Genomic DNA, 72,089 nt, shown 5'->3' on the forward strand with positions numbered 1-72,089 from the left:
TTGACCAGACACTTGGTGAAGAAGTCCCGGTAGATCAAGGTTGACTGGATGCTAGGCATGAGGAGTTCCAATAGATCACGGTTGACCGGATGTTGGAATTGGGAATCCTAGACTTGATTTAAGCAAGTCAAAGGGAGGCCAATCGATTAATCAATCGATTGGACCATAGTCCAATCGATCAGTCGATCGATTAGCTGTGTGCACGAATGAAGGTTGGCCCAATCGATCAATCGATCGATTGGGAGCTTATATCACATAAACAAAATGCTTCCCAATCGATCAACCGATCGATTGGGCACCGCCAATCGATCGGTCGATCGATTTACGCGTGGACGTGAGGGAGGCTAAATCAATCGACTGATCGATTCAAGCCTCCCCAATTGATCAGCCGATCGATTGAGATGTGATTGTTGCGCAGGTAGCGAGCGATGGATGGTTGGGATGATGTAGATCTGATGTGACAATCGATTAGGAGCATGTCCAATCGATTGGGAGCCCTAGAAGCGCGAAGTATATAACCGTTGGCGAACTTCTTTTCCACAGTGCTTTTCCCTGACACACACGATTCTCTCTGACGATATTTCCGTCAGTTCTTGAAGCTTCTTGGGGATAAGTGCTGGTGCACTTCCAAGAGTCAAGAGGTGTTCTACATCAACAAGAGCAAGCAAGAAAAAAATTTTATTTATACACTTGTGTATTTTCTTCTTGTTTGAGTGTATCTTATTGTGAGGAGATTGTACGAGGTTTCTCCGCCTCCGGTAGTTACCGAAAAGGAGAGTTTTCTTAGTGGATGTGTGTGTGAGGGCAGAATCCTTGGATTACTCACCTCTTCTTGAAGTGGATAGCAAGTAAATACTAGCGTTAGTGTTGTGAGTGTACTTTGTGTGCATTCCCGCTGCATTCGTCATCATGAAGTAAGCAATCGAAGCATGATGAACTATTCACCCTCCCTCCCCATCTAGTTATAAATTGATCCTAACATTACAACTATCTACGAAGAGATCAATAGAAAAACTAACTATAATTAGCTAATTCGACAGAAGACTTTTGCTCTTGGCTTTGTTAAAATTTAAACTCTTATTCTATGCTACTAATTATATCCCCTAGTAACCGATCCAATCATGTCCCGAGAACACAGGACCGGAGAATAATAAGTGAGTAAGTACTGAATGAAACCTTGCTCCAAATTTGTGTCCTTAATTATGGCTACTGATTGGGGCCTATTGATGATACTGGAGTTGAAAGACGCAGCGGCCCCTATCAAAGTCATCCTGTTCAATTATGAGAGCAGCAGCATTAAGTATTCGGTGTGGAAAGCAACTGGATGACAGACACATTGACATTGAAATAAAGAAACTTGGGAGAGCAGCACACTGTGCTGGTCCTGAGAAAAATAATGCAACCTTCCTTTTGAGGTTTTTCAGAGTTTGGAGTGGAAAGTTAAGGCTGTTGCAGGGGTTAAACAATCCCTGTAAGGCTGTAATTACCTCATCATTTTAGACAAAATATAGAAGCTAAAATTAAAATTTAAAATAAAAACATTTTAAATTATATAAATCATTTAAAGAAACATGTAGAAAAAAAACATCAAAATTGCATAAATTTTATCAAAATCGTTTTAAAACGCTACTTAGCTACTTAAGTATTAACTAAATTCTAAATTTTAAAATTTTAAAATTTTAAAATTTTAAATTTTAAGTTTACAATATTATTATATCAAAGTACTGATCAAAATTATTTAAATTAAAATCACTTTAAAACAATCATCAACTACACGGTGACGACAATAACTACTATTAAACAGTATTACGGGATCATATTGTAATAATAATCGTAATTGATATAACCACGCTGACAATAAGAATCTTTTTATTTAAAAAAATGCTTTTGACTATTTTTAATTTTTTTTAAAATTATTTTTTCCTGTTGGGAGGTCCTCATCTTGACTTCAAAAGAAAGGGCCTACCTTTTCCTTGGCCGAAGGCAGTTGTCTGACAAACTTGTGAAAGTGAAGCAATCAATCATGGCACCACCTGTTGCCTTTGGAATTCTCAGAGAGTAGTGAGAAGAAGTAAACTGGCAAGTTGGCTTCATTGCCCTGATCGCAATCATTAAACTATTTCAGAGTGTGATTTTTGTGGCCAGAGTTCCTGACCAAATGTTGATGCATGCATCAGTTTGAGCTGCCCTGAACTGAGCTAATTGGTGGACCATCTGTGAGCTCTATTACCTCTGTCCAATAGATAAATTGGATCAGTTTTTGTCTGTATCTAGCATTTATTATTAATTTGATATTAATTTTATATAAATTTTTTAATTATTTTTTAAAATAAATTAGGTTAATTATGTGTTAATTGAATTAGTTAATTTTTAATTTGATTCAATTAATTCAATTTTAATAAAAAATTTAATTCAATTCTATTAGTCAATATTAAATTAATTTTTAGTTAATTCAGTTAACTTATAAATTGAATTAACCAAATGCTCACTCCTATTCTCTGACACCTCAAAGAGTTTCAATAGTGCTCGAGATGTTACCGTGTCTTAGATGCTATAGTGATCGAGTAGCTATGGTATTCAGGATGCTATAGTACTTGAAATGCAAAGTAGGCTACACTGAAGGTGACATCTGGTTCATGGTCTGACAATGTCAGAGGTATGGGCTAACTGTTGTTGCCTATCAGTCGGCTCGCTATGCTTCCTAAAATACCCCTAGAATAATGATGAAATTATCAAAAAAAATAAATTCCGTCAATAATCTCAGACGGAATATAATTTTCGTCGGAGAATATCAATAGAAGTCATATTCCATCGGAGATTAACAATAGAATATGAATTCCACCGGGAAAGTTGCAATTCGACACTCATTCCACAAAGGCTACTGAAGGAATTATAGTTCCATCAGAAAGGGGATTACCGATGGGCTATTGTTTCCATTGGGAAGGCAGCTTCTATCGACGATATTGTAGTTCCCTTGGAGAGGGGGTTATCGACGGACTGTTGTTTCCATCGAGAAGGCACTGCAAACCCTATTTTTCCATAGGGTTACCAACAGAATTCCAATTCCGTCAAAAATCGTTGACGGAAATTGGATTCCGTCGATAATCTTCGGCAAAATCTCAATTCCGTCGATGAGGCTTAGTGAAAATCTAGGGCACAGCCCCACCGTCTCTCCCTCTTCCTGAATCTGATAGCGGTTGGCAGCTTTGTCAATCGCCAGCACGGGGCTGACATCTTTATCAACCGCCAGCACGCGACCAACGTCTTTGCCAGTCGACAACACACGGATGGCGCCTTTGCTGGCAGCCAGCACGTGGTCAACGCCTTTGTCGACCACTAGAAAGTGACCGGTAGCTTGGTCGGTCGCCAGAATGCGGACGACTGCTTGGCTAGCTACAGGTTGGGTAGTTGCCGATTGTTGGTTGCGGCTAGCAGCGTGGTCAGCCGCCAGAACGCAAGCAGCGGGTTGGCCAGTCGCTAACTCGCGGCCGATAGCTTGGTCAGCCGTTGCTTGGGTGATTGGTAGTTGTTGGTTGCGACTGGAAACTTAGTCGCCGCTAGTAGCATAGCCAACCCCAAAATGTAGCTGGCGCCTTGGCCGACCGCCAACTTACGGCTGGAAGCTTGGGCATCCATAGCTTAGTTGGCCTCCAGCTGTTGGTCGCAAGCTTAGCCGCGATTGACAGCTTCGCCACGGTTGGCAGCGTGGCTGACTGCCAGCGCGTGACTGATAGCTTAACTAAGTGCTAGCTTGGTCCTACCGTGAATTTGTCATAGCTTGTCATTGTCTGTAATTAATTTTAGCAGAATTTTTTTTATAGTATACTACATTTGCCGCTCTTCTTTAGCTGGACTATTCACTTTTAGATATACTTTATTAAATAGTGCCTATATGTTATTTTACATGGATGAATTTAGATGTATGTTAAGTTAATATTTTGATCTATAGCATGATATAGTCATTTTGTTATTTTAGTGTTAGTATATTTACATCTAAGATAATTTTAGACCTCATTATCTTTGGTTGGAATATGAAAGATAGTATAGTTTATTATTTTTGTGATTTTAATTGATACATATTACAAGTTCAATATATGGAAACATAAATTATATTTTTAATTCTCAATTTAGTAGTTTTGCAACCCATACACTTTGTAATAAATTGTATAAAATTATATTCCCATTAGGTGATAATGTATATGAACAAAGGTTAGATGCACAATCGATTAGAAAATAGATTTATTATAGATGATTATATTACTGAAGTTGAACAGTTTGTGTAAACTTTACTAAGAGTTATCTAGAATGTATGAATGATGCTGAGTTACGATGTCAGTGTAATCATTGTAAATGTAGAAGTAGAGCCTTCCTTGATGAGGATACCATGAAAGTACACATATATATATAGAAATAATTTTATGCTAAATTACTACAATTAGTACTGTCACGGAGAACTTTATTTGTATGAACCAATTGAGCCTTCTAGTAATTCGCCATCTAGCATAACTGTTATCGTGTCTGAATCATCAAATGATATTGCACCAATCAATAGTTCACGATGTGATGAATGCAAACCCCTCGAATGGGTCTAGTGGCTAGCGCATGAGGTGTTACCACAATGAGGTCCGGGGTTTGAATCTTGGCAAAGACGAGGTAAATACCTCCCTTATGTGCTAGTCACTATTCCAAAAGCTAGTAGCCGCCCGTGATTTACCTCTTCCGTGTTGGCCTTGGGACGGGTTAGTAGGGGCGTTGGGGGCGAGCATATTCGCCTTTTGCCACAACGATGTGATGAATGCAGTTGATTATTCTAATATAGATGAAATAACAATACCTGAATATCGATAATTATATGAAATATTAAAGGCTAGTGAAAAAGAAGTGTGAGAAGATATTTCTTCTGATTATTCCCAACTATCAGCTACTACAAAGTTATTGAATATGAAAGCAGAACATCATTTTTCATAAAAATGTTACGATGACATATGTCAATTGATGTCGGAGTTGCTCTCTACTGATAACATAATGACTGATATCTTCTACAGTACAAAAAATTTGGTTAGAGGTTTAGGTTTGCTTATAGAGAAGATTGATTGTTGTATAAATAACTGCATGATATTTTAGAATGAAGATAACGAACTGAGTGAATGCAAAATATATACTCACCCTCATTATTAGCATCGTACTTACATATTAGGGAAGAAGAAGAAAAATATTGTTTGGAAAGTGATATATTACTTTCCATTAATTGCTAAACTTCAACGCTTATATGCATCTGTCGCTATAGCTTGCCACATAATGTGGCATCATGAGCATAAGCACGAAAGAAGTATAATGTGTCATCCTTGTGATTCCCCTATATGGAAACATCTTGATACTGTATTTTCCTCCTTTGCAATGGAACCACATAATGTAAAATTGAGACTTTTCGTAGATGAATTTCAGCTATTTGTTAAGTTAGGGCAGTAATATTCATCTTGGCCAGTTATATTAACATTGTACAATTTACCGTTATAAATGTATATAAAAGATGAATTTATGTTTCTTATTATACTTATTTCTGGCCCAACCAATTCCAAAAAGAAGATATATATTTTCTTGCAATCTGTGAGTTAAATAAATTATGGAATATAGTGCCACTGACTTATGATATTGCAAGTAAAATTAATTTTAGATTGCATGTTACATTATTATGGACGATTAGTAATTTTCAAGCATACTCAATGTTATTGGGATGAAACATAGCTGGTAAATTAGCATATCCACACTACATGACAAAGTATAATGTATTTTCATTACCTTGTAGTAGAAAGGCATTTTAGTTTGATAATCACTGCAAATTTTTACTAGTTGATCACCCTTTCAAGAAAAATAAAAAAAAAATCTTAAAGAATATTATAGTCAGAAAACCTCCTCCAATAGTCCATGCTTCAAGTGAAGAAATCATTGAACAAATAAATAGTTATGGATTACTACCAGTATCTCAACTTAGTTCCGATGAGATAAATAAATATATTGTTAGTGTTGGAGCCCCAAGGTTGTTTTGGTGTGATCAACAAGTTAAGTTAGGTCATGTTCGGGTCGTTACAATTTTAACCTTGTGTCTAAATATGCAGGAGCTTAGAAGCACAGGGAGTTGAGCGGAAGACGTGACTAGCGAGAAGGATGGCACGGGAGAGAGCCGACGGGCTCGGTGCATCCGAGGGACGAGGTGCCGTTGAAGAGTACACCGGCGGGCTAGAAGGAAGCGTGCAGTGGTTCCGAGGGACGAGAAGCCAGAGTGGAAGATTGCTCAAGGAGCAAGAGACGCAGCTAGCGAGAAGGTCGGCATGCGGTGTGACCGAGGGACGAAGAGCTGCGGATGAGTACGAACCTCGGAAGCACGCGACGATTCTGAGGGACGAGAAGCCTAAGCGGAAGCCTGCTCAAGAAGGCCGAAAGTTGGGTTCGGGTAAGCCCTATTCCGGATGGTCGAGATCACCCAAGAAAGCGGAAGACTTGGACTGAGACGAACGGAGCCGGAGCAGAACACGCGGACTGAAAAAGTCAACGAGGTTGACTTTCCCCACTCGGGGCGCCCGGAACAGTCCGGGGTGCCCAGAATAGCTAGCTCGAGGCGCCCAGAAACATTCCAGGCGCCCGAAGTTGACTTTTTGACCAGGATCGCGTCAAACGTAATCCGTTGAGAAGAGATAAAATTTTATCCCCTCCCAGGCACTTGGAACCATTCCAGGCGCCCCAACCAAGGCTATAAATACAGCCTTGGTCCAAAAGCTAAATAACAAATAAGAAACTGTGTATTCAACACTTTTGCGCTTCTCTGTTAGTGTAGCTTCTTTCTTTTTGCACTTTCACTGCTGTAAGAGGCTTCTCCGCCTGAAGGAAATACTAGTGCGACAACTTCCTTGGATTAGCAACATCCCCGGTTGTAACCAAGTAAATATCCTTGTGCCTCTTTTTTCTATTTTAATTTATCGCTTTTCTATTTTATACTAGTGTTATTTTGAAAGTTCGAGAAGCGTTGATTTTTATTTTTGCAGGCTATTCAACCCCCCTTCTAGCCGTCCACCGTAATCCAACAGTTAGGATGTGTAGGTGTGGTTGGAAGAAAAAAAAAGTATTTTTTGGTGTTACCTTATTGGAAGTATCTACTTATTCGACATAATTTAGATGCCATGCATGTTGAGACAAATTTTTTTGATAATATCTTCAACACTGTAATGAACGTGCTCGGAAGAGCTAAATATACTACAAAATCACGTGAGAAATTAAAAGAACTAGTTAACAAACTAGAGTTGCATCAGAATGATACAACCAATAGATTTCTAAAGGCTTATTATACATCGGACAAAAATGGTAAGCAAGCCTTATAGTGTTGTTTGAAAGAAATAGAATTCCCAGATGGGTATGCCTAGCTCGATGTATGGATATGAATAGGTTAAAGATATTTGCAATAAAGAGTTATAACTATCATGTATTCATACAAAGACTTATTCCAATAGCTTTCCATGACTTACTTTCTTATAATGTTTGGCAAGCACTAACAAAATTGAGTTTATGTTGATACCCCGTGATAGTTTTGATGTGATAAAAAAAGTCAGGTTAGGTCCTGTTAGTGTCTAACCCTTGTGTCTAAGTGCACAGAAGCTTATGAACACAAGAAGTCAAGCGAAAGATGCAGCGAGCGAGAAGGATGGAACGGGAAGGGAGTCGACGGGTTTGGTGCATCCAAGGGACGAGGTGCTGTGGAAAAGTACACCGGTGGATGAGAAGGACATGAGCGACGTTCAAGGGATGAGAAGCCAGAGCAGAAGTCTGCTCAAGGAGAAGATCAGAAATTGGGTTCAGGTGAGCCCTAGCTCGATTGGCCGAAATCACCTAGGCGATCGAAGCAGCGGAAGAGCTAAAATGTAGCTATGAAGCAAATGGATGCGCCTTCAATAAGAGTTGAAGGCACCTTCATGACCTTCAGGCTGAAGGTGCCTTCAACCAGCCATGGAAGGCACCAAGTAGATTTTGCCGTTAGCAGTGGATAAACTTTTATCCATTGTGCCTCACTGGAGGCGTCTTCCAGCCACGGATAAGATTTTCCAAGAACTATGAAAAGACCCCTCGACCTAGGAAAAAGGTAACAACTGTATTCATTTCCTAGCTACTTTCTGAGCTTTCAACGAGTGTAAGAGACTTCTTCGCCTTCAAAGAAAGGAGATCTTTGGTGTGTTTACTTGCCTTGGATTAACAACCTCCTCGGTTGTAACCAAGTAACTCTTTTGGCCTCATTTTTTTTGTTCTTCATTTATTCTATTTTTTTTTAATTTGAGTTAAAAGTCGAGGAAGGTTTTTCTTAATAGCCAGTTCACCTCCCCTCCCTCCGACCTACCTTGGGTCAACAAGTGGTATCAGAGCAAGGTTCGCTTCAGGAGGACTAACCACCGAACGAAGCATATGAGATGGTCGGATCAAGCATCTACCCACCAAAATTCGAGGGGGATTTCGTCAATTGGAAGGAAGAAGATGGAGATATTTTCTAAAACTAATTTCGATTTACTTTTAATAATGAAATTTGATTTTGGAGCACCCGAAGGTAAAGAAAAATACTACTGGACCAAAAAGGAGCAAGCCGATTTCATGTCAAACGACAAAGCAGAGTTTCATCTGCTAAGCATCTTACCACCATAAGAAGTCAACCAAATCGAAGCCTATGAGTCTGCAAAAGAGCTCTGAGAGAAATTCCTAGAACTACATGAAGGAACCTTGGAGGCAAAACTCGCGAGACAGGATCTGCTCAGAAACTAGATCAGCAACATCAATTAGAAGAAGGCGAAATCATTGCACACCTTCACTCAAGGATCAAGGAGCTCATCATTGGACTCATGAATCTTGGAGAAAATGTAAGTAACTGAGATTCGCTAATGTACACTTTTAACGCATTCCCTAGAAATAATGAATGGGCATCATTAGTATATGCTTATTATATATCTAAGGATCTAGATTCAACTACTTTAGAAGAATTATTTTCAACTTTTGAAGTCCATGAAACGATATGTGCAGGTCCGAAGAAGGAGCATAACATTGCCTTAAAGGCAAAGGCGGACGAACAAGATTCAGAATCTTTTCTCGATGATAGTGAAACAACACTAATGGTACATAAATTTAAAAAGTTATTTAAAACTAAAAGATTTAATCAAGTGCAGGGTAGGAAAAGAAGGATAAGATGCTACCACTGCAATGAAGAAGGGCATGTGAAAGATAACTACCCTAAATTGATAGACAAGGACAAGAGCAAGAATAAGAAGCCGACCCAAGCCAACAAGTACAAGAATATGAAGGCGATGTGGGACGAAATATTGTCCAAATAGGAAATTAAAGCCATTGTCAGACTTGCGCTAGTGGCAAGTCACCAAGAAGAAGGAGACGAAGCAAGCTCGTTTGAAATGTGCATCGAAAACATTGATGAAGGGGAGCGACATCGAAAGAAAGCAGTACTTCAGGGAGAACTTTGAATCACAGGATTGACAATGTAAGTCAGATATGATCTTTTCCTCCTGACAAATTATTTCAATTTATTAAATTATTAACAAAAAATTACTATAAATTAGAAAAAAAAGTTAAGGAATAAAATCAATACTAGCTGAATCTTATCGATTAGAAGACTTAGAAACTTTGAAAAATTACACATGCTCAAATATTCAGTATATTAGAAAATATAGTGGATTGAATTGGTATCTTAAATACCATAAGGGCTAAATTAGAAAAATTTTAAAGAAATAAGTACCTAAGAGATTCCTAGTTAACCCAGTTGGAAAAAATCTATTTTGGATTCCAAAATCATATTTAGATTAATTATTTTTTGATTTAAGGCTTTCAGAGAAAATTAAATATTGAATTTCTTTCAGAGACTTTGTCAAGAAAGTGGTTGTTGTTTCAATATCCAAGAAGGTCTAGTGTGTCGCCACAACTTGGAAGTCAATTATTGAAATAAATATTTAATTGACTAACTGTTAAACATTTAAAAGTTATAAAAATACCTTAATTTTTTGTTAAAAAATTAATTAAATATGTTTTTAAATTAATTCTTATCTTTTTAACAGTTAGATTTTTTTTACTCTTAGATTTTTAAAAGTACCCCATTTTTAATGTAATCTAAAAGGGGAGTAGTAAGAGATTAAGTCTAGGGGGAGAGTAGTATAACAAATTATAAATTTTAATTTTTGTACTTGTAAAATTTTACTTGTAAAATTTTTATAACAGTTTTTTTTCAGGTTTACCCTAACTTAACTTGGGTTTGATCACATAAAAAAGGGAGAGATTGTTGGTACCCCGTGATAGTTTTGATGCGATCAACTAAGTCAGGTTAGATCTTGTTACTGTTTAACCCTTGTGTCTAAGTGTACAGAAGCTTAGGAACACAAAAAGTCGAGCGAAGGACGCAACGAGCAAGAAGGCTGGCACGGGAAAAGAGTTGACTGGCTCGGTGTGTCCAAGGGACGAGGTTCTGCTGAAGAGTACACCGATGGATGAGAAGGACGTGTGCGACGTTCGAGGGATGAGAAGTCAGAGCGGAAGCCTACTCGAGGAGAAGGCTGGAAATTGAATTCAGGTGAGCCCTATTTCGATTGGCCGAAATCACCTAAGCGATCAGAGTAGTCGAAGAGCTAAAATGGAGCTATGGAGCTGCTGGAGGTGCCTTCAATAGGAGTTGAAGGTGCCTCTGCGACCTTCAGGTAGAAGGCGCCTTCAACCAGCCATGGAAGGTGTCTTCCAACCCATGGAAGGCGCTTTCGACCAAGCAGATTTTGTCGTTGGCAGTGGATAAACTTTTATCCACTGCGCCTTGCTAGAGGCACCTTCTAGCTCTGTGGAAGGCGCCTTCCAGCCACTGATAAGATTTTTCAAGGGTTATAAAAACCTCTGGACCTAGGAAATAGATAACAACTACTATATTCATTTCCTAGCTACTTTCTGAGCTTCCAATGAGTGTAAGAGGCTTCTCTGCCTTCAAAGAAAGGAGATCTTTAGTGCGTTTGCCTTGGATTAACAACATCTCCGGTTGTAACTAAGTAACTCTTTTGATCTCATTTTTGTTGTTGTTCATTTATTCTATTTTTTTTAATCTGAGTTAAAAGTCGAGGAAAGTTTTTCTTAATAGCCAATTCACCTCCCCTCCCTCCAGCCTACCTTGGGCCAACAATTTATTTTTTTAGAGATTTGACAGTGAGGTGTATTATGATGGCTGATATGTTTCGGCTAGAAATAGATATTTCTCTAATACTATGTAAGTTGGAGCACATATTTCTATCCAATTTTTTTGATTCAATAGAACATCTATAGTACATTTACCATATGAGACTTAAATAGATGGTCCTATACAGTACAGATGAATGTATCTATTCGAACAATTTTTAAGGAAATTAAAGAATAATATTTGTAACAAAATAAGAGTTGCGGGGTCAATATATAATACTTATCTGGTTAAAGAAGCATGTTCTTTCTGCTCCTATTATTTTGTTGATAATATGAAAACCAGACATCACAAGTATCCTAGAAATTCTAATGATGCTCAACTGATAGACTCATTAATGCTTTCTATTTTTAAGTTTCCTGGTAAGTTAATGAGTGTATCTATTTCTAGATGGTTAACTTAAGAAGAATATTATGTTGCAAGAGCATATACACTTTTAAACCGTGATGAGGTTAAACCATACATAAAGTAAGTTAACTTTTCTAATCAAATATTTATCCCCTATTTAATTTGTTTGCTTGATATCCAATTGTCTTAAAATTACATTCTTTCTCAGCTAGTACGCATAATAACTATATCTACAAAATCTATCAATGTGTGCAAGTGAGGTAGTTGTAAAGTTAGAGGACAAATTTGTATTATGATTTCAAATATATGTAAGTCAGAGAATTTTTAAAATTTATTAGTTCATGTGTATTAAGAAGTGTCCTAATTTATATCATAACTATTTTTATACATCAAAGATCATAGAATATTAAATGTACAAGATGATAGGATAATGAATATTGCATCAGGACCCCTTTGTAAAATAATGGTGTACTCTAGTTACTATGTTAATGGTATTAAATTCCGTGTGGTACAACGAGATTTACCAAAATTAACCTATAATTCTAATATTTACGTCAAAGGATCTATGAACAACATTAACATTGAGTTGGATTAGCATGGTACACTTGACGAAACCATGAAGGTTGAATATCTTGCATTACCTATAAAAAGGTATGTATTGTTTAAATATTCATGGTATAATCCAACCCTAAGAATAGGTACTGGAATAGATTCAAACTATAATTTAGTTGAGGTTAATGCAAACAAAAGGTTCAACAAGTTTGAATCTTTCATTTTTGGGATACAAGCAGGTCAGGTTTTCTATCTTGAATACCCTACAAAGAGAAGAAGATATAGTGAATGGTTGTTTGTTAGTCGAATGAAGCCTTGCTCAACCATAGAAATGTCGAACATCATCACTGCTCAAAATCATGATGCATTTCAAAATGACGAAGTTGAGAGACATTCATTTGATTCACATCTCAATTACTTATAGATGTTAATGTCACTTACGAGGAGATAGATGATGAAGAGATATTCAACAGTAAGAATTTTGTTGAACTAACAGAGTCTAGCGATGAAGACTTAGAAATTGTTAATGTTGATTAGTCAGATGTTAATGAAATATTAGCATTATTGTTCATCAAGTAAGTTATCTTCTATAATATTTTATATTTATATTATCATGTTTGTAAACTTTATTATGATGTATTATAATATTTTGCAGATATTATTATGTCAGAGCAGCAAATAGTAGCATTCCTTGGCTATAAGATGCTTAGAGTTGTTGGAAACTCGTAAGTATTTTTTTATTAGTAATTTAAGTTCATATATGACTTCATTTATAACATATTTCTCATACCTTGATTTTGTTTCATGCATGTTTACTCTTGATGGCCACCGAATAGCCACCTATATCAAAAGAAAATTCAAAGAAAAATATGCACGTTTAGTACTACATGGAGGTATATATGTATACCATGATACGAAGACTTTCTATTATAATGAATTTATGGTAAGTAAATTTAATATATTTGGTATTCTATAATATATTTATCCTTTAATATACTAAATTTTCAACTTATAATTACATAAAAGATATACATGAGAGGAATGGTAAGAGGAACAAATTAAAGATACTTGAATAGTTATTGTGCTAAATTTTACAGAGACCTTCTTTACTATATGAGAAAGAAGGGTACTAAGCCAATGTATGTTTTGAACGAGATATGAAGCGCATGGACAACCACCTGTGTTACAGAAAAGTGACAAGCAAATGCTGAAAAGACTCGAGTAAATAGAAATACAGAGTCAGGTGGTCGAAGCACCAGAACCGCTCAATATACATCAGGATCCAGATCTATTGTTGAGCTTGTCATGGATCTAGTGAGTTTAATTTAAAGTTATACTTTGTTACAAATTTTATATTTATTTCCAAACCTGTATAATTTTATCCCAAATTACTTGTATATGCAGGAACGTGATCTAGCCCGACAACTCACATGTAGAAGGATAAGACATTTGTTTATCCTTGATCCCAGGTTATACACATAAGTTTATTAACTTTATTACATTTAATCATTTCTATCTCGATTAACTTTAGTAATTGTGGTCAAATTGGATATTAATCGTATTATATTTTTCCACACAAGAGCAAATGACAAATATAATGACTTAGGTATCTTAGCCACTAGCAGAGGAGGGAGTCACAACCTTTATCTACCCAGCGCTAAATAAAATATATTATGATGTTGTTAGTGGAAGGACAAAAAACTCCATCCTTTATGGTCTTGACTCTCAGGTCAAAGTTGCATTTGATTGTTTGAGGACTCCTACGGGTTGTGTAGTTCCTCTTCTTCTACTGAAGTGCAGTCTTTAAGACAAGAAAATCAAGAAGTGTACATTCAAATGACCTCAACGGATCAGAGGATGTTCCATATAGATCAGTGGATGACCGTTGAGGAGTAGAGGGTCACTGATGACCAAAGGAGAGCTACTATGATCGGAGGAGAGTTGAGGAGGATCAGAGGAGGGCACAATAGGACGCGAATCAAGAAGCTCTCTTGGCCTATATGTGAGCAGTTATGGCTAATTTCACCCCGACACAATATGATTTTGAGTGACAAGAGATTTAAGACATATCAAATTGTGTTGATTAGCTTTTTTTTTTAGATTTGTTCAACTACAACTTAGTTTTTTATTTATCATACATAAATCATGCAAAATATATTTATTCTATTTTGATATCCTAATATGCTCATTTCTAAATATTATATTACTATATGTTTCAGGAGTCCCTATTAATATATTGACTATCATCATCATCTGCTCATTTCTATTTAGGTATCTTTTTATTACAGGTAAAATTGGTTATACATATATGCAAAAAAAATTTAATTATACATCAATCTGATCATAATTTATCTTATCATGGTATCTATTTAGATATCTAATTACGTAAATTTGGATTTAGATATGGATATTTGGATAGTTTAGTTTGTTTTTATTATTGTGTTTGTAATTTGGTTAGAAAATTGTGTTTTTTTATATGATTGTGTTTATTTCTATTCTGGATATTTATATACTTTTCATTAGTTTATTTCCATAATTTAGTATATTTGTTTATTTGTATGGATGTTAGTTTATTTTTTTTTGTTGGTATGTATGAATTGTTAGTATGTATGAAATGTAATTGTATATATGGATTGTGAAATATGATGTTTGTATGTATGGATAGTATTAAATGTCATCGTTAGTGATGATTTTCTATAGATATGAAAATTGTAAACAGAATAGATTCTGAATATAAATTGTTCCTTGTTATTTTTTTATTACTGATGGAATACTGATAGAGTTGGTATTCAGTTGGTATATATTAATATGGTTTACCGACGGAAACATTGTTCTGTTAGAAAAATATCAATATTTTTTCTTCGATGGAAATAGTGTTTCTGTTTGTTTATGTGACATGGACAGAAACAACATTTTTGCTAGTATTCACTAAAGATTTTCTGACAGAAATTATGTTTCCGTTGGTAAGTCCTTTTGGTAATTGCCAACGGAAACCCTGTTTATGCCATGAAAAAAATTACTACACGATAGGATATAAATTACGTCGATAAAACTGTTTCTAGTGAATAACTATCCGACAAATGATTTATCATCGTAGTTCCGTCACTAAATGAATACACTGACAGAATTTTCCGTGGATAATCACGATTTCTTTTTTAGTGTTCACTCTTGTAATATATGTGATTCGCACAACAGCCTGCAAATCCCGCATGATAGTTCATGTGGAGATTCGTTCCAACTGGTTATACAAGGTCCTACAATAATAAGTGAGTATAATTTTCTTCTCTCACGTAAAGGATACTCTTCTTCTTCCATGAACTATTTTCACTTTCTCTTACACACCACAAACTTGATATCTCACTCAGTGCTGACTTGACCGTCAGAAGGGCTGCGGTGGCAACGCCAGCCCCTAACTGATGTGTTTTGACCCATAAGGTACCAGAGAGGAGTCTCACCCTCAGCTCCTAGAGGAAAAAACAAACAGAGAGAAGGATCTCGAGCAGGTGAAAGACTCCATCGCATATGAACATCTAAGAGATGTGAAGGGAAGAAGAAATGATAGGGGAAGTGTACAAACTCTGCATTGACTTAAGTAGGTTCTCTACAAGTCTTCCAAGTCAATCCCTCCTCTTCAATGATCCAAAGTTCTTTTATTCTTCTTATTTTTTTCGTTTGATGCTTTGGAAATTAAAATGGAGCAGCAGCTGGTTCAACTAATAATAATCCATTTTCAACGACCTCGTGGCAATACTTATTCCAATTGAATGGCACAAGCTAGTCACAGTCGTCAGAGCTGAAGGGAGTGAAGAGGTGAGGAAGAAGAGAGGAGAAGAAAATACCATTTATCCCTTCGTGTCCACCTAGGTTTGGATTGACAATGCAATACATGAAGCTCCTACGATAGTTTTACCTAGCTTCTTTTATAGTATTGCAACGATCGCCTACTCACATTAATGACCCTTCCTGTAATGATTAGCGCTACTGATTAGTTCGGATCCTCTGTCTTCATTTCTCTCTGTCTCCGTGTTCCATTGTCGATCGGACCGATCAGATTAAATCTTAAGGTATCATGATGTCTTTAAAATATGTACAGTATCCTCATGATGTGCAAAGAATCCTTGAGATTTAATCTGATTTATCTAATCGACAATAAGACACAGGGATAAAAAAAAAATGATGACAGAAGATCTGAACTAACTACTGATGGCCTTTGTTAGTGTAGTTTTGATTTTCTAATTTACTCTATCGTGGAAGCTGTCAGGATAATAAATTTCACGGTAGAGTTCTTCAGAACCTAGCTGGGCCGGGTCCGACTCTAGTGCCCTAATTTTTTGAAATTTTCACCGTCTTAATTGTAAATCATTCCGCATAAATCAAAACAGGAAAGAAGACAGTACTTTCAACGTACTAAAAGTAGCCAGACTTTTGACTTTTCTCCTTTCCAGTCTGTTGATACTTTGATCATCATCATCTTGATCATTCCCCTCTCTCTCTCTGCGATTGCTCGATCACTTGCCACTGACTTTTCATGTTTAATATTGTTCAGAGTTCAGATTCTTTTTTTTTTTTTCTTTTCTTCTCTCAGCTCCAGTGACGATCCATCTCGGTCCACATGAGAGTGGCGTTCGCTGTGGGTGGCTTTTCTCCCTTCGATGATTGTTCTTCTTTCTTTAATTTTGTGCTCCTTTTCGTTTGTTGAACAACTCCCTCATCAGCGATCGGAAGGAAGGCGGCAGGTAGCTCCAACGCCACCATCGCCTTCCTCTTTTTCTTCCTCCCTCGGGGAGAATGATCTGTTCCAGGGCGCCGGCATGAGCTCCCAAAGCAGGATTTTGGCTCTGTTCTTGTCTTCTCTCCTCCTGTTCTTGGATCTGCCGGCGGCGGCTCTCGACCAGGATGGAGTGCTTCTGTTGCACTTCAAGTACTCCGTCGTCGCCGACCCCCTCGGCGCACTCGGCGGCTGGAACTACGACGACGCCACGCCCTGCGCGTGGAATGGCGTCGTGTGCATGGGCTTCCCGGACGCGAACGCGTCGAGGGTTATCGGGCTGGTGCTCCCCAATTCGAAGCTCGCCGGCGGCGTGCCGTGGGAGCTCGGGCTCATCGGGCGCCTGCGCCATCTAGAGCTGTCTGGGAATGCTCTGAATGGGACTCTTCCGGCGTCCTTCTTCAACTCGTCTGAGTTGCGCGTGCTGTCGTTGGCTGATAACGAGATCTCCGGCGACATCCCCGAGATCCCTGATGGCTGCTTGAACGAGCTGCAAGTGCTTAATCTTTCCGACAACGCGCTGGTAGGCAAGGTGCCGGGTGGTCTCGCCCTGCTCCCCAATCTCACCACCATCGCTGTCGCGAATAATTACCTCTCCGGCGAGCTCCCCGCGGGCGGGTTCGGCGATCGGGTCGAGTACGTTGACCTAAGCGCCAACTTGATTAACGGCTCTTTGCCGCCGGACTTAGGAGGGCCAAGCCTCCGGTACCTGAACTTGTCGCGGAACCAGATCTCCGGTGCTATCCCGCCGCAGCTGGCATCGGGAATTCCGGCTAACTCCACCGTGGACTTCGCGTTCAATAATCTCACCGGAGAGATCCCACAGGCCGGAGCCTTGGCCGCGCAGGGGCCTGAGGAGTTCGTCGGGAATTCCGAACTCTGCGGGAAGCCGCTGGAGAACCTCTGCACGATTCCCTCCACCCTCTCCGGCCCGCCGAATTCGACGACGGGAAATCCACCGGACTCTCCTCCAGCCTTCGCGGCGATGCCGAGAAACGCAGCGGATGGTGCGCCTACCACCGGCAGCGGGCAAGGGAAGCTTCGGCCAGCGGTAATTATCGCGATCTCCGTCGGAGATGTGGCTGGAATTGGGTTTCTCGGCGCCGTGTTTTATTATTTTTATCTAATAAAGAAGAAGAACAGAGAACAGCACCATCAACATCAGCAACAGGCGAAAGGAGTGGTGACTTTTGGCATGAACAAGCAACAACCTCGGCCATCGTCGTCGGAATCGAGAGGATTTAGCTGTATCTTCTGCTGTTCGAGGAGAAATCGCCTCGACGACGAAGAAGAAGACAGCGAAGATGAATCGACGTCCTCTGATCCAGAAGCAGGGGAAGAGACAAGAAACAGAGCAGAGGAAGGCGGCAGCGGCGGCGGCGGAAGAACGCCACAGCAACCAGATGCGACTCTCATCCCCGTCGACGGAGAGACTGAGCTCGAGATGGAGACTCTTCTCAAAGCCTCGGCCTACATACTCGGCGCCTCGGGGTCGAGCATCGTTTACAAGGCGGTGCTGGCCGACGGCACCGCCCTGGCCGTCCGACGAATCGGCGAGAGCAGCACCATCGACAAGCTCAAGGACTTCGAAGCACAGGTTCGCAGCGTCGCTAAGTTCCGGCACCCCAACCTGCTCCGCCTCCGGGGATTCTACTGGAGCGCCGACGAGAAACTCCTCATCCACGACTACGCTCCCAACGGCAGCTTAGCCAACATCTCATTCGCCAGCAGTAAGCTTCATATCGCACTCTTCTTTCACAGTAGCAAACTCGATTCGTCAGTTTGACGATGCTCGCCGGTTGTTCTCAGAGAAGCAGAGCTCGTCGCCGTTCCACCTGAGCTGGGAATCGCGCCTCCGGATCGCGTGGGGCCTGGCGCGAGGACTCGCCTACCTCCACGAGAAGAAAAGCGTGCACGGCAACGTGAAGCCGAGCAACATCCTCTTGGACGCGGACATGGAGCCCAAGATCGCCGACTTCGGCCTCGACCGCCTCCTCTCCGGTGACGTCTGCGTCGGCGGGGGCGGTTACCGACTAGGCACGTCGGCCCGGCTCTTCGGCAGCAAGAGATCGTTGCATTCGCAGGCAAGCTTGCCGGAGCTGTCGCCGCCGGTTTCCGGAGCAAGCCCACTCGGATCCTCCGTCGCCTCGTCGGAGGCCCTGTACCAGGCCCCGGAATTCCTAAAGAGCCTGAAGCCGAGCACGAAGTCGGACGTGTACTCGTTCGGGATGGTGCTGCTGGAGATGCTGGCTGGGAGGGTGGTGTCGGAGATCGAAGTGGGGGAGTGGAACGCCGGCGGGCTGGTGGCTGAGGAAAGGCACAGGGTGGTGAGGATGGCGGACCCGGCGATGCGCGGGGAGGTGGAGGGGAAGGAGGAAGCGCTGATGAGCTGCTTCAGGCTGGGGTTCGCTTGCTGCGCGGCGGCCCCGCAGAGGAGGCCGGCGATGAAGGAGGTAGTTCAGGCGCTGGAGAAACTTCCGCCGCCGTCGTCTTCTCCTCCGTTCGCTTAATTCAACTGAATCCAATACTGATTTGTTGGAAAATGATGATACTTTTCAATTTGAAAAGTAAAAAAAATGATAAAAATTTTTATTTACTTTTCCTTTTCTTTGGTTTCGTGTGATCTCGTGCAGATGATGCAATGGTGGAAATAGAAACGGATGATTTTCCTCAATTTAGTTAGATTTTCAGTTAGATTTCCTTCGATCTATACACTATTTTCTTTTCTAGAACTTCAAGATATCACATCGAAGGCATTAGATTTTGAGTTAGATTTACTTCAATTTATACACTACCTTCTTTTCTATATATTTTTTTAATCCACCTTTTAAATTGATTAATTCTATAGATAAAATTTTATGATGGATCTTGTGGAAAATTTCTATCAATCATCATCGAGATAAATCTAAAAAAACACATATGAGTCCACTCTAGATGAACAATTCAATATTACAAGTCATTCAAACATCACACTCATATGATACTTACCAGAAATTCAAATCCTACCTGAGAGATAATTAGGGAGAAAGAAAATCCTTACAGTATAGTATACTTACTATACTTTATTAATCCTGTTTGGATACTGAGTTAGATGAATCATCGGATCAGGTGGATAGAATATTGATCGAATCGTGATGTTCCGGAGGGGGATGTGCTGAGATGACTTCTTTGTTGACAAAGTTGTCAGAAATCCTCTGGTCAATGCTACCTGCAGCCAGCGATCGAATTGCCCCGATCTCTAGTACTCCAAGGCTCGAGGCAGATCCAACGAATATATAGGTAACAGACTAATATGTATAATAATGAAATGCGCCTAGAACATGAATATAGAACGTACCATGGCCCAGGGGGGGAGCCCTCAGATGGAACGTTGCTCGAGTAGTCGTGACCTGGAAGAGCAGATGACTCCGAGTCGGATGAAGAGTTGGATCTGACGAAGCGGAGCCGAACGTGGCACGGAGCCGGAAGTGGCGGCACAAAATCGGATGCGACCTCGGACGTAAGTCGGGCTATGACATCGGCACGTAGGCCGGGTTATGACATCGACACGTAGGTTGGGATAAAATATCGGCACGCAGGTCAAGATAAAAAATCAGCACGCATACAGGGATACAATGGCGGAACGAAGGTCAGAACATGATATCGGCACGTAGGCCGAGCTATGACGCACAACCCAGAATCTAATACACAGGTCGGATGACACAAAGATCGGAACATAGCAAAGATAGAGCACAATCAAATCAGAGCCCACTGGCAGTGAGGGCTTGGAGGCACAATAAGCCTCGAAGGCACACAGCATGGCGAACGACCTGGAGGTGGCCTGCGATGAGGCGGCAAGAGAGGCGAGACTGTGGCGTCTTGGAGGAGATCGCCAATAGGCGGTGTGGACGATGGAAAAGAGGGAGATGGAGGCAGCGCTTGGCTGCCGACGACCCGGAAGGTGGTGGCCGTTGGAAGCGGCTACAGGCGCTGTTGTACTACAGGAGAGGGAGACGACAGGCGTGGCACCGGCCTGACCCTCAGTAGGGACTACGAGGTGGCTCGCGGAAGCAGCCGGTGGAGGTCAGCTAAGTGGAGGAGATGATGGAGATGGTGGTGTTGGCTCTAGTGAGGATGTGCGAGGAAGGAGGAGATGAGGAAGAGGAGGGAGGCTGGCGTGCAAGAGGGAATATGTCAGGGGAGACGACGATGGCTTGGATTTGCTGTGTGGTCGGCAACGAAGAAGGTGTAAAGCCGTCTTCCTGCTCAGGTGAGCAATAACTAGGGTGGAAGAAGTGTCCCTCTACTGTAATGGTGTCGAAGAGGAGAAGAAGAGGGGCCGACAACATGCATAACTTGTGGCGACGGCGTATGAGAGGCGACTCAGCGACGTGAGGAAGAAGAGAGAGGAAGGGGATATCTACCGGAGCTAGTTTCGTCGGATTTATGTGGCCTCCAACAAAAGAACCTTGTAGAGGAGAGAGGCGTGTGTCGCTATGGCGGCGAGCGAGAGAAATGGCGCCGATGACAAAGGAGAAAGGGGGAGGGAAATTTGTCGTGCCCGCATGAGGCCTCATGCGTGAGAGCAAGGAGCTGCCGGCATCGAACGTCGGAGGCAGCGAAGGAGGTGTCCTATGTGTGGCCCTCCTGGTGGCGGCGACGGCGAAGCAGGAAACTCACTAAGAAGGAAAATGCCCTCCCCCTCATTTTTACATGAACAGTGCCCTAAAAGGGGCTGTAGTCAAATGATCAAAATGCCCTCCTTCTCCCCCCTAATTCCTCCTCTACCCTTGAGCAATATTCATATCACAAGCCTCTCATTCAAGTCTAGTCGAAGGAGGCGCAAGTCCGACTGACTAGACCCAATCAAATGAAAAACGAAATTCATCCTGAATGCAGAGTTCGATCGATGGGCTTGTTGTATAATATCAAACAAATAGCGACGAATGACAAGCACCTGGTGTAACGCCCGCCCTCCCACTGCTTAAGGAGGGACGGGGTTACTTACTTACTTACATATGTGCATACATATAAAATCATGGCAGCGGAAGCAGTTATTTAATTTTTTTTATTTTTTTAAATCTACACTAATCATTATGCTTATCATACTGAACATGTAGACTTACTAGTATTCATGCATACAACTTAATTAATACCAACTACTTGAAGCATGTTTCATGTTATCATAAGTGTACTAGCATGAAACATAAAGAACATAAGTGCATAATTATCCATACTAGTTAAAGTACTATCAAAACATAAAGATAACACATGGTTCATAAGCAACTTAGAACTTAAAAACATATAGCAGTTTTCTTCCACCGTGCCACTGCCACACACACACTTGCCCTTCCTGCTATTCCTCTTAGTTTAGCCATTCCTTTCCTTTTTCTGCAGTACAAGGAAACATAAAACTATAAGTCCATAGGCTTAGTAAGTCTCTTTCCTACTCACAAAAATCATGATTCATGCATGAGCATAAAGTGATAACATGTTCATTTGGTAAATCATAACATAACATGTGAGAGCATAACATAAAGTCATATCATATCATGTGAGAGCATAAACATAAAGTCATATCATATCATGTGAGAGCATAAACATAAAGTAGTAACATGATCATCTAAACATCATGGACATATTTCAAGAGTATCTTTAAGAAGCATAAAGAAAACATATAACATGAACTTGTAAATGCAAGATGATCTTTTGAAAACATGTATCATGAAATGAGTATACGCAAGATGTCCTTTTGAAAACATATATCATATACATACTTAAACATAATCTCAACATGAGGGTCCGGCTTTGTACCACATACATACATGAATGCGCGCATCCTAAATAGATCCAAGGTAGGTAATCTTGAACCTACTAGGAACTAGGTCCGTTTCATAAACCATCGACCTAGGGGCAACTTAGGAGTCCATCCCTTTTACTAGGCCCGTTTCATAGACCATCGACCTAGAGGCGCTTGTGGAGCCCACCCTTGGTACAAGTCATACAAAGTAAAATAGCATTTCATATCATGTCATATCATAACATATCATGTTATTGTCATTTCATAACATTTCATATTTTTATCTTATCATGAAGAGTGCTCTTGATCCCAACTTAAGGGAAACATCTCTTAGGTTTTTCATCTTACGTAAGCCCTGCATAAACAGAGCATGATGGCACCAAGTGCACATAACATATAGCATATCATAAAAACATAACATGATAACATGAAGTGCAAATTATATAGCATCTCATAAAAACATAACATGATAACATGAAGTGCACATATCAATTTACATGGTGACATAAAAATTTATCTCATATCATAAGAGTCAACATCATACATGCTTAAGGTTTTTGAAACTTCCTTCAAGCCTTAAATCATGCTTGGCCGAAACATATAAACATACATCATAGATTTTCAAACAACATGGATACATGAAATCAACTACCTAAGTCTTCATAATCATTAATCATAGCATGTAAGACCTTAGGAACCCTAGGTAGCTTCTTAACCTCATTCTTCTTATCTAGGCCGAAACATGAAGGCATGTTTTAAATTTTCCTTTAATCAATTTAAAACATGAAACTTTTGCAACTTACATAGCATAACAAGTGAGTCCTTTGGTAACCATAAGTGAGGTTCTAACTCTAATATTCAACCTTGGCCGAAACCTCAAGGTGGTGTTTCTAGGTTTTTCATGCAACATAAGCCATGGAAATTTAACCTAACATTGCATAGGAAATCATACATCATGAGGAACCATAAAACAAGCATGGTTAGATTTCAAAACCTTGCCCTAAACCTTGTGTTCATCCTTGGCCGAAACCTAAGGTAAGACTCTAGGTTTTGTTTATACATCATATAGCATGAAAACTTAACTAACCACATGTAATAGATCATGTATCATGAAGGAGCATAAACAAGCATGTTTAGATTTCAACACTTTGATCTATACCTTATGTTTCATCTTGGCCTAAACCTAAAGTAAAGTTCTAGGTTTTATTTATACAACATGTAGCATGAAAACTTAACTAACAACATGTAATAAATCATGTATCATGAAGGAGCATAAACAAGCATGTTTAGGTTTCAACACTTTGATCTAAACCTCATGTTCCCTCTTGGCCGAAACCTAAAGTGAGGTTCTAGGTTTTATTTGTACAACATGTAGCATGAAATCTTAACTAACAACATGTAATAAATCATGTATCATGAAAGAGCATAAACAAGCATGTTTAGGTTTCAACACTTTGATCTAAACCTCATGTTCCATCTTGGCCGAAACCTAAGGTGAGGTTCTAGGTTTTATTTGTACAACATGTAGCATGAAATCTTAACTAACAACATGTAATAAATCATGTATCATGAAGAAGCATAAACAAGTATGTTTAGGTTTCAACACTTTGATCTAAACCTCATGTTCCCTCTTGGCCAAAACCTAAAGTGAGGTTCTAGGTTTTATTTGTACAACATGTAGCATGAAATCTTAACTAACAACATGTAATAAATCATGTATCATGAAGGAGCATAAACAAGCATGTTTAGGTTTAAATACTTTGATCTAAACCTCATGTTCCATCTTGGCCGAAACCTAAAGTGAGGTTCTAGGTTTTATTTGTACAACATGTAGCATGAAATCTTAACTAACAACATGTAATAAATCATGTATCATGAAGGAGCGTAAACAAGCATGTTTAGGTTTCAACACTTTTATCTAAACCTCATGTTCCCTCTTGGCCGAAACCTAAAGTAAAGTTCTAGGTTTTATTTATACAACATGTAACATGAATTGTAAACTTGACAACCCTAAGTGACCACAACTCCTCATCTTGGCCGAAACTTGCAAGGAAAATTCCTAAGTCTTTTTTTTTTAACAACCTTTAAACATAAAGCGTACGAAAACTATTGTACTGTAGGTGAGGGGATACTTACATCTCTTGCTTAATCCTCTAAGAGAAGTACCCTTGGTTGTGAAGCTTTTCCTAGAGAGAAAACCTTCTTGCTTGGTTTGGCAATGGTGAGGAAGATGAAGCTTAGTTTCAGTGAAGAGGAGGAGGGAGGAGGAAGAGAAGAAAAATGAAAATTTCTCTTTCTTTTCTCCTTTTATTCCAAATGAAAGGAAGAAGGAAAAATGAATTTTTCCTTCCCTTTCTTTTACTCATCCTAAATGAAGGGAGGAAGTAAAACTCTCTTTTCATTGTAAGAAGAGGAAAGAAACTTGGACATCTCCTCTTTAGTGAAGAGAGCCTTCACTTTCCTTATCTTTAACCATAATTTCCCTCTTTTCATATTAGCACGCCCCTGCTGGGGCTACTGGTTATAACATGGAACCATTTACTAAGAGGTCCAAGGTTCAATCCTTGGTCATGCCTCTTTTTTTTTTTTTTGTTCTTTTTATTTTAAAGAAGAATCCATATGAAACCTATTTAATCATGCATAATTTCATGTAAAATTTCTAGGGATCCTATGGGTGTTACACCTGGCAGAGTGACGAGTGAGATGTGAACGATGAGTGCCGGGCAGAGCGACCAAAGAAGGTGGGAGCGATGAATGAGGTGAATGTCGACCAGGTCATAGGGAGAATGTCGAGCGAGTCAAAAGACGACGAGCAAAGGGTTCCGAGGGCACGACCGAAAAAATACTGACCGAACGATAGTAAATCACAACCGGGAAAAATACAGACCGAGCGACAGTAAATCACGACAGGATAATCGAATAATGTCGACCTGACAATCAGAAAATGCTGACCTGGCAATCGAAAAATGCTAAGCGAGTTGAATGACGATGGGCGAGCAGTATCAAACGCACGACCAAGAAAATGTCAACTGAGCGACAGTAAATCGCGACCGAGAAAAATGTCGACCAAGCGATGGAAAATCGCGATCGAAAAATTGAATAATGCCGACCTGGCAATCGAAAAATGCTGACCTGACAATCGAAAAATACTGAGCGGGTCGAAAGATGATGGGCGAGCGGTATCAAATGCGCGACCGAGAAAATGTCAATCGAGCGACAGTAAATCACGACTAGACAATCGAATAATGTCGACCTGGTAATCGAAAAATCTTGGCCGGGTAATCGAGAGAATGATGGTCGTACAAAGCCGTGAGCGCGACCGAGAAAAATACCGACCGAACGACAATATATTGCGATCAAGCAATAGAGAGGATGATGGACCAGTAGAGCGAGCAGCGCGACCGAGAAAATGTCGACCGAGCAACAACAACACACGACCCGACAACAGTGATACGCGAAACGCGAATGGTGAGTGCCGGGCAAAGCGCCGGTCGAAGCAAGTGTGATGAGTGTCGAGCAAAGTGGCATGTAAGGCGAGAGCAGTAAGAGCTAGGCAGAGCGGTGAGTAAGGCGAGAGCAGTGAGAGCTAGGCAGAGCAGCGAGTAAGGCGAGAGTAGTGAGAGCCGGGCAGAGCGGCGAGTAAGGTGAGAGCAGTAAGTGCTAGGCAGAGCAGCGAGTGAGGCGAGAGCAGTGAGAACCGAGCAGAGCGTCGAGTAAGGCGAGTGCCGACCAAGCAACAACGATGAACAAAACGCGAATAGTCAGTGTGGGGCAGAGCAGCGAGTGAGCGGTGAGTGTCGACCAAGCAACAACGATGAGAGAAACGCGAATGGTGAGTGTCGGGCAGAGCGGCGAGTGAAGCGAGCCCCTGACTAGGGAGTAAACTCGACCAGTTAGTAGTTGCCCTCGAGAGCCCGACCGAGAGGTCGTTGGTCGTGAGAGCAAACTCACTTATAACTCGCGCTAGGGCGAGAGTTTGGAGGCGTGAGAACATGCTCACTTATAACTTACACTGGGCGAGAGTTTAGAGGTGTGAGAGCATGCTCACTTATAACTTGCACTAGGGCGAGCGTCTGAGACCTGACCGGGAGGTCGTTGGTCACGAGAGCATACTCGCTTATAACTCGCGTTGGGACAAGAGTCTGGAGGTGTGAGAGCATGCTCACTTATAACTCACACTAGGGCGAGATTTTGGAGGCGTGAGAGCATGCTCACTTATAACTCGCATTGGGGCGAGAGTCTAGGGTCCGACCGGGAGGTCGTTGATCACAAGAGCATGCTCGCTTATAACTCGCGCTGGCTCGAGAGTCTGGATGCGTGAGAGTATGTTCACTTATAACTCGCACTGGGGCAAGAGTCTCGAGCCCGACCGGGAGGTCGTTGGTCGTGAGAGCATGCTCACTTATAACTCGTGCTGGGGCGAGATTCTGGAGGCGTGAGAGTGTGCTCACTTATAACTCGCGCTGGGACGAGAGTCTGGAGTCCGACCGGGAGGTCGTTCGCGATACTCCGGTCCGAGACTAGTGGCAATATTCTGGTTCGAGACCAGTGACGATACTCTGGTCTGAAACCAGTGGTGATACTCCAGTCCAAGACTGGTGGCTATATTCTGGTCCGAGACCAGTGACGATACTCCGGTCCGAGATCGGTGGTGATACTCCCTTATATTGCTATGGCTTCACTCCCTTTGATGGTCAAGGCTCAGATTATTCTCTCCCTGACTTCGCGGACATTTGAGAGTCAAGGGATCAACACTATTTCTCTCCCCGACTTCACGAGCATTTAGGAGTCAAGGGATCAGGTCAGATCCTCAGGCGGTCGATACCACTTCATTATTAGGTATGATAAAGGCTTTACTCCCTCATATTGCTATAGGCTTCGCTTCTATGGACTTTAGGGCTTAACCTCCCCCGTTCGAGGTCAAGCGGTCTTCACTGGTCTCGGACCAACCTATCGGATCCCTTATCTCCCCCGTTCGGGGTTGAGTGGTCTTCAACGGTCTCGGACTAGCTTATCAAATCTCTTATCTCCCCTGTTCGGGGTTGAGCTATTACCACCTGTCTCGGACCAGAGTATCGCCACTGGTCTCGGACCAGAGTATCACCACTGGTCTCGGACTAGAGTATCACCACCAGTCTTGGATCGGAGTATCGCCACTAGTCTCGGACCTGAGTATCGCCACTGGTCTCGGACCAGAGTATCTCCACCGGTCTCGGGCTGGAATATCACCACTGGTCTCGGACCAGAATATCGCCACCGATCTCGGACCGGAGTATCACCACCGGTCTTGGACCGGAGTATTGCCACTAGTCTCGGACTAGAATATCACCACCGGTCTCGGATCAGAGTATCGCCACTGGTCTCAGACCAGAGTATTGCCACTGGTCTCAGACCATAGTATCGTCATCGGTCTCGGACCGGAGTATCGCCAACGACCTCTCGGTCTGGCTCCATACTCTCGCCCTAGCGCGAGTTATAAGTGAGCACACTCTCACGCCTCCAGACTCTCGCCCCAGCGCGAGTTATAAGCGAGTATACTCTCGCGACCAACGACCTCCCGGTCGAGCTCCAGACTCTTGCCCCTGTGCGAGTTATAAGTGAGCATGCTCTCACGCCTCCAAACTCTTGCCCCTGTGCGAGTTATAAGTGAGCATGCTCTCACGCCTCCAGACTCTTGCCCCTATGCGAGTTATAAGTGAGCATGCTCTCACGCTTCCAGACTCTCGCCCCAGTGTGAGTTATAAGTGAGCATGCTCTCATGACTAACAGCCTCCCGGTCAGGCTCTCACGCTCAACTACTTGTCGGTTGGGTTAATCCCTAGTCAGGGGCTCGCCTCACTCGCCGCTCTGCCCGGCACTCACCATACTAGCCTCACTCGTCGCTTTACCCGACACTCATCACATTCGCTCCACTCAACGCTCTGCCCGACACTTATCATTCGCGACTCACTTGCCGCTCTACCCGACACTCACCATTCGTGTGTCAATCACTGCTATGCCCGACACTTACCGCTCTTGCCTCACTTGCCTCTTGCCCTTCGTCTTTCCACTTGCTCGACATTATTTTTTGCTGCTTGGTCGGTACCGGTTTTATATCTTGCTTAGCACTCGCATAATGGCCTGATCGCGATTTACTGATGCTCGGTCGGTATTTTTCTCGATTGCGCTCACGGCTCTGCTCGTCCATCATTCTCTATTGCTCGATCGCGATTTACTGTCACTTGGTCAGCATCTTCTCGATCGTGCGCTCGACATCCCTTGCTCGTCGTCTTTCCACCACCTCGGCATTCTCCATATTGCCTGGTTGGCATTGTTCGATTATCCGGTCACGATTTATTGTCGCTTGGTTAGCATTTTCTCGGTTGCACGCTCAACATCGCTTGCTCATCGTCTTTCCACCACCTCGACATTCTCCCTATTGCCCGGTCGGCATTTTTTTGATCACCCGGTCGTGGTTTATTGTCACTCGGTCGCGCGCTCGATACCTCTCATCCAGCATCTCTCTACCCGATCGGTGTTCTCCCTATTGCCTGGTCGGCATTGTTCAGTTGTCTGGTCACGATTTATTGTCACTCGATTGACATCCGCTCGGTTACTCGCTCGTATCGCTCAGCCACCCGCTCAACATTCTCACAATCACCTGGTTTGCATTTTCTTAGCCGCCTGCTCAGTCCCGTCCGACCTTCTTCTCGGTATCACTCGGTCTTTTTCATCATTCGATCGATCACCCCTTAAGCATTTGCTCGGTTCCCTGCTCGATTTTCAATTCCCAGCACAGCTTGGCATCTCGCTTGCCACTCGGTCGGCAATCGTTTGACTTATCGCTCGCTTGGTATTTTCTTTTGTCGCTTGGTTTGCACTAGTTTTTCTCGTCGCTCTGCCAAACACTCGCCAACATGGTACGACAAGCCCAACGATCTGATTCTGCAGTCAGTAGCGATTCCACCTTATGCGAGGCTTGGTCTAGTCAGTCAGACTTGCGACTCCTTCGACTAGACTTGAGGGGGAGGCTTGTGATATGCGTAGGGTTTAAGGGCAGAGAAGGAATAAGGAAGTGGAGGAGGGGCTTCTGGGCATTTCACTATTAGGGCATTAAGGGGAGGAGCCATGCACGGGGGAAAAAAAGGGGGGCTTTTCTTCGTGTTCACGCCGCTGCCACAGTGAAGGGGAGACCACCTCCATCGACACTGTCTCCCTCGTCGCCGGCGAGCCACCACCCTTCTCTTCTACTCTCCCACTCCTACGGGCAACAGGCACTTCTGGTCACCATCTCCTCTCCTCCTTCGACACCGACGTCGCCTTCCCTTCTCCCTCTTCATGCCATCACCGTCGCGACTGTCGCTTTCTCCCCCGTCGCCGAGCGACACTGCCGCCTCTTCACGCCCTGGCCACCGCACAGACTCACGCGAGGGCGCAGCTGCCGACGCCGCTAAGGTCACCATAGCCGTCGCTCTGCTGCCCTCCTCGCTGACGCCTCCTTCTCCCCTCTCAGCCCCCAACGCCGGAGTCGTCGCCTCCTTTCTTCTCCACAACGACACTATCGGAGAGCATCGTTGTCGCCCCAGGAGGCCTTTGACATCACTTGTAGCAGCCTTTGCCTGAGCCTGCCAGCATGCCGACATCCCATTGCCCTCCTCTTTCTCTCTTTCAGTTGTCGTCGTAGCTGTTGGAGCCGCTGACAGCACTACAGTCCATCGCCACAACCGCTTTTTCCCCTTTTTCGCATGCTTCCCCCCATTCTTTCTTAGTCACCGCCACCCTTGTCGTCGGTTAGGCGTGCCATTGACCATCCCTTCTTTTTCCAGTGTCATCACCCACTCCACAGCCCACGCCAAGTAATTCTTAGTCATCGGCACCGCTGCCGGCACCTCATATCTGTCGGTTCGCTTCTCCGGCGCTCGATCCGTAGTGTCGTATGCCTCCGATGTCGATCGGGCCCTCGGGCCCCCGTTGTTATTTTGTTCTGACCAGACTTGTGTGATGTTTTTATGTTCCGGCCTTTGTGCCGCCATTGTATCCCGGCCTATGTGCCGATCGTATATCCCAGCCTATGTGCCGATCTCATATCCCGGCCTGTGTGCCGATCTCATATCCCGGCTTGTGTGCCAATATTATCTCTCAGCCTACATGCCAATATTATCTCGCGACCTGCAGCTCATCGTCCAGCAACGTGCCGCGTCCTGCTCTGCTTCGTCAGATCCAACCCTTCATCCGACTCAGAGTCATCTATTCTTTCTTCCGGGCCACGACAACTCAAGCAGCGTCCCATTCGAGTACGCCCCCTGGGCCAGGGTACATTCTCTGTACTCACTTTGCATTCATTTCATTATTATGCATCTTAATCTGTTACTTACATATTCGTTGGATTTGTCTCGAGTCTCGGGGTACCAGAGACAGGGCAACCCGGTCGCTGGCTGCATGTAGCGTTGACCAGAGGACTTCTGACGACTTGGTCAATATAGAAGTCACCTCAGCACACCCCCATCCGGGATATCGGGACTTCGTCAACATTCCATCTACCTCACCCGGCGGTCCCTCTGATTCAGATTTCGGACAAGATCACTTGTAATAAAGACGATTACACTCATCTTAAACGTCTCGACCGTTAAATTGACACGAGAGTGGGAGGAATTTTTTTCCCCCGAGGATATGCATCCATTGGTAATTAATCTCTTATCCTATTATAGTAAATTTATCATTCTCTAATTAACTGGACATTTCATGGGGGCATACCTTGAACACTTAAGATATCACATTGAAAGTATTGGATGATCACAAATTTATCATCCTCTAATTAACTGGACATTTCATGGGGGCATACCTTGAACACTTAAGATATCACATTGAAAGTATTGGATGGTGTGATCAGGAGCTACCACCATGAGATTTGTGATCAAATCTCGACTAATAATTAGGTGCTACGCTCTCCATATATTACTCAACTACTAATAGTTATCCGTGATTTATTTTTTTCGTATTGATATGAGAATAGACTGACTGAGGCACTGGTGAGCTAATTGTCTTTTACCACTTGATTAAAAAATTATAGAATATACTTTTTAAAAATATATATACTAAAAAACTGTCTTATATTTTTAATTCAGAGTAATTTTGATAAGTTTTTTTTTTCCAAATATGAAGCAACTTTCACTAGGAATTTTTATTAATAAATCTATATTATAACAATTTTGATAAAAAAAAATACTCTTACTTTATCAATTTTAATTAAAATATTTTATTAATTTAATGGATTTTAATTAAAATTAAGTAATTTTATTAATGTTAAAATAATTTTAATTAAATTACTTAATATTTTTAAGTATGTTGGAATAGTTTTTAAACTCTTTTAATATATATATATATATTTTAAACATAGAATGTTCTTTTTAATAATAACGAAAATAAAAATATGAAGATTTATAATGAAATATTAAATTGTAAAATAAAAAGCTATTTTAAAATATTTAAAATTGTAATGAATTATCAAATAATGTCTGATATTACCGAGAGGTAGATCCTTAGTCCGTAAATTACGAATCAGAGATGATCTATTACATAAGGATCCTTAATTTGGACGGATCAGACTATATTTTTTTCGCCTTTCTCTCTTAGTCTCGAGAAGCACGCGCATCGGGAGAGATGCCCGCGTTTCCCACTTCCGTCTCGCGTCTCCTCGATCCTGAGCGCCGGAAATTCGTGCGAGCCGCCGCGAGCTCCCCTTCGTCCGATGCAGATTCCGAGAAGGCAAACCTCGCGCAGGTCCGCCGTTGCGTCCTTTTCTGCTAATTTGTAATCACATCTTATTTATCAATTCAGGTGGAGATTTTGAATGCATACTAAAATGCCAACAACCAGATCTGTGTTCTTATTATTAAGCTTGTCTCCATGAAAAATAAAACGACGGACATAGACTTGCATTTGTTTTTTATTCACCGATGATAAACATATAATAGAATTTGCCGAGGTGTGACAATCGGATACTAGAGGAGGTGAATTTTATGCATCCATGAAGAAGAAACTAGTAGTTGCGAACTTTAGGTCGCAAAAATAAAGTTCACTGGATACGATCTTCTCTTTTTAACTTATAGATTGTAAGTTTTAACCTATCAGACAGGTTTCCTGTTTATGGCATTGTTTTGTTTAGTTAGTAATATATAGCGATAAACTACCAACCACAAGATCTATGTATTCCATTTATCGGGCTTATCACCTTGGAAAAAAAGGAGAGAGACAAAAACTAGAGAGAAAATCAGAGTTGAGTGTTTAGACGATTAATAAATGTTTTAGTTACGGGATGTGAAATTATGACAAACATACTTATCAAACGAGGAAGATAAAAAAAAACTTAATTAACAATAATAAAATAAAATAAAATTTATTTAAGTTTAGACGATAATATAATAGGAAATAGATTTCCTTCGAGCTATACACTACTTTCTTTTCTAGAACTTCAAAATATCACATCGAAGGCATTAGATTTTGAGTTAGATTTACATCAATCTATGCACAATCTTTTTTTCTATATATTTTTTAATCCACCTTTTAAATTGATTAATTCTATAGATAAAATGTTTCATCGATACATGGATCTTGTGGAAATTTTCTATCATAAATCTAAAAAGCACATATGAGTCTAGATGAACAATTCAATATTACAAGTCATTCAATCATCATTATATGATACTTACAAGAAATTCGAACCTTATCTCAGAGATAATTAGGGAGAAAGAAAATCCTTACAGTAGAGTTTGCTTTACTTGCAATAAAGATGATTATATTCATCTTAAACGTTTCGATTGCTAAATTATCTTAAATGTTTCGATTGTTAAATTGACTAAAGAGTGAGAGGAATTTTTTTCCGTAGATATACATTCGTCGGTAATTAATCTCTTATTTCATTATAATAAATTTGTCATCCTCTAATTAATTGGGCATTCCATGAGGACATACCCTAAACACTTAAGATATCACATTGAAAACATTAGATGGTGTGATCAGGAGTTGTCATCATGAGGTCTATGGTTAAATCCCGACTGATAATCGGGTGTTACACTCCCTATGTATTATTCAACTATTAATAGTTATCCGTAATTTATCTTTTACGTATTAACTGAGACACTGATGACGAATTGTCTTTTACCACCGAAGTTTAAAAAAATATAGAATATCTTTTTAAAAATATATATACACTAAAAAACTGTCTTATATTTTAAAAATATTTTTAATTCAGAGTAATTTTGATAAGTTTTTTTTTTAAAAAAAATGAAGCAACTTTCACTAGCAATTTTTATTAACAAATTTATATTATAACAATTTTGATAAAAGAAATAATCTTACTTTATCAATTTTAATTAAAACATTTTATTAATTTAATCGATTTTAATTAAAATTGAGTAATTTTATTAATGTTAAAATAATTTTGATAATATTAAAATAATTTTAATTAAATGACTTAATATTTTTAAGTATGTTGGAATAGTTTTTAAACTCTTTTAATATATTTTTTTAAAACATAGAATGCTCTTTTTAATAATAACGAAAATAAAAATATGAAGATTTATAAATTATAATGAAATATTAAATTGTAAAATAAAAATTTATTTTAAAATATTTAAAATTGCAATGAATTATCAAATAATGTCTGATATTACCTGGCTGTTATTTAGAGCCCGACTATGCTTTCGCCATTCTCTCGAGAAGCACGCGCATCGGGAGAGATGCAAGCGCTGCTGTACCACACCCCCTTCCGCTCCGCCGGCGGCCAGCTCCTCCCGCTGGCCGCCGCCTCCGCCTTGCCGATCCCGCCTCTTCCCTCGGCCCTAGGCCCGACCTCGGTTCGCTCTTATCGCCGCCTAAGCCTCTCAGTTCCTCTTCTCGGCGAAACCCTCCTTTCTCCCGCGGCGCCCGCGTTTCCCACTTCCGCCTCGCGTCTCCTCGATCCCGAGCGCCGTAAATTCGTGCGATGCGCCGCGAGCTCCCCTTCGTCCGATGCAGATTCCGAGAAGGCAAACCTCGCGCAGGTCCGCCGTTGCTTCCCTTTTCTGCTAATTTGTAATCACATCTTATTTATCAATTCAGGTGAAGATTTTGAATGCATACTAAAATGCCAACAACCAGATCTGTGTTCTTATTATTAAGCTTGTCTCCATGAAAAATAAAATGACAGACATAGACTTGCATTTGTTTTTTATTCACCAATAATAAACATATCATAGAATTTGCCGAGGTGTGATAATCGGATACTAGAGGAGGTGAATTTTATGCATCCATGAAGAAGAAACTAGTAGTTGCGAACTTTAGGTAGCAAAAATAAAGTTCACTGGATACGATCTTCTCTTTTTAACTTATATATTGTAAGTTTTAACCTATCAGACGGGTTTCCTGTTTATGGCATTGTTTTGTTTAGTTAGTAATATATAGTGATAAACTTCCAACCACAAGATCTATGTATTCCATTTATCGGGCTTATCACCTTGGAAAAAAGGAGAGACAAAAACTAGAGAGAAAGTCGGAGTTGCATCTATTGAGGGAAAACTCTGAGAGACACGTTTAAGATGGTATGGGCATGTGCTTAGACGACCAATAAATGCTCTAGTTAGGCGATGTGAAATTATGACAAACACGCATATCAAACGAGAAAGATAAAGACAAAAAAAAAATTGGTTAGCAACAATAAAACAAGATAAAATTTATTTAAGTTTAGATGATGATATAATAGGAGATAGGGTTCAATAGCTGACCCAACCTAGCTGGATGAGGCTTGGTTGTTGTTATTGTTATATAATACACTTTTTTATAGAAGTCATTGAGGTTTAATATTTGGATGGTAGAGAGGTGACTTTACTAATCCATGAAGAAGAAAATAGAGGTTGAGAAATTTAAGCAACAAGAAAAGGGTTCAGAGGATACAGTGTTCTGTTTCTAACTTATGTTTATTGTAAAATTTAACCCATCAGGCAAGTCTCCTTTTATGGCATTGTTTTGGTAGCTATGTGTCTGGTGATTTACTTCACGCTGTCTGTACTAGTATATGAAACAAGGAAGGTTGGTATGGGCAAACTGTAAGATCAGAGAAACTTATATTTAGACATTGAAAAAGAATGAAGAGGAACCACAACACATGAATTAAAAAGAAAAAACATATAACTTTTCGATGGTACCTAGTACCTAAATAAGAGATCATATTGAGAAGAATATACTAACGTTAGAATTGGAGGAGATAAATTGGAATATGAACTTTAGGGTGCAAGTGCAACCTTTTAGGTGTTGCTGAGTCATCCATGGATTTAACCAAGGCCTATGAAGGACTGTATTGGCCCCAAGTTAGAAGTTATTATGTTTCTAAAAATGAGTTCAAGAAATTGGTGTGATAAAGATGAGTATCTTGATATTGATGTCTGTTATTACTTGAAAACATTGGCTAATTAGAACCATTTTTATTTTTGGAGTAATACTTGATTGATGATCAATTGAGATTACTTTTGGGGGGTTGTTTTGATGTGTTCAACTATCTAACAAAGATGAGGTAGTTTAGAGGTGTTGATTGATGGAAAACTTGAAGAATTGACTGGAAGATATTGAGGCTCACATCTTCACTGACGAGGTTTAGTTCAACTAGGAACAATTGAATTTTTGAAACCTTTGTTTTGAAAATTGATATTTGATTTTTGTTTTCTATGCACTTATCCTTTGAACTTCTATTCTGTCCAGCTAAAACTTCTTTTATGCATGTGAGATTTGACTGGGTGATGATTTATCATAAAAGCTTGAACTATTATGAAAAGGATGATCTATACGTATATGTACTTATGGATTCCCTTCGGTTGTGTGCAGTCAGCCTGGAATGCACTAACCGAGCCCATTAAATTGGTCTACACAATTTAACTGGCATAAGTGGGGGATGTATGTTAACACTAGCGAGGTTCAAAATATAGGACGCTACTTTAATTCCACTTCTCTGAAGAAACTACTCTTCACATATATTTCTAACAGTGCCTTTGAATTGACTTTGCATACAGCCATATTTAATATTTTTTGTTTTCCTGCTAATCCTTGAGCAGGTCTCTCAAAGATTGGAGAACACATCTAGATATTTTAAGCGTTTGGGAAGTCTAGGATTCTGGGGGCAGCTAGTTTGCACTGTTGTCTCTGCTGCTATTTTATCATTCTCCTTAGTTGTCACTGGGAAGGTTACTTCACCCATCACATTTTACACCACTGCTTGTGGTATTGCAGCTGCATTTATTTCAGTCTTTTGGTCATTTGGTTACATAAGGCTCTCAGAAAGGCTGCAGAGAACTTCAAACGATCCTGCAAAGGTGATACCTTTCATAAACTCTAATTCTCTCCATCGAATTTATCACCTAAATCTCTTGGATAGATAGTTTTAATTCCACAATTTTATCAATGAGTTATGGTGATTATTATCTAGTTAGATCTGCCCTTTAATTGCATCACTTTCATCAAATATTGGTCCCATAACATAGTTACTTATGATCTTTAGAAAGTCGAAATTAAGTACTGTAATGCTCTACATATTGGAAACTTAGAGGGTATTAGATATATTCTTCTCTAGTGTATTTTCAAAATAAAGTCTCAGTATTCAGATCTTTTAAATTCGGAAATGACCTATATTGTGGTTAACTGAGAACATAAGTGCACAATTTATCCAAATGGGATAAAAAATTTGTGTCATGTTTTTCCTTACATCATGAGCTGCAACTTCAGATTATGCACACCATTATTGTCAGTACAGAGTCTTGTTTTTATCATGTCCACCACGTGTCGGAGACCTTTATCTAGTGAAGATTTTCAATAATTCACATTATTTTTGGTTCTTCTATGAACCTTAATTTCAAGGCTATTTTCAGGCTCCTCCTAGGACCGATGTTGTGAAAAGTTTAAAAAATGGCATTGTGTTAAACCTTCTGGGAATGGGTGCTGCAATTCTTGGCATGCAAGCAACTGTTGGGTTATTGGTCGCAAAGGCACTTACTACTTCAGCAGTTCCTTACTACCAGATGTCTCCCAGTCAGAGTCCTGTATTGCCCTTGGATGTGTTCTTGGTACAGGTAATAATGCATTTTCCTTACAGCCTGTCACGTAGCTCTTATCTTTCTCTTAGGACATGCACTGCATACAAGAGTAGCTGGAAAATAAATAAAAACAGTGTAACGTGAGTGCTAATAGCTGAACTAGCTTGTTAATTTTCATGAACATAGCTTGTGAACAAAGCTTGCCAATAACTTGGATGAATCATGAATTGTTGTTTGTAATGTTCATTTGATACTTAGCTAAATATTTTAAACCCGTCTCATTATAGTGGTGGGTTAATTGTGTTGGTCCTATCTAGATGGAACTAATGTTCTAAAATCAGTCTGGACAGCAGTTCATTCTGATCATTCACATAGAATGGCCCAGGCGAATTGGATGGTTCAATTATAAAAAACTCAATGCAAGGGAGGTAGGACAACTTGGTCACCATCCTAGCCTGTATCTAGGAAACGTTGCATTGCCTACCATTATCTTTACATATCTTAATCCTTTGGCTCAGAGAATCAAATTAAGGGTTGATTCTCTCAACAGATTAAGTCATTAATAAGAGTTGATACCATCTTGGTTGTTAGATGGATAGAAAGAGATACTCATGTTGTAAGGGCTTTGTTGGTGCTAGATATTGTGTACTTGGAATTTTCTTCTGCTATTTGTTGACTTTGGGATTTAACTTGAGATGGTAAATTATGAGCCATGTTTCAGTCTATAAAGTTAGTGGGTGGCCAAGTTTTCAACAGCATGTTTTAGTAGGTAGCTCATGGAAAACATTATTGGTCTTATGCAGAAATCAGGCACTTGCAATCATTATTCGAACAAATTTAAAAGTAATTGATTTCATGAAACTATAATTGTAGTAGTCGATAATGGCTCCCACGGGTTGGTGCAATTGATACCTACATGGGTATTTGCTCCAATAGGTGGTCAATTCCCGGGGGGTGCAAAATGCCTCGTTGGTGTCTGACTTCCCTCGTGCAAAGGGCTACTGTGCTAGGGCAAAATGCTCTCCTGATTTACCTGTTTGTATCTTGTCGTAGGGCTGGCGATATTGGACTGTTTGGGGTGAGCGATATCACCTTATGTTCCAACAGTAGTAGTCAATAATGAAAGTTAATTCATAAAAGTAGTCTACACTTACCATGGATAACAGAATGCAAATAATATCAAGTTTCTAGCACTTCTAATAAAGAAAACATGCAGTGCTCATACAAAATCTCCAAGCTAGATATCTGGTTTATGTATGTATATATGTATGTATGGATTCTGTTTAGTGTGATCTTGGACACTGCAATTCGTGGAGCTCTTGTTTATTATCACAACCTTTGGATCCTGACAGGCTTGCTCTTCTCGATGTAGCTTATCAGACAGCCCATGTAAGGGTATAGAATTCCACTTCTTGAGTTAGCCAAGTCACACGAAAAGGTTCCTTTGATTCTTCCCAGTGTATCTGTGCCATCTACCATCAGACTAAATGCTATAAAGCAGTTCAAGTCTTTTGAGTTTTGACTTCCATTTCTTTTTTTTCTGACAACTTTGTTGGAAGCACTTAGACATTGAGTAATGTTTCATGCAGCATACAAGTCACTGGTCTGTGTTAATCAGAATCAATTTGGGTGGTTATTTTTCCTTGAATCTGGATTCATTTACTCCAAAACAATTATCAAAGAGTAGATGAAAAGAATCAATCCTGCACACCAATAAATCATCTAATGTAACAACTGTTTGTTCCTATCCAGATCAAAGCTAAGTTCTTGTAAAATTGGTACTTAAAAGTATAATAAAGAAGTTTAACCTTTCCACTGAATTCATGTAAAATTATTGGTCAACTGGTGATTATAATCTGTCACACCTGCATTGTAACAGATTTATATTTCAATTTAGTCACTGAAGAAATACAGTTTCTACACAATGATTTTCTGACTAGTCTACCGTTCTTCCTTGTTATTCATTTTCTAGGCTTCTGCCAACACAATCCTCTCGCATTTCTTGGGGCTCGTGTTCTCGCTAGAACTACTGCGCTCAGTCACTTTACCACATCTGGAGCCTGTTCCTGTTCCAAAAGCTGTTTAGCTAGGTCAGTTTCTGGTTTGAAAAATGTGCTTCCTTCTGTAGGTATTGTTTCTAATCCAATTACTTTTAGTTTGTTCTCCTTGGTGCTCATTGAATTCAACAGTCTTAAAATTTGATCAAACGTCGCTTTTATGATTCATTTGCAATCTTTCTATATGTTGTCCGTAGGCATTATTTAGACACCTGATTCTATTAGTTCTATTCCTCAAATTACACAAAAATCTCACATAAATATCAGACAGACACACAATAGTTGTATAGATTTAAACAAATTAAATTTAAAAAGAAATGCCATTAATTTTTTTTAAAAAAGATAATAAGTTCATTATGCTCTGTCCAAAATAAACCAAAAGACTCTACTCTCAAATTATCAAATCAAAGGATAAGAAAAATCAAAATAGTATAATTACCAAACCACTTATAACTGATTTCTTATCTGCATCAATGTCCATTCATTCTTTTAGCATCACTGCAACTTAAAATTCCTATGTGTAGAATTAAGGATGGCACACTAACTAAGAACATTACCTTTAGACTTTAGTCCAAAAATATCAGAGTAGAGACCTAATTATTTCATATAATAATTAAGTAGATCGTGTGATCTAGAAGACCAACACAAAATATTTCATATAAAAAATTATCATCATAAAAATCATTCTTTATCTATCCTGCATATTTAATTTTATTAACCAAATTAATCAAACACCTGCTTCGCTGAGCATGGAAGCATGGAAGAACTTAGCCTTGGAGTGAGACTGTGACGCATCTAAAATTGTTGATTATTGAAAAACGAGGATGAGATGGAAATTAATGCAATAGATTGAAAGTCATAATGCGTGGTTGAGTCATTCAGTATGCCGCCCATGAAGAAATTTGTTTGCTGGGGTAGTTGTTGAGGAGAAATGGGAGTTTTATATGACCAAGTTACTTGTTGGTCGACAAATCAATATGACTTTGTGGAATGCTAATTTCACACCCTAGATTGTGAATAAATTCATAGTTAATTGCAATATGTATATTTGTCAAGAAATCTAAATGAAATCCAAGTTACATGTGTGCATGTTTTTCAGCATATATGCTGTCGGTATTAGAATTGTTAAATTTATGGATTGACACATCTAAATCAGTTTGAGTGTAGTGGATGATAAATACTTTACTTGCAAAACACTGCCATCTATAGTTGACCAAAATTTAATTTTTTGAAGAAGAAGAATACTTGCAGTTGACTATTGCACCATCATTCCATTGAATTCAATTTAATTCCAAACACGTGTCACTGTGATTCCACATGCATGTCTATCTTCCAACAACATTTTCCAACTTTATTTTGTCAGAATGAAATTCTTACCCAAAGCTCAGGCGAGGATGATCTCATGAACCCATGTAACTTGGACTTAGGAAACATCAATCAAACTCTTGCCACACTTTAACCAACTTAATGCTTTTTTTTTTCATTTTCTTATTTGATTTTAATTTTCAATTCAAAGCATCACAATTCCACCTAATGCTCAAACATGGATGCTTCCTCGTTTGACTAACTCATTCGTCAAAATAAAACCCCTCCCTTAGATTCCTATATAAACCCCCTACACTTGGGTACCTCTTTGCAAGATTAAGATAGCCTCTTACATACCGCTTCCATTCGGCGATCGGTTTCACCATCCTGCTCTAGGCATGGCCATGCTAAACAAGGTCTTGTTCTTCCTCTTCCTCTTATTCACAAGTGAATTCTTCTTCCCAACACAAGCTAGGGCTCTTAAAGTTCGAGAAGACATCAATCTTCTGAATGCTATAGATCATTTGATTAATGATCAATTGCTCGAAGGAATCAAGATCGGAGGTCAGAGCGAAGGCAAGGATCGCGGTTTCGTAGAGTACCATTTGGATGAAGTAAAGAATTCTGGACCGAGTCCTGGAGATGGTCACTAGTCTTCTAGTAGAATTGATTTCTTGATTACATGTGATTTTTTTTTTGTTTATGAATATGAATAATGAAAGTGTCTAATGTAATAGTCGACTAGATATTGTTGTTTGATGGTCATAAACAAATAAATTTTATTTAGTTATTGATCATATCAATTCTTCAAATTATTGATAACTTTGTTGGCTTGTGGGAATGAAAGAGGTCATCCATGGCAAACCCTACAATTATGTATGCAAACCCTACATAGGCATTTCGTTTACAAACAATAATTATCCATTGTAGCCCGCAGAGCTTCATTTCTTACATCAGAATGAGAAAGATGGAACTACACCAAAGACCAAATCTCCTCCTAGAGCAGGAGAAGCGAACATCTGATCGATTTCAAGATCGATATTCGACTTCTTTGCGAACCGACCTTTGATCCGTGGCCGTGTTTCTGCATACGCCTTCCTTGACGCATACCTTATCGTCTTCTCAAACCTTCTCATCTTCCTCTTCTCCCTGTACCTGAGCACCCTGGCCTCTCTGTCCATGGCGCTGCAATGGGGTGGCATTTGAAGAGGGTGATTGCCCGGGAAGAGACCTAGACCTATGGTTCCTTCGGCAATGTTGGAGCTGGAGATGTCTGCCATTGACGACGGAGAAACCTAAAGCAAAGAATTGTATACTTATTACATACTTGGAGCATCAATCTCAATAGAAACATACAAGTAAAAACTCCATGTCGATTAATAAGTGATCAAAGGATGAAAGCGAGAAACACTTTTGACTATCGAATATCGATCGATCTCTCTTCAAGTGGCATAGTTACTACTATGCTAAGAGTGCAACAACTACAAAGGAAATAGCATGACTTACAATATCCATTAACCTAGAAAATGAACTCATATTTTTGTAGAGTGAAAATATTGTTACATTCATTTTCATAGAGAATAATTATTTATAGATCTATTGCATGAAAGATATATCATGGAAATTAATTTTGAGATCTCTTATTTTAATATTTATTTATTTTAAAAAATTGGTTTAGAAATATCAAGTTAGTGGTTACTTACACTATGATTGAGGGAAACAGAGGAGTAATTGAATCCATTGGAGGCATCATATGCCATCTCCAACCTCTGTTTCTGGTCACTTGGCACCACGCCCTCGCTCTCCTCGCTTTTCACTTGATTGTCGCCGGAGTTGTACTCGACGAAGTCCAAGAGCTCTTCCACCTCGCCGGCGATTTCTTCCTCAGCGGCGACGTCGGCGGGGTCGAGGAGCAGCCAGGAGTCGGCCTCCTCCTCGTCTTCGCCGGCGGCGTCGTGGTAGGTCGGGAGGGCGACGTGGTAGGGGAGGGCGAGGATGGGGCGGACGACGAGGCCTCCGCCGGCGGCGCCGGGGTGGATGAGCGGCACGCGGTGGTGGCGGCGCGCGAGCTGGTTCGCGGAGTGGATGGTCGCGTCGCAGGCGGCGCAGAGGGCCGCCGCGTCGGCGCGGCAGTAGACGGCGCAGGGCGCCGAGCGGCACGAGTCGCACGCGCGCGGCGGCGGAGGCGTAGGCGGCGCCGCCGCCCACCCGCCGCCAGTGGCCTCCACCTTCAGCGTTAGATTCTGCAGCATCGATTGAGTATCCTTTCGCGTGCTCTGCGAGATCTTGTGCAGTTGTGCTCGACTCTTTACGGCGGCGGCAGGACACGTGGGAGAAAGTTAGCGGGTGAGAGCAGCTGGTCCGCTAACTTGTGGCTGGCTGCGGTTCCTGGTGGGTCCCGCGAGTTGACGAACAGAATGGCATTTTCACATCGACCCTTTTATAAAAATCTGAGGGCTGAACTGAAAAAGATTTACGTTTTCATTTTTGAAAATAATAAGTATTTCTTTAATCTATCCCATTCTATTTTTATTCTAAAAACATTTATGTTGATTTAATTAAAATTACTTCGTATATAATACTATAATAATAGTAATAAAATTTTTAAAAAATTAATTAAAGTTGTTTAAATTTATTTAAAAATACTTTAACTTAATTCTAGTATAATCAAATATGTTAAACAATTTTAAAATAAAAGAGTTTTTAAGATGAAAAATAATAAAGCACACTCTTTTAATTGTGAACCTTTAAGATTTCATTATTTCAATTTGATCCTTTCAATTTAAATAAATTATTTTTTGGAAAATTAAACTTCAAAATAATTCGATAGCCATGAGTTTGCAAGCCTACGTGGAGTTAAAAGCTTATCCAGACCGGACTAAACCCGGGCCACGAACCGAGCTGTCGCCGTGGGCTTCTGCAGTCCATCAATTAACTGCGAGTCGCGAATTAAATTGATAAGAAAAATATTAGCGAATATTAGCGAATCAAAAAATGATAAAATATTTTTTAAAAAAAATTGTTGAGAAAATGGCAATTCAAATTTTATAAGTAGATAAATTAAATTGATAAGAAACCTAAAATTGGTGATAGTGAATTTCTAGCATCAAGTAGAAGCAGGTCAAGTGAGTCAGCTGAGTCGCCGCATTGAGCTAGACGATCCTAATGGGTCAATCAAGGTTGGTGAGCCAATTGAATCAACCATACAACTTGATGTGGTGGAGACGACAAGGTCATATGGGAGGTTTAGGACTCGATCAATGCAGATACCATCAATATCTGACATACCGACCTCTCGGCTTGCCGCTAGTTCGACCTCCCGACTTGCCAATTGCTTACTCGAGCACCCGAGTGCCAAGCACTCCGAGTCCGAATGACTTGTGCTCCTGAGCTTGGATGCACGCGCGGGGTGACGGAGGGTCTGTCTGAAGGCAGTTGACACGGTGGTTACCATCTTGCTTGTTGTAAAGAAGTTCGCCCTCTAGTAAGGTGCATCCTTGGCTTCTCTCCATGAGGTATTTTCCTTAGACTTCTCTGATTACATAAATGAGGTGATGTTATTCTCAAAATGGGTTTTTCTAATATCTCATATGATATATTTTTGAGGCTCCATGATGACTCAAACATCCGAGAGATCTTGTTGCGATATCTCTTCGTGAGTCCTTTGACGCATGTTATTTTTCACAAAGTCAACCATGTCACGAGTAAAAAGTTTCGACAACATCACTTTGTGGTGCAACATGATGGATTTCTACTGCCACATCATGGCCCCGAGGTGCGGAGTAAATTTCTACCTATTGATCCATGTAAGTCTATCGATCTAGACGAGTTGATTGGTGGCATGCACGAGCCTAGTATAAAGAATTCTTATCGACATCGAGCTACAACTCATTCTAACTATAAGCAGATATTTTTAACTAAATCTAGTTCTATATCGACTTTTTTCTGGCCCGAATACTATTATGAAGATTGAAATCCTTGCTCATAAAGTTGTATTCGCTAATCAGCAAGAACGGAACCAACAATACTCCATTCTTGATATCGAAAAATATACTAATCATTTCAAAACTCAATTTTACAAGGATATTTGCGTATACCTTATGAACCGGTATCAGATTGCTTTCGCCATCCATGAGGGAAGAGTCAATGAATCCTTCAGACCGAGCTTGCTAAGGAATATCGAGTATAAGATATGCAGCAGAAAGACAAAGAATCCACAGTTCAGTAGAAGCTGCAACACAAATTGTAGAAGAAATCAAAATTGGTCCACAGATTTCGATCAAGAATGGGTTTTTTTTTTCCGCTGAATCTTACCAGGCTACCGAATATCAAATAAATGGCATTCATCGATGGGATTATATTTATTCCCATCGCGGTAAATATGAATGTTAGCGAGGCATGAATGTTGATTGTAATCTGCAAAAGATCAAAAATCTTTTTAGACTGAAAGCCAAGACCATAAAATGGAGGTAATATCTGCGACTTTAATAATACCAAGGCGAGTATGTTTTCTCTGATTAAGAATGACGACAACAAGACATATCCAACAGCTCCCATGGCACGAATCTGCACACAAACACATTCAGTATCAAACACTCGGTCCACTTGGATTTCTAGGACAACTGAATTGAGAGATAAAAAAAAGGTTTCACAGGACATACAAGAGTGCAGAGTAAAATCGAGGTAGACCAATTAAAACGGAGTCTGCAAGAACATGAAGTTAATTGCAGCAAAAAAATAGAGCCGAGAGATGTACAACTAATGAGATGAGATCGTTAGCATAGTTATGTACCTCCATAATGTACCCATGGCAAGACCAACTAGACCATGCAAAAGCTGCAGGTAGAAAAGTATTGTAAAAAATGCATGATAAAAAAATGGCAGATATACTCCAAGCAGACTCATAATGTCGAGAGAATTGTGGGATGAAGACAATAATAGGAAACTCTAGTGCAAATGTTAACGTTCTCAATCATGAATCATAAATGAACTAGCTTTCATAGCGTTCCAACATTCAGAATCATGTAGGAAAATATTTGGTTTAAAAACAGAAAACATAACATTCATGCTTGCATTTGACCAGAGCAAGTGCACAAACCGAAACCTTTAAAACTGCTTCGCATGGTGTTAAGCAAAGTAGTTCTTTGAAATAGCAGGGTGTCTCTAGAATTTGGTCATCAATTTGTTTGACTAAGTTGATTAAACATTCTGGTATGGTTGTGTGTATTGAAAGCGCTTTAAACATTTGTGTCCATTGGCACTTTTAGCTTTAGAAGCATTCAATTTTGAGGTTAAGTTCGCTGTTCATGTGACATAGGTTCAATAGGGATACACCAATTTTGGAGACTTCATATCTGAAATTGACCTATGAGGGGAACTGGAAAGCCACACACCTTAAACATTCAATGGTGATGGCACTTGTTTGAGAGAGGGGAGAAATGTCAGTAAGCATGTCTTGTCACAAAGCAGCGTCGATGTGCCAAACTGGTGCATGCAAATCCTAAACATTGACTCCTCATAAGAAACAGACACTGAACTCAATGGTTAGGTGTAGGGTCTCTCAGGCATATTATCCATGGAAGGGAAAGGCTGAGGATCTCACTCGCAAAATGGATAGTCCTTGAAGAGGTGCATGTGCTTGAGTCAATGTGCCACTATGGCTACATACTCCAAACCAGCACATTGTAGCTCTTTTTGGAGTAGTAGAATTTGTGTTATTGGAATTGTTTCCAAGAAAACGTCTTCCACATCTCCTAGTTTTTGAAGACAAAAAGTACTTCAGTCATAAGGCATTTCAGATTGAAAAAGACAAATTTAATTTACAAATCAAATGTTATCTTGAAAATGACAAAGAAACATGAAATAAAACCTTATAGAGATCTCAAAAATGCTAACTTAAGGGTCATATTTTTTATGGATATTTTGCTATTGAAACAGTGCATATTAATTGTTTTCAGAACTTGTTTGTTTCCAAAATTTTAACGTAGCTTAGCGAAGGAATACTAGATAATCTCAATCTACAATAAAATTGAAATGCAATTATGACAAATAAGCACAATAGGATCTAGAGACGAAGAGATAGATGGAAATATAAAGTTCACAAGCTTGTAGATGAACAGATAATGAGAATGCATTAGGATATTGAGATTATAAAAATTAAATTGCATACAAGGTATGTAGATGCCTTTACTGGACCAGATAACGTGAACAATAGCATGACAGTAGCTACCTGGTGAAAAACCAAAACAGCATTCAAATGCGAACCTGATAAACAAATATGAGCACAAAAGGACCACAATTTGGAAAATAGAATTATACAAACCATGGTCTTCCTACCAGCTGCAATCCCCCATCTGATTGAAGAAATCACTATCGGCAAGGAAAAGAAGCAACTGAAGTAATTCTGCAGGTATCAAAAGCAACAGAAAGTACACATTTCATGAATATCGTTCAGGTGAACCTGCTAAAGCTCTTCAAAGAGAACCAATAACAACAAACAGAAAACGAAGGGAGGTAATGTGTAGCAAGCAAAAGCTTAAATGAAGGCCTGCATTTAATACCTGAGCATATCAACAATTGGATATTAGAATTTCAAGTCACAACTAGGAGGAATTTAGATAGAACCATCAGAACCACTTAAACTAGGTCCAAAATGAAATCTTCAACAAATAAATAAATATATATATACTTGCAAACCATGAACGCTAACATCAAGATACAAGCATGGGGACCAATAGAATAAAAGTAGGAAAAACATAGTCTTTTCAGTCGGAGTTAACTAATAGTACAAGGTTCATTGTTTATCCTCTTGATTCCTGGAGATTTTGGCATCCTATTAAAAAAGCTTTCTGGGATCCTAATCTAATGTATTGTGATTACAGGGGCAGACAGTTAATTTTTGTCAATTTAATTATTGCCACTGCGTATAACTAATAAGAAAACAACAGATGCCACTGAAAATTTGGGGCTAAATTTTAGGGGTGTTTCAACAAAACATGGTCATAAATGTTATACAAGTTTGAGAATATTTCAAAGTTGTATAAGTTTTTAAAAGTTTGTTATATTTTTACGTCTTGTGTTAAGAGACTTGGTCTCATCATTTGGTTTATGAAAGAGATTTTGATCCCCATCTAATGAAGTATTGTTAGATTTATGATATTCTCCCGCTTTGTGAGAGTTATTGTTGTGAAATCCTCTTTCTTTGTGTTTAATGATGCCAGTGATTTTTCATACTGCATCAATAACTCATCCAACTAAATCAAGATAGTAAATTAGGAAAAAAAAATAACTACAAAAATCAACAAGTAGCAAGGCATTGAAAAATTCCTTTATTAAATCACTATTAATCCTCTTAATTCCCAGAGGTTGTCATTTTAACATAAGTTCTTGGTAGGATCCTATTCAAATGTATTATGGTCTGCATTTTATCAAAGGTGCACTTGAAGTTTAGTAATTATCAATCCCACGCATCTTAAAGATTTAACAAAGGGCGCACCTCGTTCTCAAATTTTTTTGTCCAAATGCCTATAAAGCTTTCAACAATATCTTAATGTCCTTCCAATAATCAAAACCAATAACTAAGGCCATGAATCAATACTTCAAAGAATGACAAATTTCATGATTGACTTATCTTAACATTTTGATCACTAAAAGGTCATTCAACACACATTAATAACCTTCTAGCGAGAAAAATTAGAATGTGCATGAATGCATTCCTCAGAGCATTGTGACTACTAAAAGACAATCAAGATGTTTTGGCCAAAATATCTTAACTTTCTAGTGGTCAAAATCAAAAGATTATGATATGAATGAACACCTGGGGCCCACCATAAACGCAATGGCAATCTCGTATTGGTTAATTCCCAATACGCACAATGTATGAAGACAACAGGCTTTTGCAAACAATCAGGAGGGAAACCTAATTTTGCCAAAGAATCATTCGATAGCAAGACAGTGGGAAATTCCTGAATGTTAATTCGAGCTACCTCAACAGCGAGGGAGTTGCTCAAGAAGTAGGCGAGGCCGGCAACAGAAGCGAACATCGCGCACTCAACCAACTGCAGTGTCTTCTTGAACACTTGGCTGTCATCGCCCAGGTCCTCCAAATCCGCCAAATCACTGTTCTCATCTCCCAATTCTCGATCGGCGCACTTCCCGGCTTCACCAATTGAAACCCTAGGGTGGAACTGGAAAAGAAGATTTGAGGATCGAGGGAGGGGAAAACATCCATGGGCAATCTGGAGTTCCATAGAGAACCGTTGGAGACGGGAGAAAAAGTGAAGCTTAGGCAGAAAAGAGGAGCATCGATGGGCTTTGAGAGCTCGGAAGGAGGAGAGGGGTGGCTGATGACAATGATGGCTTAAAACAAGCATTTTTAAGACAAGAGGATCGAGAAAAAACTCATTTTTCCTTCCCTTCTCCCACCATAGGCAAGACGAAGATGATGATGATGCAATCGCAGAGCGGCGGCGCTGTGGATTCCTCCGCCGGAATCTGTGAAGAAGCGGAAGATAAGGAGGAAAAGCGGCGTCGCTGCGAAATGCTCCGATAACGCTCACTGTACAAATATCTCACTGTTTAATATAAAATTATATATAAATGTCATTAGAGATTAATTTCTTCATTATTAATAATTAATTCGATAATTAAATTTAAGTAATATTGTGAATTCTAATTGCATTTTAATGCGAAAAAAAGAAAAAGAAAATGGATAAGGAGTGAATAAAAATAAGTTATTATTAAATAAATTTTGCATACAGAATCACATGAAATTCCCTCTTCTTTTTTTTATTGGCTAAAATATGTTCAAATAACTTTAAAATAATTAGACAAGACAAAAACTTAAAGAGCATTGTTTATTTATTCTATCATCACTCTATTTTAACCAATTATAATAATTTTAATTAAATTGTTATTATAATATTTTATATCAAAATTAAATTAAATTAATTAGAATAATTTTAATTAATATTGAGTTTTTTTAGCTTCATTTCAACAATTTAATTAAAATTATTATTATTATTATTTATCAAAATTAGTGATGTGGTGACAGTAGGGCCACATGACAGGTCAGAGCCTGATAACTCAAAGCTCTGACCTATTGTGGTATAGACGACCGCGGATAGGAGAGATTGTTTTTACTAGCTACATACTTAGTTCTATAATCATCTTCTTTCTTGTGCTTGATGGATATGAGAGATTGTTTTTACTAGCTATCAATGGAGTCAGTTTAGATGATCTATTTACACGGTAGGCCACGAGTACCAACGCTGAGGTCAATATCGATGTCGATGTCAACATTGACATTTGGACTAGCCTCCTTTTTATCTTTCTTTTTTTCCTTTGTTTTATAGTAAATTGACCTTTTTCCCTTCTCATGGTCGTTGGACACCCGGGCTATATCTCGGGTAGGATTATACCTGGCTCCACCCTTGCTAGCTAGATACTTCATTCTATAATTGTCTTCTTTCTTGTGCTTGACTTGAGCTTTGGATGAGTTTTGCTAAGATGTCTTATAGATTTCCTTCTAAATCTTTAACAACAACGTTGTATCTCTTGTGATACGATTAGTAAATAGAGGGTCTGATAATATTAAAAAGTTAAGGGTTAAAAGAATGTAGCAGTTAATAATTAAGGGAAGATGGCGGTTCAACTTCTTTGCTTCACCATATTGGTTAGTACTCGGAATACCGTTCTAGTTCCCCTGTATAAAAATTTGTACAAGCATAGAACTATCCTAGCTACCCATGTGCTCTACTGAAGTTAAATTTAGATTGCAAACAATGCTTAACATTATTAATCCAAATAGTCCTTCAGAAGTTAAACTTGGATTGGAAATGATACTTAACATTTTTACTCCAAGTTTAACCGATGTGTTCTTCATAAGTTAAACCATATTACAGAAGTTAATTACATATCTATTTCAAAGATCAGCTTCCAGGTTAAACATGGCGAGGCACTAAGCCTTTTTGGGTATGAGATCATCCACCACTTCCTAAACAAAACTTTTCAAAGAAATCGGATATTTAACTTCTTATAGTAAACTAGATTTAACTACAGAGACCTCAATAGAAGCACAATATCAAAAACTTGAAATCGAAAAATAAAATCGATAACAAAACGATAACCTAAAATCGATAACCTCTTATGTTTGATTTTTCAAGATCTATACAAAAGGATGAGCTAGTCATGATACGGAAACAAATAACTAGTTATACTTTTTGTAACTTATAGACATCTTGATCTTCTGTTGTATTCTTCTCATTTTCTTGGACGTCGTGTGGGAGACGATCTACCAAGACGAAATCCACCCAAGCTTCTTCCTTTGCTTCCAAGCTTCGGCCACCTTCCACCGAAGGATACTAGGATGCAATACCTCCTTCACTTCTTTCTTCTTCTTCTCCAAGCAACTGGCCACCAATGTCTCTCAAAGGCTTGATGCCGCCGGCCACAAAGAAGAGGAAAGGGAGAAGAGGGAGAGCCGACCACAAGGAATAGAGAAGAGGAATAAGAGATGTGTGTTTTTTTTAAACCATAAGGCACCACTTCCTTTTCTTTTATAATCCTTGGTGATTGCAAAAAAGAAAAGTTTTATAACAAAAAAATAAAACTTCCTTTTTCTATCATGGCATGGTCAGCCACAAGCTTATGCTCCAAGCAAGGAAATATTTTAAACAAAATTAAAATATTTCTTCTAAAATCTTTTTTGTAGATAGCTATAAAAAGAATGCTTTATAAATTAAAATCTCTCTTTTAAATCCTTTTATGAATATCTATAAAAGAAAAGATTTTAAAATAAAACTTCTCTTTTAAAATATGGTTAAAAAAAGAAAGTTTTATCAAAAAATTAAAATCTTTCTTCCACATTATAGATAACTACACATAAGGAAAGATTTTAAATCTCTCTTTTTAATCTTTTGTAGAAAAGCTATAAAAGGAAAGATTTTAAAATTTAAAACTCTCTTTTAAAACAATGTGGATGACATCATAAAAGGAAGGACTTTATCAAAATTTTATTTTTAATAAAACTTCCTTTTCTCTTATGATATGGCTGACCCCTTGCTTGGGCACCAAGCAAGGCTTGGTCGACCCTAACTTGAGCTCCAAACTTGGCTTGGCCGGCCCCTTGCTTGGGTTCTAAGCAAGGATGTGACCGGCCCTTAAGCTTGGTTAAGAAGTTGGGCTTTGTGTAGATATAAGGCTTTTGGTTTTGGTCTCCCGATGAGCTTGAACTTCCCGTGTTCGCCCCGAACACCCAACTCAAGTTCATCAATAATAACTCATACCACTAAAGAGTTATTATTACACTATCGCACCAATCCCACATTACAATATGGGCTCCTTCTTATCATGAGTGCGTTAGTCTCCCTGTGTTTAAGATATCAAATGTCCACTAATTAAATGAGTTACTGACAACTCACTTAATTAATATTTAGCTCCAAGAGTAGTATCACTCAACCGTATTGTCACGTCGAACTAAATCTACCTGCAGGATTTACATGACAATCCTTATGAGCTCCTCAAGGGAGCATCATCAACCTAAATTACTAGGACACAGTTTCATTCTATAATCAACAACACATCATATAAATAATATCATTTTCAATTTATTGGGTCTATTGATTTAACGAACTAAATCTCACATTTTGATAGATTAAAGAAATAAATATTAAGTATACGTGCTTGTTATTATATCATGATTAAGAGTACGCACATCCATAATAACAGAGGTCCTATTTTTTTTACAGTCAGTATAAAAAGAACAACCTCAAATGGTCTTGCTCAATACACTCAGAGTGTACTAGTATAATTTTATAGTCAAGATAAACTAGTACCAAATTATACTACAACCATTCCAATGGTTTGTCCCATTCCATCTTGGTTGTGAGCAACTATTTATAATTTATAAGGAACTGATAACATGATCTTCTGTGTGACACCACACACCATGTTATCTTCAATATAAATTAAATGAACAACTACATTTAACATATAAATGTATACATTTGACCAATGTGATTCTTATTTCAAAATAAATATTTATACAAAAGCTAGACTTTTAGTATACATTCTAACACACCATTCATAATTTTCGGTCGATCACAGATAGGTCGGGTCCTCAGGATTGAGTCTCAAACCAGGGTTTTAACTAGTTCCCGGTCGGCTATATACTGCTAAGGTTATCCAAGCTTAGTCTCTACATATGACCCTAGCACATATGCCAGACAATCCCTGACCGACTCTGTCCCGGTCGGGTCATGCAAGCTTAGTCCTCTGTTACAGTCTCAGATGATTCTCGACCGATTCTGCACCGCTCATTCTCTTCATCTCAATCAGGTGTAGTCTCTTGATAGCTCCTGGCCGACTACACACGGGCAAGGGCATCAATGCCCAATCCTTGCACCGCATTTGAACAATCATCTCAAGCTGTCTACAGTTGAGCCTGGGCAGGATCGATAATACTAAACGACAACCGTGTCAGAGAATCGTAACCTTTTGTCAGAGAATAACTGCCGGAAGTCAGGGAATATTCCAGTGTTCTGCCACACACTAAGAGTGGAACCTTCCTCCCCACCAATAGGAGGTTGCCGGACATCCTCTCTCACCCGACACGCCCTGACACCCGACATTGTCTGGTAGCGTACAGGTTCAAGGGTAGGCAGAGTCATATACAAAGGGGTCCTCTTTATTGGTCAGGTATGCGTACATCCGTACGTATCTTTAGCAGTTCTTTTTTCCTTCCTTCGTACACTGTATTACAGAAAAAAACCTGACTTGAGCGTCAGAGAGTCTGTGCCAAGGACCTCTTCCCTAATTTTTGGTCTCTAACACTTTGTGTGCTTGTTTGAGTATGTGCAAGATCTAAGTACCACTGATTCTGTTATCACAAATCCCTGGTTCCAGGGGTCTAAGTCTAACACACACATACAGAGTGTGTCAAAGTCACCGCTCTGTCAACACTGACGCCACCTTCACTAGCCTTTATCTGACTTAGCTTACTCAACTTCCAAACTGTATCAGCTAGGGGAAAAAGGTTAAATGGAGCCATTACATACAATAAGGAAGAACAAGCCTAAACTTTAAACCTTGTTATTTCCTTTTGATTGCTATATAGCATTTTTGTAATGCTATGGATAACGAATGCATTTAGCAAAATGGAGAAGCCTTCGAGCAGATCCATCGTCGTCACCATCGACCGCTACAACAAATTTTCCTAGCATATCTACAACCCGTTGAGGATCTAGATCTTTGCCATTCTTCCCTGTGGTTGTAACCGCCGTAGTCGCATGACTGTTCAAGGGCGATCTATGGAGCTACCTCCTCCGCTTGGTCGGTCGAGGCCGATTTCTTGAGAGGCTTCCACCCACTGCCTCAACATTGGAAGTAAGGGGAGACAAGAATCGAGGAGAGTACTGGCAAATGGTCACCAGAGAAGACGCAAGAATCTCTGAAAATCTTGAACAGAGAGGACCCTGCAATCAAAACTTTTGGCGATTGTTCTTCCTAAAAGAAATGTCAAGAGACGTAGTTGAGCCGCCATTGCCATCATTGATTGTGTTCACCTAGAGGTCGCTCACACCGCTGTGAGCAGTTGCGGCAAGTGACTTGATGTGTAACCTATTCTGACATTGTGTTCTTGCCTGCCAATCTCAACTAATGTCACCTGATACGGTACATAAAGGTGAGGCCCAAATCCCAATAATATCAGGCAGTCAAAAGTCAAGGGGACATGATAGTCAATAGTTAAGGGGACGCAACAGTTAACAGTCAGGAGAAATAGGGAGTTGGACCGCTTCGCGTCATCAGCAGCATATTTCTTGGACGGTCATAACCAGGGCGGGTCCCCTAGATCTGAGACATAAGATAGAACTCGTACTAGTTCTTGACCTGTTCTCGACTGATCAGACTTTCCCAGCTCGGACCGTGTAACAAGGGCCTAGTACTTTCACTATGACAACTTCCGGCTGACCCTTCAGCCATCAAGGCGTGAAAGATGAGTTCCTCGCCACAGTCTCAGATACAGGAATCCGGACGAGTCACCATGGCTCGTCCTCCTCATCAAAATAAGTCGGGTGGTACACATCTGAATGGTCATCCCGAGCTATCTGTAACTAAATCCGGGCGGGACGGAAAGCGTTAAGCGATAATAATGTCAGGGAATCGTAACCTCCTATCAGAGAATAATTATCATATGTCAGGGAATATTTCCATGATCTGCTATCACGTGCGAATGGAACCTTCCTTCCACCAATAGGAGGCCACTCGTACATCCTCTCTCACTCGATAAGCCCTGACACTCGACATTCTCTGACAACAGGCAGGCTCTGAAGGTATGTAGCTGTTGGATCGAGACCGCGCTAGAGGGGGGGGGGGGTGAATAGCGCTCGCGGCTAAATTGTGCGTTTATCGGAATCGTGAAACTATCGGAGTTAAAACACGCAGCGGAAAGTAAACAAACACACAGAAAGATAAGCTATTTACTTCGTTCGGAGCCTAAGATGACTCCTACTCGAAGGCCCGCGATCCTTGATCGCTTCTGGTGGGCAACAACTATAAGCTCGATAAGAATTACAAATTACAACGAAAGTATTAAAATAACTTTGTACTGACAACTTAAGAAAGAAGAAAATGGAGCTCCGGGTCGTCGGAATGTTGCATCAGCACTTCGGAATGACTTTGTTAGCAGCACGTTGAAGACAGAAAGCCTGGAACTTGATTGATTGAAGTGCTGGTCGAAACCCCCTTATAAAGGGTGTTCAAGGCGCCTTGAAGGCTGTTCAAGGCGCCTCCATGCTGCCGAGTCTTCCGCGTGGATCAAATCTGATCTGGTCGAACTTCATCCCTTTAAGGCGCCTTATCCCCTGCTCAAGGCGCCTTCCAAGGCGCCTTATACCCTCATGAAGGCGCCTCCATTGAAGCTTCGCAGCCAGGTCAGCTTTTGCACCCGAGGCGCCTCCAAGCTCCATGGAGGCGCCTCGGACACTGTTCATCCGAGGCAAATCTTCGTTATTTTGTACCTGCAAGACATGTTAGTCCCAAACAACATCCTGCAACACAAAGTTAGCACAAAATAACAGTATGAATAATAAAGAATATTTATGACAGTCTCCGGAATGTCCGGGTCTGACTTCGGATTTCCGACCGGAAACCCTAGGTCGACCCGACGCCTACTGTTCCCTCTACGGGGAACGCGTCCTCACCTACTCTACTCAGGAGATTTACCTGTTGCCAGTGCGATCCTCCAGATCGACTGGACTTTTGCTCAGCACTCGACGCTTCCGGACTTTCTGCTGGACATCCGCTTCCCGGCTAGTCCAGTCTTTCACTTGGTTCGCGACACCAGGACTTTCCACCTAGGGTTACCACCCCCTAGGACTTTTGCCTGAAGCCATCGACCTACCAAGACTTTCCGCATAGGGTTACCACCCCCTAGGGTTTTCCCTTTGCCTAACCGCAGCTAGGACTTTTCTCCACCTAGAGTTACCGCCCCCTAGGACCTAGGGTTACCACCCCCTAGGGTTTTCACCTGCCTAACCGCAGTTAGGACTTTCCTGAAACACTCATTCAACATGTTAGATAACAACAAGACTTAACTTTGAACCCTTTGCCATTATCAAAACTTAGGTTCGATCGTCGGATGCTTCCCGCACCAACAATCTCCCCCTTTTTGATTATGACAACCCAAATTCAAAGTTAAGTAAAACAAATGCATAAGTATATTAAAAGGTTTTAAGTGAGCAAGCTTAAGTATATAAATTCAAATGAATGCCTAACTTAAGCTAACACTTAAACTTTTGTAAAGCTCCCCCTTAATACAGGGTTTCCTTTTTGAATTTAAATAAAGTTTTACTTTTGAATTACCTACTCTCCCCCTTAATAAAACACTTTTTACTTTTGATTTTGAATTTCCTACTCTCCCCCTTTGCCATATATAAAAAAATAAGTCAGTTGAAAGTATGTTTTAAGTTTTTAGAAAAAATAGTTTTAGTCTTTGAAAAAATGCTTGTGAAACACTTAGCTAGTAACTGAAAAATTTGTTAGTTATTTTTCTCCTAAGTTAAGAAGGCTAATTTATGGATGACTTGAACGATGGCTTCAGCCTCTTTGTAAACTTAGTTGGTTTTAGAGGAAAAGAGAAAAAAATATGTAACTAAGTTTAGAAAAACTTAGCTAGATTTTAATGAATTTTGGAGGCAAATTATTTTGAAGACTCTTTTTACTTGGCAAAAACAAATTTTGAAATCCATGAGTTAAATTTTGCAAGGAATATGCTTTTAATACTTTTAGCTAAGTATAGAATGAATCTAATAGGTAACTCAGCAAAATTTCATAAAGATGGCTAAGTTTGAAAGTTGTTATATGAGTCACTTAGCTAAGCCTTTTGCAAACATTAAATTTTGAAAATATAGCTTAAGTGAAAAAAGGGACTTAGCTTAATTTTGAATAAAATAATACTTGTTTTTGAAAAAGAACTTGTTAATTTTTTAGGTTGAAGAGAGAGAGTAGCTAAAATTTAGGTTATTTATTCAGTTGGTCCTTAAGTCCAAGCATAAGTCAAGTTAAATAGCAATCAAATTATTTAATTGGTGTTGATCAGGTATCAGAGCCCTAAAGTTTAAAGATTTTTAAAATGATTTTGAAAGATTTTTCAAATAATTTTGAAATTCAGTTTTGAAAGATTTTTAAACTGATTTTTAAAAGATTTTTTAAATAATTTTGAAATGAAGTTTAAAAAGACTTTTAAAATGATTTTGAAATTAAGTTTTGAAAGAATTTTAAAAAGATTTTTAAATTAAGTTTTGAAAGAATTTTGAAATTAAGTTTTGAAAGAATTTTGAAATTAAGTTTTGAAATAATTTTGAAATTAAGTTTTGAAAAGATTTTAAAATGATTTTGAAATTAAGTTTTGAAAGAATTTTGAAATTAAGTTTTGAAATAATTTTGAAATTAAGTTTTGAAAAGATTTTAAAACTAATTTTTAAAATATTTTTCAAATAATTTTGAAATGAAGTTTAAAAAGATTTTTAAAATGATTTTTAAAAGATTTTTCAAATAATTTTGAAATGAAGTTTAAAAAGATTTTTAAAATGATTTCTAAAAGATTTTTCAAATAATTTTGAAATGAAGTTTAAAAATATTTTTAAAATGATTTTTAAAAGATTTTTCAAATAATTTTGAAATGAAGTTTAAAAAGATTTTTAAAAGATTTTTCAAATAATTTTGAAAGATTTTTCAAATAATTTTGAAATGAAGTTTACAAAGATTTTTAATGATTTTTAAAAGATTTTTCAAATGATTTTGAAATGAAGTTTAAAAAGATTTTTTAAATGATTTTTAAAATATTTTTTAAATAATTTTGAAATGAAGTTTAAAAAGATTTTTAAAATGATTTTTAGAAGATTTTTCAAATAATTTTGAAATTAAGGTTTTAAAAGATTTTTCAAATAATTTTGAAATGAAGTTTAAAAAGATTTTTAAAATGATTTTGAAATATTTTTCAAATAATTTTGAAATGAAGTTTAAAAATATTTTTAAAATAATTTTTAAAAGATTTTTCAAATAATTTTGAAATGAAGTTTAAAAATATTTTTAAAATGATTTTTAAAAGATTTTTAAAATAATTTTAAAATTAAGTTTTGAAAGATTTTTAAACTGTTTTTGAAAGATTTTTAAAATAATTTTGAAATTAAGTTTTGAAAGATTTTGAAAATGATTTTGAAAGATTTTTAAAATAATTTTGAAATGAAGTTTAAAAAGATTTTTAAAATGATTTTGAAAGATTTTTAAAATAATTTTGAAAAGATTTTTCAAATAATTTTGAAAAGATTTTTGAAATAATTTTGAAATTTTGAAAAGATTTTTCAAATAATTTTGAAATGATTTTGAAATTAAGTTTTAAAAGATTTTTAAATAATTTTTAAATTAATTTTTGAAAAGATTTTTAAATCATTTTTAAATTAATTTTTCAAATAATTTTGAAAAGATTTTTGAAATGATTTTGAAATTAAGTTTTAAAAGATTTTTAAATAATTTTGTAATTAATTTTGAAAAGATTTTTGAAATAATTTTGAAAAGATTTTTGAAATTAAGTTTTAAAAGATTTTTAAATAATTTTGAAATTAATTTTGAAAAGATTTTTAAATAATTTTGAATTTAATTTTTGAAATAATTTTGAAATTAAGTTTGAAAAGATTTTTAAATAATTTTGAAATTAATTTTGAAAATATTTTTAAATAATTTTGAAATTAAGTTTTAAAATATTTTTAAAATGATTTTGAAAGATTTTTAAATAATTTTGAAATTAAGTTTTGAAAGATGTTTAAAATGATTTTGAAAGATTTTTAAAATAATTTTGAAATTAAGTTTTGAAAGATTTTTAAAATGATTTTGAAAGATTTTTAAAATAAAGTTTTAAAATAATTTTGAAAAGATTTTTAAAAGGATTTTGAAATTAATTTTTTGAAAAATTTATCAGTTTGATCTTAGTCATCTCACCCGATCTAAATTTTCAATCAGGGAATCTTATAATTTTTATGAGATGAACTGAGGTTCAATTTAAGGGTTTGGTTTAACCTTGTGTTAGGTTCAGGTTTAGCTTTGGGTTCACCAAGTAAGCATTCTTTGGATAAACTTCTGGGCTATGGTGAGTCACAAGGTACTCATTAAAGTAACCATGCCTTCAAGGTTTTCCAAATATTCCTACCCATTGAACTTAATACTAAACCTTGGTCTAACTAGTTAGGATCCATTTAAGGGTAGTTTCGGTCAGTTCCACTTGGCCAAATGCACCTGGTCGAAGCCATATCTTCCTAGACATGCGATGCCCAAGCTTCCCTAACGTACTATCATCCAAAAACTTCACCAGTACCGTGGGTCAAGTTAAACCTAGCCCATTTTATCTAACCTTAATTACCTTGCCGGGTAGTCTACTCTTGTTTTACCCATTTCGGGTAGATTAAGTTCGGAGGTGCCAGCTATTCTAGAGCCTTCCTTTGGATTTTAATTTAATTTGAATTCGAATTTTTTAATTTGATTTTGAATTTTTGAATTTTAAATTTAATTTCGAATTTTTTAATTTGATTTTGAATTTTAAATTTAATTTCGATTTTTTTTAATTTAATTTTGAATTTTAAATTTATAATTTAATTTCAAATTTTTTTAATTTGATTTTTTTATTTTGAATTTAATTTTAAATTTATAATTTAAATTTCGAATTTTTAATTTTGATTTTTTTTTAAATTTTAAATTTATAATTTAAATTTAATTTCAAATTTCAAATTTTGAATTTTTAATTGAATTTTGAATTTTTTAAATGAATTTAATTTCAAATTTAATTTGAATATTAATTTGAATTATGTTCTTAATATTGTTTTTCTATTAGCTCCCCCTGGATCATAGCCTCGATATGGTCTATCAAGGTAATAGACTTGATCCTTGGGGACCTAATAGTGACCAGTTCCAACTTGATTAACCAACTTGGATTTTGGCACCCATGCTTGGACAATTTTTCTATTATTTCTATTAACTAGCGATAAATATGATTTTAGTTTTAAATCCAAGTCCAGCTTTGTTGTAAACGGCTCGCTGTTTTCCAAGAATCAGATCCAGATTCTTGGAGCCCAAGGTGAACCATTCCAACGTGTCCTTGAGTTCTTTAATTTGAGCTTTCAAATTAGAATTTTCTTTCTCAAGTTGTTGGACTTGAGTTGAACTTCCAATTTGAACTGACTCAGTTAAAGAGCTCGAGTCAGCCGCTTCCTTAAGGGTTGTTACCTCCTTTTGGAGCGACTTAACCCGGACGTTGGATTTAGCCAACTTTTTTACTAAGTAAGGTAATAATTCATGCAAGTTATCTAATTGAAATTCTGCGAGTAGTGAACTTACAGTGGGTTTTGGTCTTTCGGAAACGAATGCGGATTCGTGGCTTCGATCAGACTCAGTCTTGGATTCGCTCTCGGTTTTTGACTCATACTCGGACTCAGTTTTCGCCACGGTTGCTAGTACTGGTAGAGCGAGGAAGCCCGTCGATTCTTCTTCGTCAGACCCGGATTCATCTGAAGACTCTAACCATATCTTTTCCTCTGTCTTACTTGTACCTGCAACCATCGTAATACCTTCCTCGGCCGAAGTAGTATTATTCTGCTCATCTAATTCAAATAAATCATTTATTAAATTATGCTTACTTACTTGAGCGTCGGAAGTGCCCTCGTGTAGTTCCATCAACTTTTGCCACAACTCTTTTGCACTTGCGAAGGGGCCGATGCGGTTCAATTCTTCATTGGTTAGGCCACATTGTAGCATGCAAGTTGCTTTGGCATCGGCTTCAACTTTTTTCATTGTGCTAGAATCCCAGTTGATGCATGAGATAAGTTCTCCGGTGTCGTCACGTGGAAGTTCGAGTCCGGTCTGGATGATGACCCACATCTCGACTTGCGTCTTGAGGTGGTATTCCATCCGGTTCTTCCAGTATCCAAAGTCCTCGCCAGAAAAGAGCGGCGGTCGGACGGTGCAGAATCCTTCTTGGAATGCCATTTTGAAAGAACCTTGCACACAAAAAATAGCAAAAAAAATGTACCAGGACTTGATCCTGGATTAGCAGTGCGGTATGGAAGGATAGAAATAGAAGTTCACCAGTTTCGAGAAAAAATAATAAAATAATAATAAAATATTATTAAAAAAATATTTAAAAAATATTATTTCAAATTTTGCCAAATTCAATATTTTATCAATACTAATAAACCGTGAAAGGATGAAAATGAATTTTTCGAAAATAATTTTGAAGGGAAAAAACGAAAGGCGTAAGGTTTTATTTTTACCCTATACAAACGACAAAGCCACGAAAAATGCTTGAATGGTGGTTGCACCAGTTCAAAGCGACCCCGCTCTGATACCAATTGTTGGATCGAGACCGCGCTAGAGGGGGAGTGAATAGCGCTCGCGGCTAAATTGTGCGTTTATCGGAATCGTGAAACTATCGGAGTTAAAACACGCAGCGGAAAGTAAACAAACACACAGAAAGATAAGCTATTTACTTCGTTCGGAGCCTAAGACGACTCCTACTCGAAGGCCCGCGATCCTTGATCGCTTCCGGTGGGCAACAACTATAAGCTCGATAAGAATTACGAATTACAACGAAAGTATTAAAATAACTTTGTACCGACAACTTAAGAAAGAAGAAAATGGAGCTCCGGGTCGTCGGAATGTTGCAGCAGCACTTCGGAATGACTTTGTTAGCAGTACGTTGAAGACAGAAAGCCTGGAACTTGATTGATTGAAGTGCTGGTCGAAACCCCCTTATAAAGGGTATTCAAGGCGCCTTGAAGGCTGTTCAAGGCGCCTCCATGCTGCCGAGTCTTCCGCGTGGATCAAATCTGATCTGGTCGAACTTCATCCCTTTAAGGCGCCTTATCCCCTGCTCAAGGCGCCTTCCAAGGCGCCTTATACCCTCATGAAGGCGCCTCCATTGAAGCTTCGCAGCCAGGTCAGCTTTTGCACCCGAGGCACCTCCAAGCTCCATGGAGGCGCCTCGGACACTGTTCATCCGAGGTAAATCTTCGTTATTTTGTACCTGCAAGACATGTTAGTCCCAAACAACATCCTGCAACACAAAGTTAGTACAAAATAACAGTATGAATAATAAAGAATATTTATGACAGTCTCCGGACTGTCCGGGTCTGACTTCGGATTTCCGACCGGAAACCCTAGGTCGACCCGACGCCTACTGTTCCCTCTACGGGGAACGCGTCCTCACCTACTCCACTCAGGAGATTTACCTGTTGTCAGTGCGATCCTCCAGATCGACTGGACTTTTGCTCAGCACTCGACGCTTCCGGACTTTCTGTTGGACATCCGCTTCCCGGCTAGTCCAGTCTTTCACCTGGTTCACGACACCAGGACTTTCCACCTAGGGTTACCATCCCCTAGGACTTTTGCCTGAAGCCATCGACCTGCCAAGACTTTCCGCATAGGGTTACCACCCCCTATGACCTAGGGTTACCACCCCCTAGGGTTTTCCCTTTGCCTAACCGCAGCTAGGACTTTTCTCCACCTAGGGTTACCGCCCCTTAGGACCTAGGGTTACCACCCCCTAGGGTTTTCACCTGCCTAACCGCAGTTAGGACTTTCCTGAAACACTCATTCAACATGTTAGATAACAACAAGACTTAACTTTAAACCCTTTGCCATTATCAAAACTTGGGTTCGATCGTCGAATGCTTCCTGCACCAACAGTAGCGTCATATAAAAAGGGAGGTTCTCTTCCTTAGCTAGGTATGCACACATACGTACTCATCTTCAACAGTTCTTTTTCTATCGTACACTGATCTTCTGGGAAAAAGGACCTGACTTGAGCGTCATAGAATCTATGCTAGGGACTTTTTTCCTAGTTTCTAGTCTCTAATGTTCCGGGTGCTTGTCTGAGTATGTGCAGAGTTTAGGTACTACCAGTTCTCATAGTATAGATCAGGGAGTTCCACGTGGGGGTTGACTTTTTGGACTTGCATACACCGGGTGCTTCAAAGTCATCTCTTCGTCAACACCAATGTCATCTTTGTCAGATTTCGTCTGAGTTATATTTCAGACAAGATCATCGCCTATTGTGCATTTTCTGTCCAACGGAAGCATTTGCAGCTTTCAGGTTCTTACCATGATGGACGAAGGAAAAAATGCTGAGCATATAGGTCGCCGAGTCGTCATCCTTCGGATAAAAATTTGTTGCGGTAGCGCTTCAGATCCGTTTAGAGGCTGATGTTGGTACATGACTGAGGTGGAACATCATCGCAACAACCCTGTATTCCGCACTTGGAGAAGTGTCAATCCTCTAATTTTTTTTTTATGGATAAGAAGATCCGTCCTCTTAATTGAGTATTCTTAATTTTGTATATCAATTACTTGCATTAACCTTGAGAAGCATGTAGTTTCTATCTAGAAGTAAATCAAATGGGTATTATGCAAAGAGTTGGTTTTATGGGTAATATATGCTCATTTTGTGCTACTGTCATACTGCACTTTCAATCACCTTCTTAGTTCAAATAAGTGCAAGGAATTTGTTTAATGGTTGAAAAGAGTCTGTGTGCTTCATCACCGAAATGATATGGAGTTTATTTCCTTTGATAAATGGATCGAGATACTTAGCACAAATCGAGCTATAATTCCCGACTCTATTGGTTTTCAAGAATCGGGTAATCAAGGAATTATCTTTCGACTTAGATATAGTCAGGATAAAGCTATTATTTTTAGGATAATTGCAGAGCTACCTCCAAACCGCTCATTAGTCGGGATTGAGTTTTTATATTCTCCACTGGTCTCGGACCAACATATCTCCACTGGTTTCAAACCAACATATTATCATGTTCAAGACTTAATCTCCCCCATTCAAGATCGAGCTAGCTCCACTGGTCTCAAACCAGCATATTTCCATTGGTCTCGAACCAATATATTGTCCTTTTCAAGATTCAACCTCCTGAGTATTTTGATTCATTCCAAATCTTAATCTAGTTTATTACTAGAGATTATTCCAAAATAGAAAGAATCTTTTATTCTAACTCTAATAAAATAACTTCATCCTTCTTAGGGGATCCACATGCCATTAACGCCTTCATGCATTAATGCTAAAATTTTATTATTATTATTTTTTATTTGCATGCATTAACTCGTTCAAAGAAATGAACGTGTCAATGCTACAGTGTATCCACGTTGACGTTAATGCCTCAAGCATTAACGCCATTATGGATGCTCTTATTTATTTCTGATAAGGTGGGATGGTATAGGTTCAAAGTTTTTATTTTTTATTTTGTTTTTTAGAGAAAGATATAACTTGTTATATGTCATCTTTCAATCCAACGGATTGAATCAAATTAATTAAGAAAAAAGAGAGTTCAAACTTTTTGGGCGGAAGCTGACAAATATATCCTCCAAAAGAGAGTTCAACCTTCCCAAACATAAGCTAATAAAGACATCCTCCAAAAGAGGGTTCAACATTTCCAAGCGGAAGCTAACAAAGATATCCTCCAAAAAAGGATTCAACCTTCCCAGCTGAAGCTAACAGAGATATCTCCCAAAAAGGGGTTTAACCTATTAGGACCAAAAGTAGCTAGAGGGGGGTGAATAGCTCGTCACGTGCCCGGTGTTCGGCGTTGCTTGTTTCTTCGAAGATGTGCAGCGGAAAATACAGAAACAAATACAAACACGCTAACACTTGGATTTTACTTGGTATCCACCTCCAAGGGAGGTGACTAATCCAAGGATCCACACAACGCACGCACCCTCCACTAATGAAACTCTCCTTTATGGTAACTACCAAGGGCGGAGAAGCCCTACAAGACTCAATACAAGAAGAAGAAAGGGTAGTAAAGAAATACAAGCTTACAAGCTTACAATGAGTGCACAAACTCTAACCCTAGTTTCTTCTTCTTGCTTTGATCCGCCTCTTGACTTGGAAGAGCCTCCAAGAACCTTCAAGAACTGGCGATCTCGAGCTTGAGAAGAGCTGTGGAGGAGCTGGTGAAGATCTAAAATGAATCTGTGAAGAGATGCCGAAGACAACACTCGCATGCGGCTCAAATACGACGCAACGGTCGGATCTCAATCGATTCGATTATTCCCAATCGATCGGGGAGGCTTTGGATCGATCCACGGATCGATCCAGAGCGCCTCTGTGCTATGGAATAACGCCTGGATCGATCCACGGATCGATCCAGCGCTTATCGCGCGAAGAAGCAGCGTCCCAATCGATCCACTGATCGATTGAGACCTCTGGATCGATCCACTGATCGATCCAGAGGCTTTCTGTTCGCTGGGAAAAGCCTGCGATCGATCCAGCACTTGGTTTTTGCCCAAAACCAAGTCCCGAACCTCCCAAACCAACATCCGGTCAACCTTAACCTGTTGGTTCGTCATGCCTAGCATCTAGTCACTCCCTTGACCTGCTAGGACTCCCTCACCAAGTGTCCGGTCAATCCCTTTGACCCACTTGGACTTTTCTTTCATGCCAAGTATCCGGTCACTCTCTTGACCTACTTGGACTTTCACCTAGCTTCACTCACTAGGGTTTTCAATCTGCCTAGCTTCACTCACTAGGACTTTCACCCGGCTTCACTCACCAGGATTTCCATCTGCCTAACTTCACTCACTAGGACTTTCACCCGGCTTCACTCACCAGGATTTCCATCTGCCTAACTTCACTCACTAGGACTTTCACCCGGCTTCACTCACCAGGATTTCCATCTGCCTAGCTTCACTCACTAGGACTTTCACCTGGCTTCACTCACCAGGATTTCCATCTGCCTAGCTTCACTCACTAGGACTTTCACCTGGCTTCACTCACCAGGACTTTCACCTGGCTTCACTCACCAGGATTTCCATCTGCCTAGCTTCACTCACTAGGACTTTCACCTGGCTTCACTCACCAGGGTTTCCTTCCAGTCAAGTATACCTACTTGACTCTTTTTCATTCACACTGATCAGTCCCTGATCAGAATCTCCCCATATGAACAACTACACCTGCATTGTCCATGTGTCTACATGTATTGTCAAACATCGAAACTATGACCAACACTCAAGCTTGGTCAAACCAGTCAACCTTGACCTAAGGGATATTGCACCAACAATCTCCCCCTTTTTGATGTTTGACAATACCTTTAAGTTTGGACCATTCTGAGTTAAGCTAATCCCATAGCCTCCATTCATGCCAAAGTATGAATGTTGGTTCCCTTAAGCTAATCTCATAGCCTTAACTCCATTCATGCCAAAGTATGAATGTTGGTTCCCTTCATTCTCCCCCTATGACCTCCCCCATAGGTAATGAAGGTCTAACTTAAACCACACATTCTCCCCCTATTGGCACACATCAACCCATCTTTGAGCACACATCAACTCATGCCTCAATTTTTGGGCACACTTCAACAAATGCCCCATTGTTGAAAACTCTCCCCCTGAAGAGTTGCTCATCGTTGTCCACAACTTCACTCGTTGTGACCAACACGATAATGAAGGACTCATTCCCTTCATTTTCAAATAATGCTCGCTCTGGAGCATTAACATGGTCTAATAACCCAAATGAAGGTCCCATACCCTTCATTTATCCTTAACCCTACATTCTTCCTCAATGTAGGCAAATGCCCATCCTTGAGCATTATCCACTTAACGGAAGGTTAACCACCTTCCAAGGTTCATGAAAAATAATTTTCATGCCTTTAAAGAGTCCCTCCCCCTAAAGACATGGTGCTAACTTCTGTCATTGCACCAACAATGACTTGGAATCCCTAAAACTTTAGGAAACCCAATTTTAGAAGTTTTGAGGTTCAAATATTCAAAATTTGAAACAAACCTCAACCTAAACTTTAACTTAGCCTTTCTTAACCAATTCATCCTTGTTTTCCACACGAAAATACCCTTTTTATGTATACAAATGTATTTTGAGGGGTTAGGAATGGTTACCTAGACTAAAGTAGGTTCAAAATGCTGAAAATAAGTTTTCCCAGCCAAAATCAGCATCTTCAATCGATTGGAGTTGGGTTCCAAGCTGAATCGATCCACTGATCGATTCAGTCTTCTTGGATCGATCGGATGATCAATCCAGCGAGCTTCTGCTCGCGAGAAATGCCTTCTCAATCGATCGACTGATCGATTGAGGCACTCCAATCGATCCACTGATCGATTGGAGGCCTGAAATTGCTGAAATTCCATTTCAGCCAATTTCAGAAACCCCTAGAAAATTCTACAAAATTTCAAAAATTGTAAAAATTTGTGTAGACATTATTTAGGGTATACTTTATCATGGAAAAATAGTTTTCTAATAAAATACTTCATATTTTCAAAGATTGGCACAAACTTGAAAACTTACAAAAACTTTAGTGTTTTCTTCAAGTTTGTGTCTAACTATTCAATGATGATTACTATCAAAAGATAGCCTTCACCAAGGTGTTCCAAAAGCATTTTAAAAATATTTTCAAAACCAATATCCACCATGTTCCTTGGGCTTAATGCACATGACTTGTACATTAGCTTTCCCAATGATGGGAAAACACATAACTAAGTGTTTTGATGAACTTAAAACTCAAAATAATGCACTAAATCAACATATTGAGTTTTGTTCATCATCCTAACATCTCAATTGTATCTAATGTGCACTAAAACACATACAAGTCATCTTATAGGTCTTTGTGAGATGTGAGATTTTGGTTTTGCCCTATTCTAGGGATCATGCATATCTATCTAGGCATTTTAGAGATATTAGACATCCACCTAGGATGTCACTTGTTAATAAGTGTTGTTAATGCCATTTGTCCTTAATTACAAGGAATTAAACTTAATGCATGATTAATGTTATGACATACATCAAAAAGAAATAATTTTCAGAAGAAAATTTCCTATAACTACATGATGTATGTATGTCATGACATGGTATTTTTGAGTTTTTCATAATAAGTCATGAATGCACAAATAAAACATGATGTCATGGCATATAATGGGCAACCAAACATGGCAAGATTTAGCATAATTAAAATATATCTAGATTATCTATCTAAGTATCCTTAACCCTTAGCTAATCCTAAAGCATAAACCCTAGATTGCCCAATTTCCTTAAGAAAATGCCAAAGCCCAACTTGACATTTCTTTAATCTCTTGAATTAATTATGCCAATTAAAAATTTAAAACATTCCTTAAATGTTGGCATATTTCATTTTCCTATAAGAGTAATCACTTTAAATTAAGACTTAGATTTGCCTTAAATTCCTAAGACAATACCAAAGTCCCAATTTGGTATTTCTTAACACTTGATTTCTTGTGCCATTTAGAGTCATCTCAAATTTCTTCCTTTATAGCACATTTTACTCTTTCCAAGAGTAAATAATCATTTCATTTCATTTTCAAAGGTTAGCAAAAACCTTGAAAATGCTCCTTGAGTGTCAATTTCCTCAAAGTTGGGTTAACTACCCTTCTAATCAGAGTTGACACTCTCTAACCCATCTATGGGGTAGAGAAGATGCTTCTAGGAACCCAACACCTATTGGTGCTCCTTGGATGCTCTAGGTACTCACTAGGGATTACTTCCCTAGATACCTTCCTAGTGACCTTGTTGGGCTTCTTAGAAGCCTTGGTCACATTTCCTAGGTCAACTCTAAGGATAGTCTCCCTTGTGACCTTGTTAGTGACTTTCTTAGACTTCTTAGAAGTCTTAGTCACTTTGGTTGCAAAGATACTTCTAGGGATATCTTCCCTTGTATTTTTGGCTTGCCCACTAGACTTAGGGCTTGTTTCATAACTATATGGAACCCTATGATAACTAGGCACATCCCTTTTGGCTTTGGGTTTGTATCCCAAACCTCTATGGCCATTGGATGGCTTTTGTATCCCTAGACCTAGGCTATGCTCATTTTGCCCTTTTAGGATATTTTCCATCCTTTTTAGGGTCTTTTCCATTTTATCAAGCCTTGACCTCAAGACTTGATTTTCTATCACTAAGTCCTTAGTTTTTGGTTTTCCATTAAATTTATGAGCATTTTTATTTCTAGGCTTGTAGCTAAAATCCTTTGAGTTTTTGCCTAGACTTTTACCTACATTCCTAGCCGTAGGTGTAGTGGTTTTAGCATGAAAAGCTATATGTTTTTCCTTAACGCTATCATGCTTCCTATTTTCATGGTAAATAGCATTAAAATGATATAAGTTAGAACTATCATGCTTTTTGCCATAATTTAAAGGGGTAGACTCAATGAAAGTTACCTTTCTTTTTACCTTAGAGGCTCCCCCTTGACTTGAGCTTCCTCCTTGAGCCTTGACCATCTTCTTCCCCTTAGGGCATTGACTCCGGTAATGCCCCTTTTGATTGCAAGAGAAACACACAATGTGCTCCTTGCTCTTCTTTGTTCCGGGGATGGTCTCCTTGGGCTTCACCTTGTCCTTTTGTGCCACTTGACCCTTCTTCTTGGCCAATTTAGGACACTTGCTCTTGTAGTGCCCATGTTCCCTACATTCAAAGCATATAATATGATTTTTATTATTAATTGAAATATTTATACCTTTTCTTGTAGGGGTGACATCTTTTCCTTTGGATCCGGAGGTGGAAGCTTCCTCTTGATCGGACCTTGATTCCCCTCCATTTGATTTTTCTTGACTTGTGGAGGTAGAATCTTCTTCCTCCTCTTCGTCTCTTGACCCAGATGTAGAGGCTTCTCCTTCTTCTTGATCCGGCGTCACCAAGGATCGCTCCCCCTCAATCCTAGAGGTGGAGGCTTCATCATCTTGAATATGAAACAAGGAGTATGCTCCCTCCTTGTTCCCTTCGATGCATTCCCTTGAGGATGAAGCTTCTTCTTGGACTTCTTCTTCGGAGGTTGAGCATCTCTCAACCTCGGAGTCCTCCTCTTGGTCTTGCTCCAAAGAGTCACCCTCTCTGGATACTTCTTGCTCTTGTACAATGGAGGGGATCTCTTCATGAAGCTTGGCCAATTTGCTCCATAAATCCTTTGCATCTTCAAATTCTCCAGTTTTGCAAAGGATGGTGCTTGGCAATAAATTTACCAAAAGCTTGGTCACTTTGTCATTGGCCTCGCACCTTTGGACTTGCTCCGAGCTCCATTTGCTTTTCTTGAGAAGCTTGCCCTTGGAGTTTGTTGGAGCCTTGAAGCCTTCCATAAGAGCAAACCATTGCTCTATCTCCATCATAAGAAAATTTTCGATTCTTGATTTCCAAGAATCGAAGTTTGTGGATGTGTACGGTGGAGCCACCCTTGTGTCAAATCCAAGTCCATCTTGGAATTGCATCTTGAAGTTGAGCTTCTTGAATTCTTTGACTTTTGATGAATTTGCTTCAACTTCTTCACCCTCTAGCTCTTCTTGTTATCCTTGACCCTTCCGGCGATGATTCCGATGAAGAGCGGCCTCGCTCTGATACCACTTGTTAGGACCAAAAGTAGCTAGAGGGGGGGGGGGGGTGAATAGCTCATCGCGTGCCCGGTGTTCGGCGTTGCTTGTTTCTTCGAAGATGTGCAGCGGAAAATACAGAAACAAATACAAACACGCTAACACTTGGATTTTACTTGGTATCCACCTCCAAGGGAGGTGACTAATCCAAGGATCCACACAACGCACGTACCCTCCACTAATGAAACTCTCCTTTATGGTAACTACCAAGGGCGGAGAAGCCCTACAAGACTCAATACAAGAAGAAGAAAGGGTAGTAAATAAATACAAGCTTACAAGCTTACAATGAGTGCACAAACCCTAACCCTAGTTTCTTCTTCTTGCTTTGATCCGCCTCTTGACTTGGAAGAGCCTCCAAGAACCTTCAAGAACTGGCGATCTCGAGCTTGAGAAGAGCTGTGGAGGAGCTGGTGAAGATCTGAAATGAATCTGTGAAGAGATGCCGAAGACAACGCTCGCCTGCGGCTCAAATACGACGCAACGGTCGGATCCCAATCGATTCGATTATTCCCAATCGATCGGGGAGGCTTTGGATCGATCCACGGATCGATCCAGAGCGCCTCTGTGCTCTGGAATAATACCTGGATCGATCCACGGATCGATCCAGCGCTTATCGCGCGAAGAAGCAGCGTCCCAATCGATCCACTGATCGATTGAGACCTCTGGATCGATCCACTGATCGATCCAGAGGCTTTCTGTTCGTTGGGAAAGGTCTGGATCGATCCACTGATCGATCCAGCACTTGGTTTTTGCCCAAAACCAAGTCCCGAACCTCCCAAACCAACATCCGGTCAACCTTAACCTGTTGGTTCGTCATGCCTAGCATCTAGTCACTCCCTTGACCTGCTAGGACTCCCTCACCAAGTGTCCGGTCAATCCTTTTGACCCACTTGGACTTTTCTTTCATGCCAAGTATCTGGTCACTCTCTTGACCTACTTGGACTTTCACCTAGCTTCACTCACTAGAGTTTTCAATCTGCCTAGCTTCACTCACTAGGACTTTCACCTGGCTTCACTCACCAGGATTTCTATCTGCCTAGCTTCACTCACTAGGACTTTCACCTGGCTTCACTCACCAGGA

The 72,089-nt window shown here is 39.4% G+C and overlaps 4 protein-coding genes across 5 annotated transcripts; 2 read left to right on the forward strand and 2 right to left on the reverse strand.

The window, feature by feature from the left end:
• Positions 1 to 16,607: 16,607 nt before the first annotated feature.
• LOC122046708 (probable LRR receptor-like serine/threonine-protein kinase At4g37250) lies at positions 16,608 to 19,525 on the forward strand. Its single transcript, XM_042607527.1, has 2 exons — positions 16,608 to 18,640; positions 18,720 to 19,525. The coding sequence occupies exons 1-2, from the start codon at positions 16,795 to 16,797 to the stop codon at positions 19,418 to 19,420; spliced, it is 2,547 nt and encodes an 848-aa protein (XP_042463461.1). The 5' UTR covers positions 16,608 to 16,794; the 3' UTR covers positions 19,421 to 19,525.
• A 14,837-nt stretch (positions 19,526 to 34,362) lies between these two features.
• On the forward strand, positions 34,363 to 39,962 carry LOC122046709 (protein TIC 21, chloroplastic-like). The gene is made up of 4 exons (XM_042607528.1): positions 34,363 to 34,709; positions 36,750 to 37,007; positions 37,560 to 37,760; positions 39,697 to 39,962. Exons 1-4 carry the CDS (start codon positions 34,365 to 34,367, stop codon positions 39,808 to 39,810), a joined length of 918 nt encoding a protein of 305 aa, XP_042463462.1. The 5' UTR covers positions 34,363 to 34,364; the 3' UTR covers positions 39,811 to 39,962.
• Positions 39,963 to 41,939: 1,977 nt separating this feature from the next.
• Positions 41,940 to 43,374, reverse strand: LOC122046710 (zinc finger protein CO3-like). The gene is made up of 2 exons (XM_042607529.1): positions 42,790 to 43,374; positions 41,940 to 42,381 (listed from the first exon to the last, which is right to left on the reverse strand). Exons 1-2 carry the CDS (start codon positions 43,336 to 43,338, stop codon positions 42,040 to 42,042), a joined length of 891 nt encoding a protein of 296 aa, XP_042463463.1. The 5' UTR covers positions 43,339 to 43,374; the 3' UTR covers positions 41,940 to 42,039.
• Positions 43,375 to 43,819: 445 nt separating this feature from the next.
• Positions 43,820 to 49,644, reverse strand: LOC122046711. Of its 2 annotated transcripts, XM_042607531.1 has the most exons (9): positions 49,072 to 49,644; positions 47,409 to 47,489; positions 47,256 to 47,315; positions 45,879 to 45,922; positions 45,748 to 45,790; positions 45,581 to 45,652; positions 45,401 to 45,502; positions 45,184 to 45,317; positions 43,820 to 44,021 (listed from the first exon to the last, which is right to left on the reverse strand). In XM_042607531.1, the coding sequence occupies exons 1-8, from the start codon at positions 49,456 to 49,458 to the stop codon at positions 45,198 to 45,200; spliced, it is 909 nt and encodes a 302-aa protein (XP_042463465.1). In that variant the 5' UTR covers positions 49,459 to 49,644; the 3' UTR covers positions 43,820 to 44,021; positions 45,184 to 45,197. The 2 variants fall into 2 exon arrangements, with proteins under 2 accessions (XP_042463465.1, XP_042463466.1); XM_042607532.1 differs by lacking the exon at positions 43,820 to 44,021 and having other exon boundaries at positions 45,011 to 45,317.
• Between the last annotated feature and the right edge of the window lie 22,445 nt (positions 49,645 to 72,089).

This window comes from Zingiber officinale, chromosome 2B (genome assembly GCF_018446385.1).
Source record: "Zingiber officinale cultivar Zhangliang chromosome 2B, Zo_v1.1, whole genome shotgun sequence".
NCBI classification, from domain to species: domain Eukaryota; kingdom Viridiplantae; phylum Streptophyta; class Magnoliopsida; order Zingiberales; family Zingiberaceae; genus Zingiber; species Zingiber officinale.

Excerpts from the sequence above, each read along its gene's own strand:
- LOC122046708 (XM_042607527.1), top strand. The coding sequence starts at position 16,795 with ATGATTGTTCTTCTTTCTTTAATTTTGTGCTCCTTTTCGTTTGTTGAA. Across the intron at positions 18,641-18,719 it reads CAACATCTCATTCGCCAGCA|AGAAGCAGAGCTCGTCGCCG; the intron begins GTAAGCTTCATA and ends GGTTGTTCTCAG.
- LOC122046709 (XM_042607528.1), top strand. The coding sequence starts at position 34,365 with ATGCTTTCGCCATTCTCTCGAGAAGCACGCGCATCGGGAGAGATGCAA. Across the intron at positions 37,008-37,559 it reads CTTCAAACGATCCTGCAAAG|GCTCCTCCTAGGACCGATGT; the intron begins GTGATACCTTTC and ends GGCTATTTTCAG. Across the intron at positions 37,761-39,696 it reads TGGATGTGTTCTTGGTACAG|GCTTCTGCCAACACAATCCT; the intron begins GTAATAATGCAT and ends TTCATTTTCTAG.
- LOC122046710 (XM_042607529.1), bottom strand. The coding sequence starts at position 43,338 with ATGCTGCAGAATCTAACGCTGAAGGTGGAGGCCACTGGCGGCGGGTGG. Across the intron at positions 42,382-42,789 it reads CTGTTTCCCTCAATCATAGT|GTTTCTCCGTCGTCAATGGC; the intron begins GTAAGTAACCAC and ends TCTTTGCTTTAG.
- LOC122046711 (XM_042607531.1), bottom strand. The coding sequence starts at position 49,458 with ATGCTTGTTTTAAGCCATCATTGTCATCAGCCACCCCTCTCCTCCTTC. Across the intron at positions 47,316-47,408 it reads CAGCTGGTAGGAAGACCATG|GTAGCTACTGTCATGCTATT; the intron begins GTTTGTATAATT and ends GTTTTTCACCAG. Across the intron at positions 45,653-45,747 it reads CGATTTTACTCTGCACTCTT|ATTCGTGCCATGGGAGCTGT; the intron begins GTATGTCCTGTG and ends GTTTGTGTGCAG.